This window comes from Benincasa hispida, chromosome 9 (assembly GCF_027475165.1).
Source record: "Benincasa hispida cultivar pf3 chromosome 9, pf3_genome.v1.1, whole genome shotgun sequence".
In the NCBI taxonomy this organism is placed as follows: domain Eukaryota; kingdom Viridiplantae; phylum Streptophyta; class Magnoliopsida; order Cucurbitales; family Cucurbitaceae; genus Benincasa; species Benincasa hispida.
Window position 1 is genome coordinate 2,445,421 of NC_143486.1, and position 72,089 is coordinate 2,517,509.

Genomic DNA, 72,089 nt, shown 5'->3' on the forward strand with positions numbered 1-72,089 from the left:
GTCTCAGTCCGAAAGGGTTCTTAACCCGAGGTCTATTAGGGTTGATGCCCTCGTATGGTCTTATAGTTTGTAAATGTATTAAACAAACTTATTGTTTATTTAATAAAATATTTGACATTTTATTCAAACTCATTGTCTATTTAATAAAATATATGACATTTTATTCATATTTTAGTTGCATTAACCACAAACCAATAAACTAACATCCAATGTTATCTTGTAACTTAAACATGTATGTAGAGACATACGGGTAGATCATGTTTAAGTGATAACCTAAATGGTCTATAGTAAATGGATAAGGTTGGGTACCTTATCCTAGTGACACTACAAGTATGGCCCGTTTTGTAGGTGTTACAATTTTTGTAAAGTACTACAAATGATCTGATCTTGATCGTTCATGTATAGACATGTGAACGAGAATATTCTACACAAAGGAGTTTGTATAAGATCGGACCACGAAATGTTTAGTCTCATTATATAACACCGTTCATAATAAAGACTTACATTTCACCAGGATGACCATAGGTAACATGACCTGAATCCTAAGTGAGTTGTGACTTTCTACCTATGAGGGCAATCCTTTGATTTGATGGATGAGAGTGACAAGATTGCCGACTCAACAAGCCTACCATTTTTGGGATTCGTCTGATTTAGGAGTTGGGAACACAACTACATAAGAAGGAATTCATTCCTTCCCTAAGGTCAAGGTAAGTAGATAAATTACTCCCTTAAGGGCTGATTCTGGGGCTTGAACAATGTGGCGTCACACCCTCTCCTGGCCCGAGAGGAGTTTAGTCATAGTTAGGCTATAATCTATTGTTCATTAGAGGGATCGGTGGTACTTAAGGAGTTAGATGTAACTACAAGGGCTAAATGGTAATTTTAGCCTAGTTGTACTTACGAGCAATTTGTGAAGGGTCATCGTACTATTGATTGGTTATATCCAATGGACATAGAAATATATCTGTAATGCGAAGAGTGCAGTTGTCGGTCTTTAATGATGAATAATTTAATTAAAGAGTTTGATTAATTATTCATGTACCGTTGGAGCTTCAAGCTACAGGTCCATGATGTCCCCTTGGAAGCTCGATAGGATTAAATGAAAATCAGTTTTTGGATTAATTTGAATTGTTCAAACTAATAGAGGAAATTAATTATATATGATATAATTAAGTTATTTTAATTATATGTGATATAATTATTATAATGTATTTGATACATTATAGTTTTAGTGAGAGGAAATAAATATTTGAATATGATTCAAATATTATTAATATGAATTAGATTCATAATTGTTAAATTTAATATAAATGTGATTTATATTAAATGTCATATAAGAGAGAAAAGAAACTATGGGGGTGTTTGGATCACCAACATGAGTTGAGTTGAGTTGGTATAATATACCAACTCATTGTTTGGCCCACCAACTTTAAATGTTGGTGGAGTTGAGTTAGTATATTTTACCAACTCGCCCCAACTCTTCCTTCTTCCCATGTTTCCAATGGCTCCACCCATCAGCCATTGCCACACTCCGAGAACTAACTTCGAACTCCGACAACCACCTCTGATGACAACTCCGGTGACCAATTCTTGACTCCGACAACCACCTCTGATGACAACTCCGACGACCAATTTCGAGCTTCGACAACCACCTCTAATGAAAATTCCGATGAAGAAATCTGGACTTCGACAACTACCTTCGATTACAGCTCTGGTGACCAACTCTGAGCTCCGACAACTTTCACACGACCAACTCTGACAACCAAATCTGGCCTTTGACAACCACCTCTAGTGACCCAACTTCGACGACCACCTTCGTGCTACTAACTCCGACGACCAATTGGCTTCGACAACAAACTCTAATGACCAACTCTGACAACCACCTTCGTAGGCTCCGAAAATCACTTCCGACTATAAACTTCAATGAAAATCACCTTCGATGATAACCTTTGAGCGAGCAACTCCGACGACCAAATTGAGGCTTCGAAAACCACCTTCGACGACAAAATTCAAAAACCAACTTTAATACCACCTTCATGCGACTAACTTCAGGCTTCAACAGTCACCTCCGACTATAATCTCTTGCAAAAATCATCTTCAATGATTAACTTCGATGACCACTTTCTCTCGACCAACTCTTGGATTCGAAAACCACCTCTAATGACAAACTTCGACAACTAACTCCAATACACCTTCATGTGACCAATTTTGGGCTCCGACAACCACTCTAACTACAAACTCCAACAAAAATTATCTTTGATAATCAACTTTGACAACCACTTCCGACTACTATAAGACTAGTGACTATTAATGTATGTTGTAGGGTTGTTAATTATATAAAAAATATTACTTTGTCTACATACATTAAGTGCAATATTTACACGTAATGAATTCACATATCAAATGAGTGTTAAGAATATCTAGACAAAAAGTTAAAAATGATTTTTTTTAATATTTTCCAGCAAGAATTAGTGAAAAATAGAGATTTTTTTCTCTGATGAACCTCTAAATTTAGAGGAAATGAAAGTGAAATTGTTGAAGAAATGTGGGACATTCCATTGGCTATTACGATGATGGGGGAAATTTAATTAAAAAAATTAATGACATAGTAAAAATATACAACAATAGGAAGAAGAAGAAAAAGAAGAAGATAATAATGAAATTCATAGAGAAAATTTAACTAGAATCAAAAGTTTTTTTCCCTTTAGTTTCTCATTTTATTTAACCATATTTCTACAAGAAATGTAATGAGTTAATTGTTGTTCATTGCTCAAAAAAGAAAGAAAGAAAGAAAAGTTTTAAAAATTAAAAGAAAAAAATTGCAATCCATATTTTATTCAAACAAAGATGGGTAAAATTATTGAATAAAAAGTTTCAAAACAAAAATAGCAATCATAAAAGCATATTATTTAGAGTTCAAAAAACTGCTTCAGATATCTGGACATATGAACTCAACTTTGCACCCCAAACACAGACATATGTACTCAGATAAATAACTCTGCACCCCAAATATAAACATATGAACTCTACGGATATATGAACTCCACAGATATGTAAACTCCAGACATCCTATCTCAACTCAGCACCCCAAACAACCCTATAAGTTATATTGTATATGATACAATATTAAAACTATAGATTATATATTATATTTGATATAACATATAATTTAATATATTTCATATGATAAGTTAGTTATCATATATATAACACTGTTCATAATAGAGACTTACATTTCTCTAGGATGACCATAGGTAACATGAAATGAATCCTGAGTGAGTTGCGAATTCCTGCCTATAAGAGCAGTCATTTGATTTGTATGGGTGAGAGTGGCCAGATCGCCAACTCAACAAGCCTACCATTTTGGGAATTCGTCTGATTGAGGAACTGAGAATACAGCTACACAAGATGGAATTCACTCCTTCCCCGAAGTAGGGGTAAGTAGATAAATTGCTCCCCTAAGGGCTGATTCGGGGTCTTGAACAATGTGACGCCACACCATCTCCTAGCCTGAGATGGGTTTAGTCATAGTAGGACTATGATCTATTGTTCATTAAAGGAATCAGTGGTACTTAAGAAGTTAGATGTAACTACAGGGGCAAAACAGTAATTTAGCCTAATTGTACTTACGAGCAATTTGTGAAGGGTCATCGTACTGTTGATTGGTTATATCCAATGGACACAGAAATATATTTGTAGTGCGAACAGTGCAACTGTCGGTCTTTAGTGGAGTGCCCGACAGTTACCAGATGATGAATAATGTAATTAAAGAGTTTAATTAATTATTAATGTATCGTTAAAGCTTCAAGCTACAGGTCTATAAGGTTCTCTTGATAGCTCAAAAGGATTTAGTTCACAATCATTTTTTGGGTTAATTTGAATTGCTCAAATTAATATGAGGGACTTAATTATATATGATATAATTAAATTGTTTCAATTATATATGATATAATTATCATAATAGATTTGATACATTATAGTTTAGTGAGAGGAAACATGTTTGAATGAGATTCAAATATATTTTTCTATGATGTGATTCATAGTTGTTAAATTTAATATAAATATGATTTATATTAAATTCCATAAAATAGAGAAAGGAAACTATAGTTTATATTGTATGTGATACGATATTAAAACTATAGGTTATATGTTATATTTGATATAACATATAATAAATAATTATTTGAATAATAACTTCCCCTTTTCTCTCCAACCACCTTAGTGGGTAGTTATCAATTTTATGGCAAGAGGAATAAAAGAAAAGTTATTTTTTTTCTTCCGCTATGGCTAATGTTGGAATTTGCTGAACAATTGAGTTGTAGAAAAGTTCTGTGAGTTCTTAAGAGAATCTTCAATCTTCATCCTCCTCCACCCAAACTATCCTCCTAACCAAAGTAGTTAGAGCCCACCATTCCTGGGTACTCGCCGCGAGAATACCAAGGACTCTTTGTGGTAGTGTTTGAGTTACTGTTCGAGAATATCTTGAAGAAGGTATTCAAAAGTTGTTGTTTCTGTTCGAGGCTCGTGACTTTCGAGGGAATTTCACGAAGAAGGGTTCTTCAAGGGTAATGATCTTGAACCCTTTTTTTCTGTAAAAAGCATGTTGTAGTTTAATGTAAATGCATATATAATTGTATGTTTATTGTAAATTATGTTTTCAATAATTAATGAAATTTGGACTGATGGAATTGGTGTCCTAATTCTCCCGAAGTCTCGTTGTTTTGTAAAGATACACATTTTTCAATGAATAAAGTAAGTGTTATTTAATTCTGGCATTTACTCATATCCAATAAACAAAGCTCCTTGGTTATCTTATGTGAACTTAAGCATGTATATGTGATATACAAGTGGATCATGCCTTAAGTGATAACCTAAATCGGTCTGTAGTATAAGGATTAAGGTGGGATACCTGATCCTTGTGACACTATGGATACGGTCCGCTTTGTAGAGGTTTGCAATTGTTGTAAACTACTACAGATGGTAGATCTTGACCATTCATGTAGAGACGTGGAGCGGGGGTGTCCTATACAAAGAGTTATAAGACCTGGACCACGAGATGACTAGACTCTGTATATAACGTCGTTGATACTAGAGACTTGCATCTCACCTAAACGACCATAGGTGACACGACCTCAATCCTGAGTGTTTTGTGAACTTCTGCCTTTGAGGGCGGTCCTTTGATTAGTATGGGTGAGAGTGGCCAGATTGCCAACTCAACATGCCTACCTTTTTGGGGACTTGTCTAATCTGGGAGTTGGGAACTCAATCCACAATATGGAATTCACTTCTTTCCCGAAGCAGGGATAAGTAGAGAGATTGCTTCTTTAAGGGCTGATTCTGGGGCTTGAACATAGTGGTCACAACTTCTCTTTGGAAGAGAAGACTCAATCATAGTAGGACTATGACTTATGTTCATTAGAGGGACCAATGGTACTTAAGAAGACAGATGTAACTATAGAGGCATAACGGTTATCGGCCCAGCTGTACTTACGAGCGATCTGTGAAGGGTTATCGTACTACTGATTGGTTAAGATGGACACATAATATATCTGTAGTGAGAAGAGTTTAGCTGTCAATCTTTAGTGGAGTGCCTGGCAGTTAACGAATGGTGGATCCCGTGACTAAAGAGTTTAGTTAGTTATTCACGTACCGTTGGAGCTTCGGATCTACAGGTCCATGACATCCCCTTGGTAACTTGGATTCTGTTGAGGATCAGTTCTTGGTATTGATTTGAAATGTTCAAATTGACAAGAGGTATTTTGATTATATATGATATAATCGGTATAATGTATAAGATACATCTAGTGGAGGATTGATGTAAATGAAATTTATATTAAGTACCATGGAATAGAAAAAGAACTATGGTTTTATGTTTCATGAGATGAAATATTAAAACTATAGATTATAAATATAGTATGATAAGTTGGTTATCATTTATGTTTATAATAATATTAATTATTAGATAATTAATACTTTTTCTTTTAAATAACCAAAGCAGTGGGTGGTTATTGGTCATGGTAACCGTGAGTTTAAAAGGAAAGTGGTTTCCTATTTTGAAAAAAAAGTTTTTTTAAAAATATTGAAAAGAATTTTTTAATTTTCTCTCCGCGAAAAGAAACTCACGTAAGTCATCAAGTAAATACGGATTTACTAAACGACGGCTGGACGAGCTAAACGATCATGCAGGTGCTAGCTAAACGATCGTACAGTGTACGATCGCATAGCTTTACTATTCAATCGCTGGTCCAAGGTAAACGATCATGTAGAGTCTGTAGGCGAAAGACCGAGCTAAACCATAGAGCTATACGATCGTCTAGCTTTTTGCTAGACGATCGTATAACTTTGTCTAAACGATAGGGCATCAACCTATACGATAGGTCTTAGCCTTCTCCCACTTGCCCAGTCGTGTACGCGATCGTTCTTTCCTCCGTTCGTCTGCCTTACACCAAGTCCGAACAGAGCCCACCCTCTGGATTCTCACACCGAAAATACCAAGGTCGCCTTGTTGGTGGTGTCAGACTCAACTCGACACCGTTGAGGTTTTCTGGAGGCCGTTCATGGTGCTATGGAGGCCATTCGTGTTGTGGAGAAGTTTGTGACCGAGGAGATCATTGAGGACGAGCACAAAGTGTTCGTGCGGTGTTGCGATCGTGTAGATCGAGTGTTCGTGGTTGCTGTTGTTCTATCAGAGTTGCGCATCAGAGTGTGGAGACGCTTCTGTCGATGTTCGTATAGAGTTTGATCTCTATTCTTCTGTATTGTTCATGTTGTAATTTCTCTGTATAATTGTATAACCGTTTGTTTTAAAGTCGACTATAAATGTATTGTTGATTCATGATTGTAATTTGGAATAGTCTTGCTTCCGCTGCTCATGGAAATTGTGATTGATTTCCTTCATGGACGATCCGCTTCCGCTCAAGGATTTCTTCAATACAAGTTCCTTCAGTAAGTGGATGTATGGATATTTTAATTATAGATAGGAGAAAGTCTCCTTCAACAACTTACTTGATCTTCATCGTTTTTTTTAGTGTGAAAAAGACAGAAAGAGTTCTGTAATTTTTGAGCTGTTGAAAAACGTTCTCAACTCTCCCTCCTCTCTACTCAAACCGAATTTTCCTCATTCCAAAATAGCTAGAACCCACCGCTCCTGAGTTATCTGTCTGAGAATATCGAGGAAACCTTTATGGTAATATTCACATTTTGTTCGAGGGATTATTGAAGATAGTCTTCAAAGATATGTATTTCTGAAACTTTAAAATTTTCTTTTGTTAAAGCATGCTATAATTTTGTAAATTGTTCTTGATTTACTGTAAAAAAAAATTACATTCGATGAAAAATGGGAATTGGGACGATCTTGCTTTCGCTCATGGTTCCCTTCGATTTGAGATCCTTCAAGATCAAGACCAAAAGGTTTGCAAGCTGAATCAATTCATTTATGGGTTGAATCAGACATCCAGATCTTGGAACATTAGATTTAATACAGCGATCAAATCTTTTGGTTTTGATCAAAACGATGATGAACTTTATATTTACAAGAAAATCATCAACGATGAAGTAGCTTTTCTAGTACTTTATGTGGAGATATCCTACTCATTGGGAATGATGTAGGGTACCTTACTGACATTAATAGTTAGCAGGTACCAGTCCAATCCAGAGTTAGACCAGTGGACTACGGTTAAGAACATTCTCAAGTATTTTAGGAGAATGCGGGATTATAATGTGGTGTATGGAGCAAAGCATTTGATCTTTACAGTATACACCAACTCTGATTTCCAAACTAACAAATATTCTAGGAAATCAACGTCAGGATCAGTGTTTACCTTGAATGGGAGAGCTGTAGTATGGCGTAGCATCAAGCAATGATGTATTGCAGATTCCACTATGGAAGCTGAGTATATAGTTGCTTGTGAAGCAGCAAAGTAAGTAGTTTGTTTCAGGAAGTTCCTAAGCGATTTGAAAGTGGTTCCAAATATGGACTTGCCCGTCACCTTATACTGTGACAACAATTGGACAATAGCCATTGCTGATCTATTTGCGAAGGCTTTCTCACAACTAAAGTGTTTGAGGGTCATCTAGAGAGTTTAGGTCTATGAGACATATACATTGTTTAATCTAGAGCATGTGAGAGATATGTAATAGGTATATAGATGTCCTAGTTTATTGTATTTACAATAATCCCACCTTTTGGATTCTAATATCATGTACAACCTATTGACTAGAGTTTTAGTTCAAGTGGGAGTTTGTTGGGTTTTATGCCCTAAAACTTGTAGATAGTAAATGTTATTAATTGGCCTTCATCAATAAAGAGTTATAGATGTTAATTCAATAAATGTTATTGTTTGTGTTGTTTGTCTATTTTGTCTTAATAACCCTAAATTCAATAAACTAACATCCAAGGTTTCCTTGTGAGTCTTGGATTGTATGTGGAGACATACAGGGATCGTTGTTCAAGATACAACCTAAAGGGGCTATAGTATAGGGATAAGGTTAGGTACCTTATCCTGGTAACACTATGGATACGACCCACTTTGTATTTGATACAAATGCAATGATCCAACGCGTTCGTGTAGTTCACATGCGAGTGAGGGTATCCTATACAATGAGTTTGCATAAGAATGGACCGCGAAATAATAACCACTAGATGTAACACCATTAACTAGTTAGGTTCCTATTTCAATAGGATGACCTAGGCATCTTAGTCTTAATCCTGAGTTAATTATGAACTCTGTTCACGAGGGATTGTCTTTTGATTTGTATAGGTGAGGGTGGCCAATTCACCACCCAATATGCCTACCATTTTGGGAACAAGATCGAGTGGGGAGCTAGAAACATAATACTACAATATGGAATTCACTTCTTCCCGTCTTAAGGGTAAGTAGATGATAGGGGTGTTCAAAAAATCCGATGACTCGAAAAAATCGATCAACCCAACCCAAACCATGCAGTTTGGGTTGGGTTATCAACTCATTTGGGTTGGTTTGGGTTCAAATAAATGAAAATTTTATGGGCTGGGTTGGTTCATGGGTTTACCTAATATAACTCAAACCAACCCGAATCAACCTGAATTTATTATTCACTTTAAAATGTATTTTTTTTTGTTACTTATAACACAATTAGTTATACATATATTGATTTTAATTTTATTTAATTCCAATATTTTTTTAATAATTTATTCTTCAACAACTCTTAAAAGTAGTTTCTTTGCATTTTAGAAAGAAAATTTTCATTATATAAATTGAAGTTGAGTTGTTAATCTTAACTCAATATATGAAAATAATTAAATTAGATTTTTACATATTTACATTTTGCTTCTTTTTAGAACAAAATTTTAAATAAATGACTCGATTAACCCGAACCAACCAACCAACCCAACCCAACCCAAATATTTCATGGTTGGGTTGGGTTGGGTTCATTTTTTAATAAGGGTTATTTGGGTTGAAGAAATTTACAAACCGAACAATTGGGTTGGGTCTAAAAAGTCTTTCAACCCAACCCAATCCAACCCATGAACACCCTTAGTAGATGAGTGTTCCGTTGAATGGTGTCTCTAGGACTTGAATAAAGGGCCCTATCATCTCATTAGCTTGAGAGAGGTTTCTGTTTATTGGTTGGATCATAAATAGGTTGTTCATTAGAGGAGCACTGGTATTTGAGGAGTCAAAGGTAACCTAAGGGTAAAACGGTGATTTGACTCAATTGGAGTTACGGACACTCGTAAAGGACTAACTTGTTATTATTAGTCTATATCCATGGACATAGAAATATATATGTAGTGACAATAGTGTAGCTGTGAGTTTTTAGTGGAGTGTACCCACAGTTAACGAATATTGATTAATTTGGTTAATGAGTTTAGTCAATTAATCTCACTAAAGAGGGATGATTTGAATTGTTCAAATTAATTTAAGAAAACTATATATTAATGTGATTAATATATAATTGATTATGAATATGATCTATAATTCAAATTAAATTGGAAAGTAATATTTGAATAAGATTCAATTAATTAATTCAAGTGAATTAGATTCACAAAAAATTAATTAATAGAGAGGTGTTGCACATAAACATATGATATATATATATATATATATATATATATATATATATTTAATTGAATTTAATGTATAACTAATTATTTAATTAATGTGCAAATTAAATTAAATAAGTGTTATTTAATTGTGTGAATTAATTAAATAAGTATTATATAATTAATTATGAAATTAATTAAATAAGTATTACATAATTGATTATGCAAATTAATTAAATAGGTGTTAATTAATTAATTAACTGTGCAAAAGGAAAATGGAAAAATGATTAGGAAAAGAGTTTGGCCCTTCTCTATATAAAGCCTCCCTTATGACCCTTTTGGGACATGAGTTTATTTGTGCAAATTTTTCCTAAGCCACAAAGAAAATCTTCTCTACTCTTCAAAAGCCTTTTATCCTCTCCTCCTCCTAATAGTTGGATACCATCTATCCCTCTATTGGAATCCTCGTGTGGAACAAAAGGGTAAAAGCTCGTTTGATTCTGATTTCCGGTACGAATACGAACCGTGAAAACGTGGCCTATCGATCCTTTAGACCTTCGGAATTTGAAGCTAGAGGTGTCAGAAAAGTTACCACAGGGATAACTGGCTTGTGGCAGCCAAGCGTTCATAGCGACGTTGCTTTTTTTATCCTTCGATGTCGGCTCTTCCTAGAATAACGAGGTTACTCCCACAGTAGTGTTTGAGATTATTCAAGAAATCATTCGTGATCAAGATCGTCGTAGGAGTCGTTCGTTGGAACTTCAAAAGGATTATTCGTGAAGTTTAGGAATCTATAAAGGTAAGAGTTGTTCTAATTTTTTTCTAAAGCATGTTAATTTACATGTTTATATTTTTCTTTAGTATAATGAATTTATTTATGTAAAAATCGAATCGCGGGATGCAAGGCATTCATAACGCTTCCGCTGCGAGATTTGATTCCTTCAATGATCTCGTAAGCTCATACTTACCATAATTCATAAACGATTATAAAACAAGAATAAATAATAAGTCATATTGTAATTAGAACAAGTAGATCTCTTATGGCCAATGAATGGATATTACCTGGAATGCATGAGGAAACCCTGGTAGGTTGTACTTGACAATGTAGTTCTTATTGTTCTTAGACCTTTTCTGTGGTTATCTGCCTTGCCACTCAATCCTCATTGTAGTCCAAGTAACGTCCTCTCCCATAGCACGTTTTCCCAGGAATTAAAGTAATCTAAATCCTCCACATCAATTAATAAGATCTTGTCGACATTGGCCCTCATCTTCTCCCTCCCTATCATACCCAATTCAGTGCAACAGATCAATGTCATCTTCACAACATCCATGTCTTTCTCAAACTCCATCTCCTTGTACATTGTCTCTAAGGCACCAATGATAATGTCCCCTGCAAAATCATTCTTGAAGTACCTACTACGTAATGATCAAAGTGCTTCACCTCTCCTTACAAATATTGGATCAGATGACCGCCACAATCCCGTCACCAACGGGAAGTCTTCTTTGAAGAATGTTACAACTGTGCCATTTAAATCGAAGGTCATTATATTTTTTCTATCATCTACAACCTCGGTTAATAGAATGTAGTGGACCAATGGACTGTTGAAGATTATGTCCATGTTCACGAATCGCCCAAATACCATCTTCTCAAAGAGGGCAAGTTGAGTGAGAGTAAGCTTCTCTTTCACAATCTTGTTAATCGTCTTCTTTTTCACAATCTTGTTAGTCGTTCCAATGTGAGAGGGTAGACTGATCGTTTGGCTTGGGAAACGATCCTGGGGAGAAATCTTGAATTGTCTAGCCATACTACACAAAATAACAACAAAAAAAAAAAAAAAAAAAAAAACAGAAAGTAACTAGTAAGCATTCTATCCAATACTCAATACTCAATGCACGATGCACGATATTTGATACACGATATACGATCACTCGATATCAGATACATAATACATGCTATATAGTGTCCCTTACTTGCTACATTACATGTGACTAGATGATCGATTATCGAACATTCGTTTTGATTTTCCACCTTCATGAATTATCCTACTCAAACCCTAAACTTTAGACGGTTCGAAATACCAGAAATATGAAAACGAAACGAAAACAATTCGAGCTCCAGCTAAACATGCAAGATATGAAAACCAAAATAAAAATTGTATTGGTCGAGTATCGAGGAACATGAAATGCATCTCAAGGAACATGATGCCAAAATATAACAAATAAAAAGATGAATGATGTCAAAATATAAACAAAGAGAATAATGTTACCTGATGCAGAGAGAATCATGAGAGTTTCGAATTAGAGGTGTAGTCGTCAAGGGATATAAAATCGGAAAACGAGAGAGAATAGTCTGAGAAATGAGTTGAAGTGGTAAAATAATGGACTTCAAACGAGTTAAGAATTCAAAATTTTCAAAATGATTGAGTAGACATTAATCAAGTATCGAGTATGACGTGTTTATGATCGAGTATACACGTGTCAATTGTAGTCGTATCGAGTGATTGTGCATCAAGGATCGTATGATGAGCAAACGAGGATCGAGTGACGAGTAATCGAGGATCGAGCTGGCAAGCACACGAGGTGCATCTTAGGGGCGAAGTGGTAAAATCACACATAGATGACGTCAACAGAAGGCCACTTTCCATTACTTTTTCTACAGGTGACCATTTTTTATTTGGACCTCTCAAATGAGGTCATCCGTACAAAAAAAACCCAAATTTATTTGATTATGGCTTTGGGTTTAATCACACTTTAGGTCCGTTTGGTAATCATTTTTTTAAATTAAGCCTATAGACACTACTTTTACCTCCAAATTTCTTCCTTTCTTATCTACTTTTCACCAATGGTTTAAAAAAACCAAATCAAATTTTGAGAACTAAAAAAAGTAACTTTCAAAAAGTTGTTTTTGTTGTTAGAATTTGGCTAAGAATTCAACAATTATACTTAAGAAAAATGCAAACTATTGTAAGAAATGTGGATGAAATAAACTTAATTTTAAAGAACAAAAGCAAAAAAAACCAAATACTTACCAAACGGGACCTTAATAATATGATTCTCGATTTTTCAATTTTAGTCTCTCAGTACATTTGTGTTATACCTAAGTTCGGATCAATGGCAAATTAGTATGATAGGAAAAATTGCACTAATACCCTACAAAAGAAAAGGAATTGGTGTCAAATTGCACACACTCTAACACTCGAGTGAGTATCAAATAGGTGATAGTTTAGATGGTAAGAAGTTTTTTTTTCTCGCGCCTTTAAAAATTGGTGAATAATTTAGATGGTAAAAAAGTTGTTATTTTTTCTCATGCCTTTAAATGTCAACTTCACATGTTATTTGTATTAAGGTTTAATGGTGTAAGAGAACGTGAAGCTCGATAGGAATCTCGTGAAGATTATTGGGATGCTTCAAGTAAGAGAGAAAGATTGTGTAATCCATATCTGGCTGACCCCACGGAGGTTGCCCATTCTTTCCCTTAGGAGTTAGCCTACTTGATTCATGGGCCTTCGCCTCTATAGCCTGGGGCTGATCTCCAAAGAGATCGCCCCATTCGAGCCAAGGGGCGACTCTCATCAAGTCAACCCTCTTAGATTTAGACTCGTTTTTTAATCAGATTGTAGCCTCTGAGCTTTGGGTAGCTCAATGGCCTCGAGGCACTTGCCTCTCTTTTGGGCTCCACGAGACATTTACTAGCAAGGTTCATTTAACCAAACCATTGAGACCAAAATAATATTTTGACCATTCTCTTAGGGGGTGTTCATGAATTGGATTGAAAGATTTTTAGACAAAACCCAATTGTTTGGATCGTAAATTTCTTCAACCCAAATAACCTTCATTAAAAAATGAATCCAACCCAACCATGAAATATTTGGATTGGATTGGTTCGGGTTAATCAGGTCATTTATTTAAAATTTTGTTCTAAAAAGAAGAAAAACATAAATATGTAAAAATCTAATTTAATTATTTTCATATATTAAATTAAGATTAACAACTCAATTTCAATTTATATAGTGAAAATTTTCTTTCTAAAGTGCAAAGAAGCTACTTTTAAGAGTTGTTGAAGAATAAATTATTCAAAAAATGTTGTAATTAAATAAAAATAAATCAATATATGTATAAATAATTGTGTTGGTTTAGGTTATATTAAGTGAACCCATGAAACAATCCAGTCCACAAAATTTGGTTAGGTTGGGTTGATCGATTTTTTTTGGATCATAAAATTTTTCGAACACCCCTAATTCTCTTTTATCATTACAATAAAGGTGCATTTTTTGTTAGGTACAAAAGTTTAATTCTTCATCAAATTAAAAAAAAAAAAAAAACAAATTTTTTAAAATTACTTTTTTTAATTTTCAAATTTTGGTTTAGCTTTCGAAAACATTGATAAAGTACAGATAACAAATTAAAAAAATTTAAAGATCGAAGAAATGTTCATAGACTAAATCTTCAAAAACTAAAAACAAATTAGTTACCAAACGAGACTTAAATTATGAATACCATGAGTCAAAATAAATAAATTAGACTTTCTATGAAAAAAAATCTTATAAAGAATAAAATACAACCTTCTACTGTCTGCATTCCTGTAAAGTCCAAATGTAAAATATGTTGGCATAAACAGATTATCCACTTGTCCTCCATCTACAACATATTAGGCTACATATGCTCTTTTTTAATTCATTATGTGTGGTAAAATAATCAATTTTTTTGGTTTTATACTTCCAATGTTTTTTTTAATTACAACGAAAATGGAGATCAAACATTTAACCTCAATCTCAATATCAATTACTATTGAGCCAAACCTCGTCATTAGATCACATAAAGTCACATGATTGCTCAATCTGGGAAATGAAAGAATAATGAGATTATGAGTTAGGTTTACTTAGCCATAGACACGAATCACATTATACCAATATTGTTATGTTATGGAAAAATTAAAGAAAATACAAGACTTTATTATTATTATTTATTATTATTATTATTATTATTAATTTCAAAGTTCAATGATATTGAGAGTCCACAAAACTGAAAGAATTGTCTAATTTCAAAGTTCAATTCAACTGAAAAAGGAAAAAAGAAATGGTGAAGTTTGTAAGTCTATAGGTAATTATTGAAATTTCACCAAAATGATTTCATTGTTGTTTTGTTTCTAATTCATTCTGATTTAGAAAGAAAACAAAAACCCTAAATCGAGAACTTCGAGAGAGACTCGATTTCGTAATGGTTCTAGTGGAAATCAAATCCCTAAATTCTGTTCTTCAACTTCAAGACTAACGATTAGTCTGTTCGTTAATGGATTCCCTAACAGATGATTGATTGAACAAAATCAAAACAAGAAAAAAAATGATGAATAAAGACATCGTTAACTTCATTGGAAATGGAAATCAAATTGAACATTACGAAGAATAAAGAGAAACTGAGGTTCCAGGAGCATCCGAACCGAAAGTGTAGACTGTAGTAGCTCCTTCATCCAAGAACAGATCATCCGTCTTCCTCATAGCGGCGTGGATCAGCACCAGCACAGCAGCGATCAGAAGCGACAACAGGATATTGAGCGTCGCTTTTGTCAGAAACAAGAACACAAGTGTGAACACCGAGAGCAGAGCCATCACCAATCGATCGTTGATCAAACGGCCGAAGAGGATCAAAGGCTCATCGCGAAGGAAATACAGGAACAGCCAAACGGCAAGCATGGCGGTGAAGACGATGAGGGAGATCGGATGCCAGAGGAGGCTCAAGAAGAGAATTGAGAGGACGATAATGACATAGTTCATACGGAAGTAAACGATGTTGGTTTTGATTCGAGAGAAAGTTTCGTGGAAGTTGAAAGGGAGAGTGAAGGAGTGGAAATCGAACATCAGCCGCCATGGAACGCGAGTGGCGAGGCCGGCTTTGAGACGCTGTTTGCCGCGGGAGACGAAGTCGAGGTCGGAGGAGGTTCCAGGAGCGGCGGAGGTGGGGATCGTGCCGTAGGTGGTCATCGGAGCGGGGGAGAATCCCGGCAATTTGGGAAAGCCGACGGAGAGAGAGGAGGAAGGTTGTGGAAGTTGGAACTTGTGAGTCTGACCGACGGATGAAAGGCTTCGTCGGTGAGTAGTTGAAACCTAAGAATTTGGTTCGTCTGACTTTATTGAGTAGAATTGTAATTACAATCAAATGTTTGGGTACCGACGGCAATAAGAAAAGGCCTTTCTACACATCAACATCAACCCTAACACCTATATTTTTCGTTATTTATAAGAATGTTTAACTTCCTTCCAAAATTACACTAAAATACCTGCAAATTTTCATATTTTTCAATTTCTCTCCAAACCTTCACACACACACACACATATATATATATAATATGTTGTGTGATATATGCTTTTTTTCTCTGTCTTTTATAATTTTTTTTTTAGGAAATTTGATATATATTCTTTATTTGAACTAGTTCCCATAATTTAATTCTCTCATACCCATTTATACTAAAAAAATACTATTTATGAAAAACTATAGAGAATAAATTATAAACTATAAAGAATGTATATATACAAAAATTTAGTTTCAATTTAAACCTTTTAGTGGATAGTATACATTTTATCTCAATTGAATTCAAGCTATATGCTGAGTTAATTTGGAAATAAAACAAAGATTATTTACACAAGTTGAGGCCGAAGAATATGGGCCATCATTTTGTTAGGCCCATACATTTTCCTATCTTCAAACCCATGCGGCCCAATAGTTTAAGCATACTAGTATATTAGGGTTTTAAGGCCCAATTAGGAAGCAACTTTTGAAATAAAAGAAAATAAATTAAATGGTTTTTTTAAATGCTTTTCCATTTAAAATACGGGAAATCTTTTAAGGTACACATAAAATCTCTACTTCATGAAAACAATTTCAAAATCACCTATTTCTTTAGAAAATGAAAATAAATTAATCATTAAAAGGACTAATCATCCTCTTGAATCTTGTTAAAAGTGTAAAATTGATACCATAGAATATCAATGGCTTTTTAAATGACAATAAATAAATAATATATATATATCCTTCCCAATTTCTCTTCCCCCCCCCCAAAAAAATAAAAAAAATAAAAAACGTTGTTAATATTGCCATTTTAGTATTAAATAAGGATTTCTAAAAAAAAAACTCCTGCTAACTAAAATGTGCCAAAAAAATTTTTAGAAAAAAACAATATAATTGATAACTATGTTACATTATGTCAAAATGAACATAGCTCAATTGGCATAGTACTTTACTATGACTTTCAAAGTTAGAGGTTCGAATTTCCCCTTCATATATCAAAAAAGAAAAAATATATACTATACATTACTTATTAAGATCCATTACTATTTGAATTAGATAGATAAACTAATACACCATACACATACATACACATATATCATTTACAATTACAATAAGTGACAAACACGCATACGAACTACGAAGTATGTTGAGTAGGATTTTTTTGGATTTTATCGGTCTCAATAAGCACATGAGAGGATAAAAGTGTCATAATTGAACCGTCCTCTTTTTAGCCCCATTCCCTTTGTTAAATGTGAGCCTTTTTTCCCCTACTTGTTGCAAAGGTAAGTAAGTTTGCTTGTTGTATAATTGGTGAAGTTAAATTTGAAGTTGTGCTTTTCCTTTTTGGCAAAAAGGAAGCTTCTCTTGCCATTGTCATGGGTCCCTTCTTCTCTTCACCCAAACTGGCATCCTCTTCTTCATCCTCACTGTGGGGAAGTTTATGATTCTATCTTCCTCAGCTATCCATCTGTATAATATACCATATGAAGTTAGTTTTGGGATCATTTGCTCCAAATCCAACCACAAATATCCAGTTCGTTTTTTTTTATATATTTATTTTAACTAATAATATTGGTTTTCTTATAATTTTAAACCAAACTGAGCCTTCATTAAAAACAGAATTTTCGGTTCGGATCAATTCTGTTTTGTCGGTTTAGTTGGTTTTAATAAACACTCCTAGAATTAACGTTATACTCTAATTAAGAAAAAAACATAGGATATCAAGTTAGACGAAACTTAAGGCTTATTTGAAATGTCTTTTCAAGTGATAAAAACTTTTCTGTTAGTTGAAAACATTTTTAAGTTTCCAAACATGGAACTTGATTGAAGGATGAAAAAAGGGTGAAAAGTTTGAGATGGAGAAAGTGATATTGGAAGTGAGGTACCTGAAGTGAGTGACAAAGTGGTGAAGGAAAATGGAAGCTTCAAGCCTAGCTAAGTCAAGTCCAGGGCATAGTCTTTGTCCACCTCCAAAAGGAGTGAAGTTACAACTACTCAAGTCTCTGTCCTGTTCAACCACAAGACTATTAAGGAGAGATAAACATAAAAAGCAAAAGATAGAAAAAGAGAGAGAGAGAGGCACAATTTTTTTTTTCTTCTTCTTCTTACTTGCCACCTCCATGGATTGAACTTGTAAGGGCAGTCATAGTGATTGTCATCAAGATGAACAGATCTAAAGTATGTAAGAACTGACCAACCCTTAGGTATTAGGTATCCTTTTATCTTCATGTCTTTCATTGCCTTACGCATCACCCCAATTATAATGTTTCCCATCCTTAGTGTCTCAGTGATCACCTATTCAAATCAAACCATAAAGTTCAATATAATCATTCATGCTACTAACAACCATTATTATTCTTACTCTTTCATTCTTCTTTATCAAAAGCTTAATCAATGTATTACACTCTGCGTAAATGGCATCGATAAGTAATCGCTCCAATGCAACGTCTCACCGAGCTGCTCTTTCAGTCCTTTCATCTTCAAGTTTTCCTCCTGATCATATCAGTCCAAAGAGCCATATGGTTTAACAACTATTCAAACAACCCAAGGAACAATAGCATTTTGCACAACACTAAAGTGTTACTCATAGATACACAACAATCTATGCATTTAACTTGGGCTAAATTTCAAGAAATACCCTTGGACTTTTATTATCTCAAAAGTTGGAGAGTTACCTTGATCTTTTATAAATGTTTCAAAACTACCCTTGAAGTAGAAGATGAAATTCGAGATCTGTAAGGGATGAGGCAGTCTTTGGATCCTAATTTTTATTTTGAGTCATCACCACACTGTTCTAAATCCCTATTTTCGTTCAACATTCTAAAAAGATTTATACTCCAAATGTAATTTGAAATGTTTATAAAAGATCAACGGTAATATTGCAACTTTTAAAAGAATAAGAATATTTTTTTACAAAGGCAAAGTTTAGGAGTATCTTTAATAGTTTAACGTTTAACTTATAAGGAACATGCCTGATAGGGACATTGTTAAAGTGGCAAGGAAAATAAGGATATTTCCTTCTCCAAGTGATAAAAATTACAACTAGCTAAAATCTATGAGTATATTTGTGTTTCATTAAAGCAAAATTCGCTACCATGCTTGTTGACGTCTTGATTAAAGAAGTTTGAATTTAGCATAACTCGTCTGTTTAAACTTTTGAGTTAAGTGGTTTGACAGGGTATCAGAGTAGATGAAACTGAAAAGATTGAGAATTGGTAAGAAAAACAACATACCGTTAACTGTTGAAGTGCAGCGGGGCAATCAGAAAGGTATTTTACTGCAAGAGTCATTAAGATTGGCACTGAATCTTCCCCAGGAATCATCATGTCAATCATGTTCTCTGCTATTAGATCATCTGTTAGTTCTTCATTTTCATCTTTGAGCAAAACTTCCATGACATCTTTTGGGACAGGTGAAATTCCACAGCTTTTTCTCTCTTGTATTATCTTCTTTACTAGTTTAACCATATTCCTTTTGGCCTGAAATTCAGGAACAAATAAAGCTCCATCATTTTTTAGAATGCAGTAAGAAAGTAAGAGTGAAGGAGGACATTAAACCTTTTACAGTCCAACTTGCCTGCAAGGATTGGTAAAGCCTGCTTCCAGGTATGTTCACTGGCAAAGCCATAAGCCCAGCAATGAAGTCTTGAAACTGTTTCTTGAGAAATTCCATCCTTTGACCAGGATTTAAACTAATCAATATCTTTACTAATATTTGAAAGGAAATCTGGAGACAAAAGGGGTTCACTTAGTAACTTTTTTAACAGGAAAATAGATAGCTAGAAAATGATTATAAAGGTCAAATTCTTGGACAATATGATTTGAAACAGAATGATAACAAAAATTGTGGGGTTCTCTTACTTTTGACTGAAATCATCTTTAAACCCAAGTAGGAGCTAGAGAAATGGGTTATTTGGACATCAATGATTCACTCAAATCAGGTAAAGGAAGTCACTGTTTTTGTCTAGTATCAACGCAGCAATGATGGAACATTTTTATCTATTGTCTTTTTGTTGAGGGGGAGAAAAAAGAAAGAATTCACAGGTAAATTTCAAGCTTCAAAAGGGAGAGAGAGAGAGAGAGAGAGAGAGAGAGAGAGAGCTGACATTTTTGGTTTCATCTTGAAGGTAAATAAGATTGTTCTCAGTCCAATTTGCCATTGATAATTGGACATAACACTCCATATCCTTGGTTATTTGAGCTTTGAGATGTGAAGACTTGAAGAAAGCTCCCACAAGACCATGAATTCTCTTCTGCAAGCTCCCATTTATCAGCAAAATAGAAGACTTCCCCATCAATTCTGTCAAAGATTTCGGATAAGACGGTACAAAAGCCTTGGCATCACTCTGCAGAATGAACTTGCTGACTTCTGAATCAGTAGAAACAATGGTAGGACTTCCAAAAATATGTGACTTGAACACCTTCCCATACCTACAGAAAATGAAGCTTTGGTTCATAATAAAAACTAAGCAACCCCATTAAGAAACATTCACAAGTCACATCAGATCAGCATTTGAAGGCATTTGGATGTGGTTTTTTGTGGATAACTTACAGGCGACGACGTTTGTTCATGAAGGTTTCGGGACGGTCCGAATAAGCGCAGGAGATGAACTCAATAGTCTCACCAATGAAAGGCCAGCCAAGAGAGCCCAAAGGGAGTTGGTTGCAGAATTTTGATCTGAGAAGTCTAAAGCAGTTCCTATAGAGAATAATGGTGGTAAAAAAAATGGCTGTCACTACCAAAACATCCCATAAACTATCCATTTTGGACAAAGATTTCCTCTGCCTCCCTGTCTTTCTCTCTCTTTCTCTCTGTGCTTCTCTTAAATATGCTTAATCATCATCACCACAGCTCTGACCACAGCTCTGACTGCATCTTTTCCCATTTGAATGATTGAAGAATGAGTTTCCATGTGTATGTGCACGCGTGCAGCAGAGAAAGACAGAGAAAGATCATAATGTGAAAGAGAGCTAAAAATGAGTTTTTATATGAAAGAAAGAGAGAAAGAGAGCTTATACTTGATTGTGTGGGAGCTGGTCAGCTGATGTGAGTTTTCATATACACGAGAAATTGTTTGAATGATAAAGTAAAGAAATAACAAACAAATCAAAAGCCATGACATTCAATTCATCAGTCTAAATACAATGGCATTCTTTAATAAACATACCATGATTGTATTCTAAAGCAATCAATGACTATGACTACCATGATTCATAAAGAAATAAAAACTTCATTCATGTAGATTGAGATCAATGATTAAGAGTTTAAAGATGGGAAATAAATATGGTTGTGAAAAAGAGTCCCCACAGCTATATGATCACTCTTATGGCTTTGAAGCCTCCCCCACCAAATGAAAGATGTTAGCTGGGCAGCCCCATGCATTCATGTGAGAATCAATTAACTACAACCACACCACATTCTCTCATCATCATCTCCTACTCTCAACTTTTGTCCTCCTACACCTAAAAATCCTTTCTCCTTTTTAGTTTTCTGTCCCATTCCACAGTTCATTCTCATTTTACAAATGCAAAGTATTTTGATACCCTTTCCTTCCACTTGAAAACATTTTTTTTTTTTTTTTTTAATATATCTGTGAGTGTCTGGGTCAACTCTTGCATGCATCTCAACTAATCTCACAGGACAATCTGTCTGACTCTACAACAGTTGGGTATCGAGAAAAACAAATAGCTACAAAGATTGCCTTTCAAGTAAGCTCATGGTTGATTTTCAAATGGTTAGATACCGACAAAAATTTTAATACCCTTTTTCATTCACTTGAAAACCCATTTCTTTTTATGTTATTACCATTGTTGGGTGATGGGAAATGGTTGTTTCTTTCACAAAAGATTAGAAAAGGAGGGAAAAATATATTTTAAGCCCATCTCTTTTTGTTGCACACTTGCAATTCCAAGAATCTCTCGTTGGACCCTTTGTACAATTTCTAAGGGAGGACTCATTTTTTGATTGCGATTTTGCTTTAAATTGGTGACTTCTTATTTATTTAACAGCATCATTTCATCAATCCTATATGATTCTTTTTGAAGCATGGAGCCTACAGCAGGCACATTGGAAGGAGCTTATGACAGATTATCTAGAAAGACCAAAATATTCCAAAAAGAGCAGCAAAAACTTGACCCATTGGAAGTTGCATTTAGTTTGGTTTTTTTGGAGGTTTATGCATGCAGATTGAGAAATCTCACCATACGCATTGGATATGTCCACATCCATTTGGGAAATGGTGCATTATTTCATTCTGCCCACGTGAAACTCTTCAAGTTGCAGAAGTTGTTCCTTTGGATTTTCTCTCAAGTTGAGTTCTAATAAAATGGATGTTTCTCCTCAAACAAACCAGATAACCTAAAGATAAACAAACACCAAAAAAGGCTAGATATTCCTTTCCTCAACAGTGAAAGGTATGTTCTGTAGGCCTAACAAATTTCATCGCTGGTTTTCTGGACAAAATCATGTTCATCCCGTCGACTAGCATGTTGGGTGGGGGTGGGAGGATTTGAAATATACAAAACCGTTTTAGGACCATAGAAACCATCAACATTCAGATTCCATCAGCAATGTTAAAATAGTCAATATGTTTTTGCTTGCTACATTTGGAAAGTTTTAAATGTTAGGAATGGATTTTGCTCGGATGAACTGTTTGAGAATTGCCTTCTCCTCATCGATGCGTTTCTTCTCTTCACGATCCTTTGGCTTTATCTTGCGCTTCTCTTCCAAAATCCACTTGAAAAGTTCACGCTGCTGGTCTACCGGAATTGGTTCTCTTACCTTCACAGGCTCCACAATGGCTGGTCCGGTAAAAGATTCCTCGACAACAGGAGGAGCAATCTTGGTAGCTGAATCCGGGGCAGCATCTTCGTCTGCTACATGTTCATCTTGCTTCTTTGTCCTCATAAATAGATAAGCTACACAGTTAACAGACTCGTCTTAGTTTGTGCAAAAGCAAGTAAATATTCCTAAAAACAATGACAACTACTGAATCCAAACAATTGCAAGATGATAAATTTCCGTGACCTAACGCCCCAAACCACAAATAAGGTGAATCAAACCTATTAGAATGTTCCTGCTGTTCTATATTTCCTTGAAAAGGGCACTCAACCTACAGCTGGTGCCTAGTGGAGGAGAAAATGGTGGAGCTGGGCTCCTTTAGGTTAGGGCTTTCGTATTAACAAGTGTTTGTCATCCTCAAAGGGAAATGAGAAGAAAAACATCACTACCAAGAACTAATACGTGGATATCATAATCTCTAACTTAAGACACTAGATTATGTCCAAGGAGGACCATTAATCAATTCTCATGTTGTCTAATACCGTAATTGTATCAGCAAGAATAGAAACTATATGTAGTTCAAATACCCCAAACTTTTCAATATATGTGCACGTATGCATGTAAGGACAGGACAGTCTTCAAAGACAAGAAACTTAAGACAATAAAAGATATAATTATACAAAAATATAAGTCAGATCAGTTTTGGCACAAGGTCTTTTGCAGTATGTATATGGAAGAGTGAGGAACATTGGTTCACTTTTCATAGAAGTAGGGGAGATGGAGAAGTCAATGGAGGAATATTTTAGAAATGAAAAATATTTTCTTTTTTCCTTATATTTTTTTAATAGTAAACTGATTATTGTATAAGATCAAAAGGGCATATCAAAAGATGGCAGATGAGATATCTCCAAAAAAGCCAGGGGGTTACAAAAAAGGCTTCCCAATAGGCAATAAATTGCAAAAGATCATGGTTACAATAAAATTTGTAATGGATCCATCAAAAGGAAGAATAAAACTTAATGTCATCCCATAGGTTGTCCATGCTCAACTCCATCCCTTGGAAAGTCCTTTGGTTTCTTCAAGCCACAACCTCCAAAGGATTGCGTGCACTACACCGTTCCACAAAATAATTGTAACCTCTTACGCTAGGATAATAGTTGAATTACCATCTCCTCATGACAAAGAGGATAACGCCAACTAATGTCAAAGTCAAACAAATATACTGCTATGCCCAACATTCTCTTGCCATATTGCAAAAAAATGAAGAAGGCTGTATAAAGTAATTCAAAGATTGAAGTGGGTAATGGTAGATTGATTCAAATTGTTGGGAGGATGTTTGGGCAAGGTATGAACTTCCTGTCTGAGATGTACCAAAGTTTGTAAAAGATGGTGGTGTATAACTGAATTGCAAATACAATATTGGCTTCTTTTCGTAGGAGTTGGCATATCACAACAAGAAGTTTAAAGGATGAAGAAGGGAGCCTATTGTGCTATTAGATTTGTTGATGAAAGAGCTGGAGGAGGGAACATAAAAAACTTCGGGTACTAGAGCCTTTTAGGCAGTTTACTGTCAGACCTTTGGTAAGAAAAACATCTAATTATGAAGAGGTTGGAGGAAACTTTTTGTTATACTGTTTGAAAGGGTCCCATCTATGCCTTCTATTTTGGCTCCACTTGGTTTGGATTGTTTTTCTTGTATTGCCCTGGAGTCTATCCTTCCATTTTCTTAATAAAGATCTGGTTTTTGTTTTTGTTTTTGTTTTTGTTTTTTTTTTTAGAAGAATGTGGTTTTCATTATTCATCAATAATTTAAGGTTAAATTACAAGTTTTTATCCTTAAGTTTCATAATTTGCATCTATTAGCTCCCTGAATTTTAAAAACGTCTTAATAGGCCTTTAAAGCTTCAATTTCGAGTCAAACGAATTCCTGAATTTAAAACAGAGTCTAATAGATCTCTAAACTTCCATTTTTAGTCTAATACCGGGTTATAAATTGAGTGGAGAGGGATGAAAACAAGTCATAGTTGCCCACCAGAGGTGTTTGCTATAAAGATGATTAACACCAAGGATGGAGCTGTTGTCTCTTAGAATCTTTAGGCAAAATGCTAGATTGAAAACTATAAGGATTGTTCTACAAGGGTTTTCAAAAGGTCAAAGGAGGCGACTTCCCTTCCTGGTCAAAGAAAAGATAGCGTCATTGACAACATAAGTCAATGAGATCAAATCATCCCTCCCCATCAATTTTTTATTTTATTTTATTTTATTTTTAAATAAAAACAACACTTTTCATTGATGAAATGAAAAGAGACTAATGCTTGAATTACAAAGAAACAATCAAACTAACAAGAACTAGAACTAAGGATCAGCAAGTACACCCGGCTATCTCAATTAGGTTGATTACACACCTATAGCACCCTCATCACATCCCAAAACAAAATATGACAATACCAATAGAAAACTAAATGTCATAAAGACATGATTACATAGATTGAATGAAAGCATTCCAATTAAAACAAATATCTTGAACAATAATCAGAGAATTTCCTGGAAGGGGAGCACCAAGAAGAAGCTTTGACTCAAGCAATCTCAAAACGATCAAACCTAGATAAAAACCCTACATTTGGTCATCGTTTTCCCTTCTGTCCAAAAGCTAGATAAAGACATTGACAATGAATGTAAAGATAAAAGGGCAAAAGTCTCCCAGTCTTATCATAGTGTAGGTTTAATTTAGCCAAACGCTTTGCCCTACTGGAAGATGTAAAGATTGCTGGATTGAAGACAACTCCGGTACCACCAACATCTCTACCACTCACCAATATATGTCAGGTTCGACCAAAAAACCAACTCTAATTAACTCACTTGTGGTTCCATGACACGTTTTAGATTAACTAATACACCTGAAAAGTACTATTGTGCTAGTTTGTCATAGCAGACCATCCTCGATCGAAGAGAGTATTCAACAAAATCATCAGAAAATTTATTGCACACAACTGGTTTTAGTTTCTGATCGATCTCAAATTTCAGTTATTTCATGCTTATATATACACTTGAATCACACAGGAAACTGATCATTCCCAACTCTATGCCAACGTTAGTGGCAAAACAACGAAGCATACAGAATTCCTCCGAGCAAAGATATCTGCATAGCTAGGGTGAAAGACCCAAATGTCCGAGTACCAGAAAGAAGAGAACGGGATTTGAGAATCTAAAGAAACTGGTCCGCTCCACCATAAATTTCAGTAGAGAGTACCAATCCCAAATACAAAGATTCCATGAACAACCGAGTAAACAAAATAAAATTTAAAAAACCCGATTGCCCGTTGTGGCATTTAACGCTCTGGATCAAACACATTAACACAACAACCAGAAACTAAACACACATCATGGGAGAGGGAAAATTTACCTCCAACAGCAAGGTTGACAGTCAAAAGCATGGGCCATAAGAACTTATATCGCCTTGCAAATGATTCCTTCGGAGGCTGCGGCGGTGAAGGATAAGAAGACGCGGATGCGGATGCGGATGCGGATGCCATATTCGACGATGCTGGTGGCGCCGGTGAAGAAGAAGCGTCTCTGACTTTATGCTGTTCTTGAAATTGTTTGACCTGGGCTGTTTGCAGACGGAAAAAAGGCAAAAAGCCGATTGATCATCCATTATATAAAAGAACCCCAATAATTGAAATGAATTATTGAATCGGATCGCTTCTTGGAGCAACCATTTTGGGCCTAAACTTGGAAGACATGAAGAATTGGGGAAATGGGTTATGAGTTTTGGAATGATACCTTTCTTGGGTTTGTTGGCGTAGAGCTTGGGAGGTTCTTCTTCGCTCATTTCCGACGAGTCTGAGATTCCTTTTTTCTTAGTAGTTTGTATTTGGTGGCTGACTTTCGTTGTTCGTTAGTTGGCAAGCAGTCGCCCTCCGGCAGGTCCTACCGTCCATCTTAGGCTGTGATTTGTGATGTTTTTTTTTCTTTTTTCCCTTCTTTCTTTCTTTCTTTTTTTTTTTATGGAACTTTTTTTGTGCGGATAGCCCTTCTAACAAGGCCCAATTAAGTTGAAGGGCATTAACGAAATTTTCTATAATTTAGGGACATTCTTGAAACAAATTACTAATAATTTAAAGACTAAATTATAAAAAATATCATTTAACTTTGTATTTTATGTAAAAAATGAAAAAATCCCTAAATTTTAAAAAGTCTAAAAAATACACTTAAATTTTCAAATGGAAATCCTTACCATTAGTTCTAAATGAAAACATTAGTGGTAAGATTATTTTTTAATTCTTTTTTTAAGTCTAAGGGTATTTTTGATACAAATCTGGTAACTTACTCTAACAGTCACCATTTTTTGGTCCAGAACTGTTAACCTTTAACAATTTCGCGTAAGTGTAACCTTCATTTTAGGCCCTAGAGTCCAGCCCTAATGCGCCCATCTTAGGGAAAAAGTAGATTAGGACAAGAGACTAAAGCGACCTTATCCTATACAGGAGATCAGATAAAGAGTCGTGCAAATTATCATCCTTTAGGGGGACACTCCATGGGTGCCTCGAGGCGATGCACAAAACATTATCCAACCTAATGAGAGAGACTGTGGGATATGTTGTCACATGTCCCACTCCCACTTACTATGAACATTCTCTCCATTCACCTTGGTATTAACCTACCCAAACACCATCCTTTAGGGAGACACTCCCAGAGTACCTCGAGACCGAGGATAGATCTCACGGTGTGAACATTAAGGACAAACGTGAAGAGGTTTAAGTGAAGTATCATATACTCCAAATACCTCCCAATGTATGTTCTACCTAAGGGTTCATTAACTTAGACAATCTGGCTATTGATTTTATCTAAGTGTGAGTTTAATTTTCTAAAAAAAAAAAAACTCTTGTCTTTGATAATTAAACAAGTTTGAATCAAGTCCCATTAAACTCTTTAACGGACTATCATCAAATTTGCATGCATGCATCAAATCTATCTAATTCACTTTTCTAGGTAGGTTCCCAAGTAGGGATGTTCTGTTTCCGTCATCTTAAGTACCCCAGCCTAGACAGAACTCGCCTTAAGGTCCTTATATATAGATTTGGTACATATTTAATCTTTTATTAGTCAATTTAATCCTATTAAACTGATTAAAAGATTAAATCTTAGGTTTCTAATCTCATTAGAACCGTGATCTTAGGTCTATCTCCATCAAATTTTAAAACTCTTTTAAAACATGATTCAAGCCTAAGTTTGCATGCATGTCTTTCTTATTGATTTTAGTTCTAATTTCCAATATAACTATTATAAAAGGAAACAACCAAAACCATTCACATTATTAAGCTAGACTAGGTATTTACAACTCTTATAAATTTAACCTATGTATCATGCTTCATGCAATGTTCATTCATTACTATATATAACTCATATATATTTGGTAATGAACTAAGCATACATGCTTTCATACACTCTTATACTATAACACTTATAATATAAAGATGGTGCATGAATATGCTTAATGCAGGCATAAATATAACTCTTATATTTATGATGCATGAGCATGCTCTTGAAGTAATTTAATCATGCAAACTACTATATCATAACTCTTACAATATAGAGATGATGCATGACCAATGCATAACCTATGGTGGGATTTCAACTATATGGCATACTATATGACATATAATAAAACATACGTCTTATGTACATTCACAAAATTAATGGACTTGATGACGAGCAGAAATACACGTCATCTTAGGCCTTTTATTTAGAATTATGAGGATTGTTAAGTGAAATATGCGGCAAATATGTTAGGAATTCATGAAAAAATGAGTTTACGTCGTTCGACATTAAGAATCTTGGCTAACCCACTATTATGTGTTAGTATGCGTTCAATAGTCTATCTTTGTAGCTAACGCAGGAAGAGAACGCATACGCAGAAGCCGGGCTATCGCAAAGACGACCGCATGCGGAGAATTTCTCCATCGCAAAGGCGAACGTATACGTTCGACACATGGATGTTGCGGCCATCAACCGCATTCGTCCATTGCATAGAAGTTGCGGTCGTCAAACAAATGCGGTCATCGCTGAGAAGTTGCAGCCATCGAGTGAATGCGGTCATCACAAGGAGATTGTGGCTACATGATGATAACCATAATAGAGGAATGAACGCAAGGTTGGTGGAATGCAACATGAACGCATTCCTCAGGAGAATCAAAAGATGATGTTGACATTTCACCTACCACGCCGTTAGCAGCAGAGATTCAGAAAAGGACCATCGCGCCACCAATGTCAGAATCAAAGTAGGTCCATTAATGTTGTCGGCGATCAAGCTCTATAAATAGAAGTTGCTGAGCAAAATTTCAATCCATCCAAGGTTTATCGCCTGAGGCTCACCTTAGGGCGGATCCTTGTGATCCAGATGAAAGCGTGAGAGGAAAGCTTGATAGTTTTTCATCTCCTTCATCCATTCCGAGTGACGATCGAAGCCTTCGCTAGAGTTAGATATCGAGAGAGTCTGCTCTACCGCTCATCCATGGCACCACCGGCAGCCTTGACACATATCTACTGGAAGCAAGACATTGCTTCCAGCTAGCCTTTTCATTTCTCTTCTTTCCTTATATTGTATTGTATTGCATTTTGGCTTAAGGAATTAATACATTTTGTGATCAATGCATTTCTATATTTCCTTCGATTCCATCTTCATCTTCCTTTTTTTAGCATCCTTAACTTTCATCTCATCATTGAGTAAGATTGTTAGAGTATCACATACTTAATCATGCGGCATAGGAATATGAAGCATGTAGCAAACCACTGGGAGGTGTGCGTTGCGTGAGTGTTGTGAGAAAACCTTATTTGCTTAGTGTGAAGCTGTAGCAACACCTGTCTATAGGCGGACGCAATGCTTGTCTATGAGTAAAATTAGCAACAACCAACTACCTAGGAGGGTAAGTGGTTGGTCGCATTAAGCAATGTAAGCAAGTGTTCACTAGAGATAGGAATAATCTTACGTCAACTAGGCTTTTGTGGTTACCTTGTCTTATGTATGCGCCCATCACACCTTTAGAGCTACTCGAGAGAGAGTCTAAAGAAAGAACATAAGACTTGAGAGAGCTAGGTTAGAATCGAGGCTCGAGAGAGCTAGATTAAGATCGCATAAGCAAGAATGGAGACTTAGGAATAAGTCTTGTTTGCTATTACAAATCACGTGCATTTACGGCAGGCGTGTATGGCATGATCGCATTAGTTTGCGTTGGCTGGGGTTGCCCTTGTGGTCAAGCTTAGGGTTGCGATGAAGACATCCTCACATTTTACCTATTTTTCCATGCATTTACTACGCGTCAATAGTTGTCGTATTTCTACCTCTCAATCATATTTTCACCGCTTAATCTGTTAGTTAGGAGTAGAAGTAGTTTATTAGCTTATTCCCCCTATCATTCTTTTATTCATCTGCCGCAAACATATCACCGCATAGCATTTAGCTACAAGTCCCTAAGTTTGGCCTCGAATCACCCGAGAAACTTGCGTTTGCGTTATATTTGGCACGAGAGCAAGAAAACTTGTGACAGGAACACATAGTCATCGCATGTAAGAGTAATGCATATTTTCATTTCAACGCATGACTACTGACGCATGAGAACCAACACATAATCTAAGACATGCATCGCAATATTGCGTCCCACATAATTTTAGTCATCAAGTTTTTGGCAGCTAATTTTCGTCATCATGGACCGGGATGATCAGCCTAAAACATCGAAAATTAAATTTATCTATTACATAAAACCATCGAGCAAATCGGTTCAATAAGCGAACCGAGTCTTGAACCACCCAAGCGAAGCCTTCTTCCTGATTGTTTAGTAAAAGTGGTCAAGTAACCACGATCGTAGCAACGATTGAGTACCTTTGACTATGCGATGAAGCATGAAGGCCACTCGATCATGCAGCACACCAAGTTTAAATGCAAGTCTAAACAATCGTGTAGACAACTACTATGCTATGAAACATGATCGTCTAGACGATCGAAAAAGAAGTGCTAAGTAACATTTATTGAGCAATCGTGTAGTTAGTGACTATGCGATGAAGCATGCTGACCTACACGATCGTTTAGTGCACGCGCGTCTGAAGGAAATCGAACATGAGGATTTTCATAAGCAGCAGAATGATCGTTCCAAATTTCAATCGTATTTGAATAACAACAATTACAATTAAGAAACGAAAACTATATGCTATGCAAAAACGAAATTATAACATGCTTTACTATACGATCAAAGGATAGAATTAACATACCTTTGAAGACTCATCTTCAACACCCTTGATTATGAATGCTCGTTCACAGCAAGACGATAATCACGAATGCTCGAACACTACAACCGCTACACTGCACAATCATAGCGACCACAAACACAACAAACACCAAGATCACGAACACAACGAACTCAGCGGACGGCCTCCAAAAACCTCGATGATGTGAAGTTGAGTACGACACCACCACAATGGCTACCTTGGTATTCTCGGTGTGAGAATCCAGAAGTGCGGGCTCTGTGTGGACTTGGTTAGAGGACGAGACCAGAGGAACAATCGTGTAAACGATTGAACAAGTGGGAGATGACAAGTCTATCGTATAAACGATGCCCAATCATTTAACAAATGCTATGCGATCGTTTAGCAAAAGCTACATGATTGTTTAGCTAATCGGCCAGTTGAATGCCTATCGTATAGAAACACTCCACGATCGTCTAGTCTCTCTTCAGCTGTCATTTAATAAATCTCATTTATTTGACAGACACCGTGAGAAATTTTCGAGAATAGAAACTCTCAATTCAATAACTACTAAATTTAGGAAAACATTTTTCCTTTTATCTCGCGGTTACCATGAAAACTACCAATAACCTCCCACTCAATTGGTTGTTAGAGAAAAAAAAGATAATTATCCAATAATGAATATTATTATAAATATATATGATAACCAACTTACCATACTATATTTATAACCTATAGTTTTAATATTTCATCTTATGAAACATATAAACCATAGCTTTTTTTCTATTTCATGGTCCTTAATGTAAATCTCATTTACATTAATCCTCCACTAGATGTATCTCATACATCACATCGATCATATCATATATAATCGGATTACCTCTTGTCAATTTGAACATTTCAAATCAACACCAAGAACTGATTCTCAACTTGAATCCATTGAGCTACCAAGGGGACCTTATAGACCTATAGCTCAAAACTTCAACGGTACGTGAATAACTGACTAAACTCTTTAGTCATGGGATCCACCATTCGTTAACTGCCAGACACTCCATTAAAGACCGACAGTTGAACTCTCCTTACTACAAAAATATTATGTGTTCATATCAACCAATCAACAGTGCGATAACCCTTCACAGATCGCTCGTAAGTACAGCTAGGCTAATAACCATTATGTCCCTGTAGTTACATCTAACTCCTTATGTACCATTGATCCCTCTAATGAACATAAGTCATAGTCCTACTATGACTGAGTCCTTTTGTCCAAAGAGAAGTTGTGGCCACTATGTTCAAGCCCTGGAATCAGCCCTTAAGAGAGAAATCTATCTACTTACCTCTGCTTCGGGGAAGGAGTGAATTCCATCTTGTGTAACTGAGTTCCCAGCTCCCAAAAAAGTTAGGCATGTTGAGTTGGCAATCTGGCCATTCTCACCCATACTAATAAAAAGACCGCCCTCAAAGGCAGGAGTTTTCAAAACACTCAGGATTGAGGTCATGTCATCTATGGTCGTTTAGGCGAGATGTAAGTCTCCAGTATCAACGGCGTTATATACAGAGACGAATCATCTCGTGATCCGGTCATATACAAACTCTTTGTATAGGACACCTTACTCGCATGTCTCCACATGAATGGTCAGGATCTACCATCTGTAGTAGTTCACAACACTTGCAAACTTCTACAAAGCGGGCCATATCCTTAGTGTCACCAGGATCAGGTATCCCTCCTTAATCCTTATACTATAGATCTATTTAGGTTATCACTTAAGGCATGATCCACTTCTATATCTCATATACATGCTTAAGTTTACATACAATAACCATGGAGCTTTGTTTATTGGATATGAGTAAATGCCAGAACGAAATAACTCTTATTTTATTCATAACAATGTGTATAATTACAAATAATAAGACTCTGGGAGAATTAGGACACCAATCCTAACAGCGTCTACCTTGCAATGAGTATCTCATACTCAACGATCGTTTACTCCATCGTTTACACGATCTGACCAACTCTCGGTCTTCTTCTTCCTTGAAGTAATGCGCATCTTCATGCCTTGAAGCTTCATCACGAGCGACTCCCACTGACTCAAACACTTTGAATTACAGACTCGATAGCAAGTTAAAATGCCCAAAAACACAGGGGCCCTTACAATTAACTTTGAAAATGTAAAAGAAATTCACAACCAAAGGCAATCATCCAAGAAACTCCATTAATCCACTTCCACAAACACATTTAACACTTAAACAAAATGTAGACATGCTTAACACCCACCATGAAAGTAAATGCAATTTTATACAACAATGGATTTGGAATATTAGAACCTGGCTCTGATACTAATTAAAGAAACTCTTATTCAAGAGAATAGTGAGTGGAAGCAAGATCCATTCAAATCCATTATGAAAGAATTAAAGGCATTCACACGCAAACAGAACAGTTATGCATCTTAGAATAAATTACAACATGCTTTAGTAATAAAAAACAAAAGGAACGAGAGACATACCTTTGAAGAACTCTTCTTTTGTGAATCTCTCGCTCCCATCAACAAGTGGACAACAACCTCTCGCTTTCGTTCAAATCGCCTACCCAATCGTCTAGTTATCACGAACAGTCTTCTCTACGAACAAACACCCTTCGACACCACCGCTCGACAACCTTGGTATTCTCGGAGTGAGAATACAGAAGGTGTGAGTTTTTTTGGATTTGGTAGAGGTATAGAGGAAGGAAACGATCGAGCTACACGATCAAGCAAGTGGGAGAAGGTTCTGTCTATCACATAGACTGGGATGCTTGATCGTTTAGTAAATCTCATTGGTACACTATTGTTTAGTATCACGCTTGATCGTTTATACGATCGTTGAGTAAATCTCGCTTAGCATGCGATCATTTAGTACATCGCTTTACACGATCATTTATGCTCTCGCTTAAAGGCTATTGTGTAGTCTTTCCTGAGCTAAAATATTAGTACTGCACACAATGAAGCGATATCTTTAAAAAATCAAAATATTTTTCATTTTATCCTTCAATTATTCAAAACTGAAAACAACCACCCACTTTTACGGTTAATGGAGAAAATAACCAACCACAATTATCATATAATTGTTTAATTATAAATAAATATAATAACTAACTTATCATATTATATTTATAACCTATAGTTTTAATATCACATCACATGTGATATTTAAACCATAGTTCATTTCTCTTTTATTTAATATAAATCAGATTTATATCAAAATCCTCTAATTAATGTATCTCATACATCATATCAATTATATCACATACAATTGAACCAATTTAATCATATCATATATATTCAAATTCCCTCTTGTTAATTTGAACACTTCAAACTGACCCAAAAACTGATTATCAACTTGAATCCATTGAGCTACCAAGGGGACCTTATGGACTTGTAGCTTGAAGATCCAACGATACGTGAATAGCTGATTAAACTCTTTAATCACGAAATCCACCATCCGTTAACTGTCGGGCACTCCACTAAAGACTGACAGTTGCACTCTTCTCACTACATATATATTTCTGTGTCTATTGGATATAACCAATCAACAGTACGATGACCCTTCACAAATCGCGCATAAGTACAGTTGGGCTAATTTACTTTTTTCCCCTTGTAGTTACATCTAACTTCTTAAGTACCACTGATTCTTCTAATGAATAATACATCATAGTTCTACTATAAGTGAACACCTCTCGGGCTATGAGAAAGTGTGTGGCGCCACATCGTTCAAGCCCCAGAATCAGCCCTTAAAGGAGCAATCTATCTACTTACCCCTGCTCGGGGAAGAAGTGAATTCCATCTTGTGTAGCTGAGTTCCCAGCTCCCCAATCAGACGAATCCCCAAAGTGGTAGGTTTGAGTCGACAATCTCGCCACTCGCACCCATGCAAATCAAATGACCACTTTCATAGGCAAGAGTTCCCAACTCACTTAGGATTAAGGTCATGTTACCTATGGTCATCCTAGTGAAATGAAAGTCTTTGTCATGAAGGACGTTATATAACGAGACTAAACATTTTGTGGTCTGGTCTTATACAACCTCCTTTGTATAAGACACCCCCGTTCGAATGTCTCCACATGAATGATCAGGATTAGACCATCTGTAGCACTTTACAACACTTGTAACATCTACAAAGCGGGTCGTATCCGTAGTGCCACTAGGATAAGGTTTCCCTCCTATATCCATATACTACAAACCATTTAGGTTATCACTTAAGGCATGATTCGCTTAAGGCATGATTCGCTTGTATGTTTCCACATACATGTTTAAGTTACAACGATAACCAGGGATCTTAGTTTATTAGTTTGTGGTAAATGCAAATAAAATATCTCATATTTTATAGACAACAGTGAAGAAAATATCTCATATTATTACATCACAAGCGTTTGTTCATATAGGTGTTTACAAACTACGTGACCCTACGAGATTTAGGGCATCAACCCTAACACCCTCAACTCTTGAGGTGAATTTGACCTACTAGATGAACTCTCATCAACAACTTTTGTTAATGTAGTAGGTGTAACGCAGGTTTTGATAGATATGATTGATGATGTTCTATGCTCGAAATGATGCGATACTACCGCTAGATATGCATTAATGATGGGTGTTCACGTAGTATGCCATGCGTTGCACAAGTTTCCTTACAATAAAACCAAGTGTAATTCCATCACAAGTTTCTTGGTGTGACCCGAGGTCGAACACAGGGACTGATTTAGGTTATTGTGGTATGTTTGTGATATATGCGACCAGGTTTTCAATCTTTTTAAAAATGTGTTTGTACAGGTATATAAATTGCGATAAAATAAAGTAAAGCAGTAAAGATGCGATAATAAAATAAAATACAATAAACCTAAGCTAGATGATACAAGATATAGGCTTCATGTTACACAATTCTAGGGTCAAGGCTGGCTGTGAAAGTTGTGCAAAGAGGTGGAATGCGGCGGCAAGTCTTATGAACATAATAGAAAGAGAAAGACAAATAATATAAACAACGCAAGTTCTCAATTGTGTTGAAGCTACAAATGTTGTTCCGCTCTTCTCTTGGCGTACACCTTTCAGTGATCGGCCGCGCTCCCACATGTCTGTGGTGAAACAGAGACTAACGTAATGAACACAAGGTTACTTCCATGTCTGGAAGTACTACTCGCTTTAGTTAACGTATTCTTCTGACCTTCTCTCGATAGATCAGAATGGCATCTTCACTTCTGCTCTCACAGGTAAAATGCTGTCTAGCATGCCTTAGCTAAACGCATTTTATATCTTTAACACAGATTAAGTACTTGGTTAATACATATTGCTTATCAGGGAATTAAGAAGACATCATGAAGAAAGTGATTGACGAGTAAACAGAAATAGACAGAAAAAGATAAATGAAAGCTATCGAAACATTTAATATCTCTATTAAGTGTTTGATACATGGTGTGTGAATGAATAGATAAAGGAAACATGAAATACAACGATGAAAGAGATAGAACAGATACAAACAAGTGACAATGTCTTGGCACTGATTCGATGAAGATCTGCTTGCCAGATAGGATGGATTTTATGGTAGGAAGAGCTTCCCTCTCAGGCTTGCTCTACCGGTAGCAGGGATCTTTGCACAGAGCTTTCAGTCGAGTGTTTCGCAAATTAGATATGAGATTCACCTCTTGGCCTTATCTCGTCTTCTTTCCGGATTTCTTCACTTAAGCACTCAGCTCAACCTTTTCTCTCAACAGTTTTGCAGCATTTACCCCGTATCCCATAGCATTCCTTTTTCTCTAAAATCTATGGGGTATTTATAGGTGCAGGTCTTTGACTCCGACCTTGTGGTCCCCACTGATGGTTATGGTAATTTCGAAGATTGAGGGATATTATTCCTTCTGTTATGCAATCAGACCGTCAATTTTGCACAACCGTTAGTTGTACACGTGTCTCAATCCTCCACTTTTGCGTTGCTCAGCTGCATCTTTCGATCATGGATTCGCATGCGGTGTTGTTTTTATTACCACATGCGGTTGAAACACAGCTCTGGATCGACTATCGCATTGCGCCGTCATTGCGGTAATTATCTCTTCATTGTTGACTAACAGGCGCAATGTGACAGAAATGCGTTGATCAGTTTCTCGTGAACCTTGAGCGCAAGCGGTGACTTGGTCTCCTGCAAAATAGAGTAAAATTCGGCTTGTCTTCCATCTTTATGGTGTTAGTGGGTGTAATTGCAAACATTTATAATTATTGTAATACTAGGCTAATTTTCATAAAATCGGCGCATATTTACTAACTTTTGGCCGCAATATCTAGATAAGGTGGCATAAATAACTTGTATTTCTACAATTTATCACACCCCCAAATTTAGATATATGCTTATCCTCAAGCATATTTTCTACTAAGGAAATCATGCTCAATTCCTATCCTCTATTTTTGCGACGATTGGTTGCTTCGAATGTTACACTTAGGCACATTACTTGACATCGCAATTTCCTTCTATCCTTGCTAATTCTTAGCAAGCCCTACTTTATTCTTCTATATGACAAAATTCTACTCAAAGATGCTTTTCTAGTTTTCAAAATAGAATGTTTATCTCTTCTTTTTCAAAACAACTTGATGTGTCTATATGCGGTAAGCAAAACTTTGCGTCATTTCTTTATTTAGAGACTGTTGGTCATGGTTACACTCTTCGTTTTGGCTTATCCCCACGGGTGTCATGCGGACATCCATGACTATTGTGTGCCAGTTTAAACTTCAACTCATGATAATCAGAGAAGTTGTCTCTTACATTCTTTTGTTTTTGTTTTTGTTTTTTTTCCATACTACGTTGTTCTTGGAAACCCACCTTCGTTTTGGCTTGCTCCTACGGGTGTCATACGAACATCCAACTACAAGCAGGCTCCTTTCACAACTAAACTCTTATCAGGTTGGGACAGTTTTGAGGTTTTCCCTTGCATTGACATTGGAGTTGTGCATAAAAATATATATATTTTTTCATTTTTAATTAAAAATGGACACATTTTCTTAGATACAGCATAATCTTGATCTCATTTGCTTAGACCTTCCCCACCCCTAAATTTAAAGATGAGCAAGGTCCTTATTGTGTTATTTGGAGAGACTAGACAAACACTTAGAAGAAATTTTCAAAAAGAAGGTTTGAGCAAAACTTTGAAAGATAAAAGGTAAAGTACTGCTAAACTAAGAATTAACTAAGAGTTAGTCAGAATTTACTAAGTATGGGAAATGTTTCTAAGTATAAACATGTAATACATCATAGCAATGCAATGAAGATCGTAAAAATAAGAGATTTAGAATGTCACAAAAATTAACAAAGGAAGATAAAGACAGAGGCACAGGTAAAAAGTGGGGTAAATATATACTCTGATTGTATTGACTATTAACAAGTTATACAAATAAATTACAAATGAACGCATTACAAAATTTTCTATTGCCTATGCAAGAGTCAAAGAATTTGATTACGTTACAAATTTGATTCAGAAGGGTGCATGATTCAAAATTCACACCATACTTCCAATAAACGCAGATACTTTTTTCCGAGGACAGGCAACACGCATACATCCCCGCAACACACCCCTTAACCAACACATTTCTGGAGGATACCTCAACATAGTGCATTTGGCTAAGGACGGGCAAAGGACATATGCGAGCGCAACACACCCCTCATAGCAATGCATTTAGGTGTACTGGATGCACAGTGTCGCTTACTTATTACACCCACCCTCTCATAGTTTACTTTTCTGTCCTCTTAATTCATCAAAAACGCCAGTCGAAAAGACCTTGCGGTGATTTATCCAATCATTCACAACAATTATATGACCGGTGCTACTAAATTTAAGATATGGAGGTACATGCGAAATTAAATTGGAAGGAAATACAAAAATATTAAAGACTGATTCTACTGAACAGTAATTGACGGAATTTAGAAAACGGTAAAAGAAAGCTGTAAAGAAAGCGAGTAAACATAGATAGGAAGGTCGATTGAAATAAGTTCTTAGAGTTACCGCAATCGCTTTCCCTGCAAGCGGTTTAATCCTGCTTGCCCAAGTCAATGGTGTCCATGCGTCGATCGAAGTCGCCTCCATAGTAGGGTTTAATCCGTTGACCATTGACTTTGAATGCGTTGTTCCCATCTAAAGTTGTTAATTCCATTGCGCCATGAGGAAATATTGTCTTGATTCGGAATGGCCCAGACTAGCGAGACTTCAACTTTCCTAGAAACAATCGCAAATGTGCGTTGAAGAATAATACCTACTGACCTTCGGTGAATGTCTGGTCGTGTATGTGGTCATCATGCCATTTCTTTGTCTTCTCCTTGTATATCTTAGCATTTTCATAGGCAACCCTTCGTCATTCGACCAACTGATTCAATTGCAGCTTCCGGACTTTCCCCACACTGGCTAAATCAAACTTCAGCTTCTTGCATGCCCACATCGCCTTATGTTCCAACTCAAGCGACAGATGACAAGCTTTTTCGAAGACCAGGGCGTACGGAGACATGCCAATTGGTGTTTTATAGGCGGTCCTGTAAGCCTATAGTGCTTCATCAAGCTTGGGTGACCAATCCCTCCTGGCAGTATTAACTACCTTTTCCAAGATAGTTTTGATTTCTCTATTATAAATCTCTACCTGCCCATTAGTCTGCAGGTGATAAGCAGTTACAACTCGATGGCTGACGTTGAATTTAGTCAACAGGTTGGCAATTATGCGATTAATAAAGTGAGAGCCCTCGCCGATGATTAAGGCCCAAGCATCCCATATCGAGCAAAAATGTTCTTCTTTAGAAACTTTGCCATAGTGGCTGCGTCATTCTTGGTACATGCGATGGCCTCAACCCATTTTGATACATAATCTACCGCAACAAGAATATATTGATGACCTTCTTATGGTGGAAATAGGCCCATGAAGTTAATTCCCCAAACATCAAATAATTCAACTTCTAAGATTGATGTCAATGGCATTTCGTTTCTTTTAGACATATTCCCTATCCTTTGATATCTGTCGCATTGCACAACATCAGCATGGCATCCTTAAATAGTGTTGGCCAAAAGTAGCCGCACTGTAAGACTTTTGTTGCGGTCCTTTGCCCCCCAAAATGTCCTCCATATGGGGACTCATGACAGAGCTCTAAAATGTGCTTGGCTTCATGCTCAGGAACACATCGACGTATTATATGATCAGGTCCTTGTCGATATAAGAAGGGATCATCCCAAAAGTAAAATTTGGCATCATGTCTTAGCTTCTTTTTATGCTGGTATGTACAATCATCCGGTAGTTGACCACAAACTATGAAGTTTACTATGTCCACATACCAGGGAACATCAATGTCTACTGCCATCAGTAGCTCATCGGGGAATCTTTCCTCAATATCTTTTTCTGTCCCTTGAACCTCGCAGTTTTCCAATCTTGACAAATGATCTGGGACTTGGTTCTCGGTGCCCTTCCGGTCTTTGATTTCTAGGTCGAACTCTTGCAGGAGCAACACCCACCGTATCAGCCTCGATTTTGCATCCTTCTTCGTCATTAAATACTTAATCGCAGAATGATTCGTATACACCACCATGTTCGTTCCGATTAGGTACTATCGGAACTTCTCCAGTGCAAACACCACTGCGAGCATTTCCTTTTTAGTGGTCGTATAGGTCTCCTGCGTTTCGTTCAGTGTTTTGCTCGCATAATAAATAGGATGCAACACCTTATCCTTGCGCTGACTCAAAACTGCGCCTACAGCATATCCCCTGGCATCGCACATCAGGGCGAATGGTTGCGTCCAATCGGGCGCAATCAAAATGGGTGCGGAAATGAGTACATCTTTCAATGTGTTAAATGCTTTGATACAGGCTCATCAAAATTATACTCGCGGTCAGCTTCAAGAAGTGCACTTAAGGATCTTGCGATCAAGAAGAAGTTGCGAATAAATCTTCTATAAAACCCCGCGTGTCCCAGAAAGCTCCTAAGTGTTTTTACGTTCACAGGTGGGGGTAATTTGGAAATTGTGTCAATTTTTACCTGGTCAACTTCTAATCCTGCCTTGGAGATTTTGTGACCCATAACTATTCCTTCTTCCACCATAAAGTGGCATTTTTCCCAGTTCAAAACAAGATTTGTTGCCACGCATCTCTTCAAAACTTTTTCAAGGTTAGACAAACAGGAGTCATAATTACTACCGAAGACTGAGAAATCATCCATGAATACCTCGACTGACTCCTCCAAGTAATCTGAGAATATTTCCATCATGCATCGTAAATGCCTGGTGCATTATAGAGTCCAAATGGTATGCGTCGAAATGCAAACGTACCAAATGGGCACGTGAAGGTTGTCTTGTCTTGATCCTTCGACGCAATTGCTATTTGGTTATACCCTAAATAGTCATCAAGAAAGCAGAAAAATTCATTCCCTGCAAGTTTGTCTGACATCTGATCAATGAACGGGAGTGGAAAGTGGTCCTTTTTAGTGGCCAAATTTAGCTTGCAATAATCCATGCAGATTCTCCACCTCGTAATTGTCCTTGTGGGAACCAATTCATTCTTGTCATTAGTGATGATTGTCATCCCCCCTTTCTTCGCAACACGCTCACCCAAATGCTATCAGATATTAGGTAGATGACACCTACGTCCAGCCACTTTACTATTTCCTTCTTTACAACCTCCTTCATGGTAGAGTTCAGGCGGCGTTGCCTTTCTACTGATCCATTCTTTCCTTTTTCCAGGCGGATCTTGTGCATACAATACGAGGGACTGATTCCTCGAATGTCTGCCAAGGTTCATCCTAATGCTTTTGCGTTATCTCTTAGGATCCGTATAAGAGAATCTTCTTTCTCTTTACTCAGTGATGCAAAAATGATAACCGGTAACGATTTGTTACTTCCTAAGTAAGCATACTTTAGGTGTACTGGCCACGACTTTAACTCTAACACAGGTGGCTCTTCTAAAGATGGCTTAATGCGCTGTGATGTCCGTTCAGATAACTTGAGCGGGTCAAAATTAGATTCAGTATGAATTGCGGTGCAGTCCTCCTTCAACATTGCGCCGACTTCAAAATCCTCCTCCTTCATGTCCTTCAAGGGTTTGTGCCACTGTTCGCCCTGCAGCTCTTCGATATATTGGCAGTTCTCTATATTTCCTAAGTACTTCAACGCATTGAGTACGTTGAATTTTACTTCTTGATCATCGACCCGGATGGTCAACTCTCCTTTCTGCACATCGATTAATGCTCGCCCTATGGCGAGAAATGGGCATCCCAGGATGATAGGAATTTCTCTATCGGCCTCATAATCCAATATAACAAAGTTTTTTGGGAAGATAAACTTGTCTACTTACACGAGAACATCTTCTATCTTGCCCTCCGGAAGCTTTATTGATCTATCGGCTAGCTGTAATGTGATCGTGGTTGGCCTTGCTTCGCCGATGTCCAGCTTCTTAAAAATTAACAAGGGCATCAAATTTATGCTTGCCCCTAAATCACACAACGCGTTCCCGATCATCTTCCCTTTTATGGTGCAGGGCAACGTAAAAGTCCTAGGGTCCTTCATTTTTGTAGGGAGATTGTTTTGAAATAGAGCGCTACACTCATATGTTAGTGCAATTGTTTCATTTTGCCCAATCTTTCTCTTGTTGGCGAGAATATCCTTGAGAAATTTCACATAACTCAGCATCTGCTTTAATGCTTCTATTAGGAGAATATTAATGTGTAGCTGTCGGAGAACGTCCAGAAACCTCTAAAATTGCTTGTTGTCGTCTTTCTTTTTCAGCCTGGACGGGAAAGGTGGAGGATCCCACCATGTTTCTTGTTCACTTTGCTGCTTGGTGAGGTCCTGTGCTTGTTGTATGTCATTGGTTGAAGGTTGCGTTGATTGAGAATTCAAGTCTTGAAAGCTTTATCTTTTGTAGATGATCTTACTTCCGAACTGGGGCTGCTTCCGTTATTCAGTAACTGGTCATCATCAACAGTTAAATCTGCTAGTGTTGTTACCGCATTTGGTACCTTTGGTATAATGGGGGTTGTCGTTCTGCCACTCCGCAATGTCACTGCATGAAATTGTTCTTTACCTTTTGGCCTCGACACTACTGAGCTTCCGTGCTGCGTACCAAGCATTTTCTTCTTTAATTCCCTCATAAGCTGATCTATTTGATCTTCTAATTCTTTGAAAGAGTCAGCTTGCAATTGTCTCATTACCTCGCTCTTTTCAATATAATGTTTTAATGATGTCTCCAGAGACGAGGTACTGAAAGAGGTATTATATGCGAACAATTGGTCATAGGGTGGTGTACCTTGAGAATTACTTGGGCTGCAGTCCGAATTAGTGAAGACCGGAGGGTTTCCTCGATCCTCTTGATAACTAAATTGATAGAAACTATGGCCCTCCTGATTGAGATTCTCATCCAAACCAAAAATTGGGTGACCCCCCCAACCAGGGTTGCGGTTGATGCCCCATGATTTGTCATACATAGCATATACGGGTTGTTGATTCCCTGGGTAGACGTCTATCGGATGTACCTCTCTCCATTAAGTGCAATCCATGGCGGACTCATGAGTCACCGCCTTAACCTGCGTTGTTCCTTGAGAGAGACTTCTCTACTGATTAGCCACCGTCTGGAGGAGGGAGGTCATTGTGGTCATTTGTTCGATCAATGTGCTCATTGTGTCCGTTGGCACATCGACCCTTTCTACTCTTTCTTGTTCCTCCTCTTATCTCAAGCCCGGTATCAATTCATTCGTCAGAATGTCGCGAGATGCGATCCAATATATTTTTCACTTCCGTATATGACATTCACTAATCCTTCTTCTGCGGAGGCATCAACAACTGCTTGCATTGATTGGTCGAGGCCATTGTAAAAGGTTTCCATCAAAATACTGTCAGGAATCCCGATATGCGGACAGTTCTTCACTAACTGTCGGAATCGCACCCAGGCGGTGCTCAAGGTTTCATAACCCTTTTGTTCGAAATTCAAACCTCCCTTCACCTCCTTGCATTGACAGACAGAGGGAAGAATTTGTTAATGAACCTATCAACCAACTGCTCCCATCCATTAATTTCGTTTGGCTCTAATGCTTGGGCCCACCTCTTTGCTTCATCCCGCAATGTGTACGGGAATAGGTATAGTTTAAAACTTTCTTGAGTTACACCAGGCACGGAGAATGCACTACATATATCTACAAAATTTGTCAAATGAGCATGTGGGTCTTCTCCCTATAATCCTCCAAATTGCCCCACATTCTGAATCATTTGTAGCAAAATAGGTTTTATTTCAAAACTTGTGTTCCCCTCAACTACTGGTCTTGATATTCTTTGTGAAAAATTATAGAAATCTGGCACCGCATATTCCCTTATAGGGATGTTTTGGTCAGCAGCAAGAAAATTAGGATCTTGCACTAGCAAATTTCCCCTCTAATTTCCAGCAGGTGCCACATTCTCATCAGCCATACTTCTTCACTAATTAATTTAGCCCTAATGAACTATGCGCGAAGAATACACTTGATCTCTGGGTCTGCTTAGAATTACCAGATCACTCTAGCACTCATAAGCCGTTAGACTGCTCTCCGCGTTGAATAGTCAGTACAAAGAGATCTATCCTACACAGAACATAAATTATTCAAACAATAAACCGTTAACCAAGTCCCCGACAACGGTGCCATAAACTTGTAATGCAGGTTTTGATAGATATGATTGAAGATGTTCTATGCTCGAAATGATACGATACTACCGCTAAATATGCATTAATGATGGGTGTTCACGTAGTATGCCATGTGTTGTCACCAATTTCCTGACGATAGAACCAAGTGTAATTCCATTGCAAGTTTCTCAGTGTGATCCGAGGTCGAACACGGGGACTAATTTAGGTTATTGTGGTATGTTCATGATATATGCGATCAGGTTTTCAATCTTTTAAAAATATGTTTGTACAGGTATATAAATTGCGATAAAATAAAGTAAAGCAATAAAGATGCGATAATAAAATGAAATACAATAAACCTAAGCTAGATGATACAAGATACAGGCTTCATGTTACACAATGCTGGGGTCAAGGCTGGCTGTGAAAGTTGTGCAAAGATGTAGAATGCGGCGACAAGTCTTATGAGCAGAATAGAAAGAGAAAGACAAATAATATAAACAACGCAAGTTCTCAATTGCTTTGAAGCTATAAATGTTGTTTCGCTCTTCTCTTGGCATACACCTTTCAGTGATCGGCCGCGCTCCCACATATCTGTGGTGAAACAAAGACTAACGTAATGAACGCAAGGTTACTTCCATGTCTGGAAGTACTACTCGCTTTAGTTAACGCATTCCTCTGACCTTCTCTCGATAGATCAGAATGGCATCTTCACTCCTGCTCTCATATGTGAAGATGTCGTCTAGCATGCCTTAGCTAAACACATTTTATATCTTTAACACAAATTAAGTAATTGGGTAATTCATATTGCTTATCAGGGAATTAAGAAGACATCATGAAGAAAGTGATTGATGAGTGAACGAAAATAGACAGAAAATGATAAATGAAAGCTATCGAAACATTTAATATGTCTATTAAGCATTTGATACATGGTGTGTGAATGAAGAGATAAAGGAAATATGAAATACAACGATGAACATTGGCACTGATTCGATGGAGATCTGCTTGCCCGATAGGATGGATTTGATAGTAGGAAGAGCTTTCCTCTCAGGCTTGCTCCACCGGTAGCAGGGATCTTTGCACAAAGCTTTCAATCTAGTTTTTGGCAGATTAGATCTGAGATTTACCTCTCCGCCTTATCTCGTCTTCTTTCCGGATTTCTTCACTTAAGCACTCAGCTCAGCCTTTTCTCTCAACAGTTTTGCAGCATTTACCCCGTATCCCGTAGCATTCCTTTTTCTCTAAAATCTTTGGGGTATTTATAGGTGTAGGTCTTTGACTCCGGTCTTGTGGTCCCCACTGATGGTTATAGTAATTCCGAAGATGGAGGGATATTATTCCTTCTGTTATGCAATCAGACCGTCAATTCTGCACAACTGTTAGTTGTACACGTGTCTCAATCCTCCGCTTTTGCATTGCTCAGCTGCATCTTTCGATCATGGATTCGCATGCGGTGTTGTTTTTATTACCGCATGCGATTGAAACAGAGCTATGGATCGACTATCGCATTGCGCCGTCATTACGGTAATCGTCTCTTCATTATTGACTGATGGGCGCAATGTGACAGAGATATGTTGATCAGTTTCTCGTGAGCCTTGAGCGCAAGTGGTGACTTGGTCTCCTGCAAAATAGAGTAAAATTCGGCTTGTCTTCCATCTTTATGGTGTTAGTGGGTGTAATTGCAAACATTTATAATTATTGTAATACTAGGCTAATTTTCATACAATCGGTGCATATTTACTAACTTTTGGCCGCAATATCTAGATAAAGTGGCATAAATAACTTGTATTTCTAAAGTTATCAGTAGGCTCTTTAACAACTCTTGTTGAAGTTTCAGTAGTTTCTTTGGAAAGCTCACTTAACACGATTTTACTTATTGGACTGTGCTCCCTCATATGATCCTCCTCCAGAAAAGTAGCGTTTTTCGACATAAACACCTTGTTTTCCTTAAGATCATAAAAGTAACCCCCTCGTGTCCCTTTGGGGTAGCCTACACATAGGCACAACCTCGAACGTGGTTCCAGTTTCTTAGGATTAGCCTCAAGAACATGTGTTGGGCAACCTCAGATGTGGAAGTGACGTAAACTAGCTTTACGCCCGTTCCACAACTCCAAAGGTATTCTAGCAACACTCTTGGAGGGAACATAGTTGAGGATGTAAGCTGTAGTCTACTGCAAAACCCTAAAACGAGTCCGGTAAGGAAGTATAACTCATCATCGACCGAACCATGTCCAACAAGGTTCTGTTTCTCCTCTTCGATACACCATTCTACTGAGGTGTACCAGGTGCTAAGAGTTGAAAAACGATTCCATATTCTATCATATAGTTCTGGAACTCATAATCTAAAAGCCCTCCACCCTGATCAGATTGAAGTGTTTTAATCCGTTTACTTAATGCGTTTTCAACTTCAGCCTTGAACTCTTTGAGCTTTTCAAAGGATTCTGACTTATGTTAAAAAAAACATACTCATACCTCGAATAATCATCAGTAAAAGTGATAAAGTACTCGTAGCCTCCCCTGGCTCGTACATTCATCGGACCACAAAGGTCTGAATACACTAACTCTAAAGGCTCTTTGGCCCTATAACCTTTTCCAGGAAAAGGTCTTTTAGTCATCTTGCCTTCAAGGCATGACTCACACACAGGTAAAGAATTTTCTTCTAACTTGTTTAGAAGCCCATTCTTCACCAACCTCTCAATTTTATTGAGATTAATATGCCCTAAAGAAAAGTGCCAAAGTTGAGCATTTTCCGTATGAGAAACTTTAAGTCGTTTGTTTTGAGTTACGACAGTTTTAAACATCTCTATGTTATAGAGGGAATTTTTGGCTAACGGTCTTCGCACATACAAATTGTTTTCCAGTTTAACTGAACATATTTCAACACCATCTTTAAGAATAAACACTTTATTAACCTAAAAGTTCATGGTGTATTTACATTCTAGCAACGACTTTATAGAAATTAAGTTCCTCTTTAACTCGGGAACTGAATACACATCATTCAAAATGATAAATCTATTATGTAAAGTCAATCGGAGGCCTCCCACTGCCACAACTGAGATGACGTGTCCAATGCTAACTCGCATCGTCATCTCACTAGCCTCAAGCTACCGCTAGGATCTAATCCCCTGTAATGAAGAGCAAACATGGTTAGTGGCTCTAAAGTCTATACTTCAGGTAGAATCATCATTCTCCATTAAAGAAGTCTCCAAAATCAATCAATCACATTTACCTTGTTTGGCTTTCTTCTTCTCCTTCAAATAACGTGGGAAGTTCCGCTTCTAGTGCCCATCCTGGTTGAAGTGGAGACACTTTCCTTTGTCAACCGGCACTAGTCGCCTACCCCGTGGAGCGACAGGTTGTGGGTTAGCAGGTGTCTTCCCTTTCCCCTTACTACCTTTCTTCTTTTTCCACTTGCTGGTGCCGGAAGAATAAGGTGTAGACTTAGTTCCTGAGGTCGAACCTCGATGGAACTTCTTAGATGATGAAGCAACATTTGTCTCATCAACCTTCTTCTCCTTGCTTATCGGCAAGGATTGAAATGTCTACAACTCGTTGAGGAGAGTTGTAAGTGTGTAGTCAACCCTGTTCAGAACAGCGTTGCTAACAAAATATAGGAAGCTTTCTGGCAACGTCTCCAGAATTATGCTAACCTGGTTGGCCTCATTGTTGCGAGATCTGTTCATCTCCACCACATTAAAGAGGACCATCATGTTTAAAACATGTTCACAAACAGATGTACTTTCCTTCATCTTGGAGTTGAAGATGAACTTAAAAGCGTCACATCTAATGTTAATCTCGACCAACTAAAACAATACCATTCCCTGAAGTAAATGTTGTGAATGTTAATACTCGTGGTCAATGTCGTGGTCATGGTCGAGTCGTGACCGTGACAAAGGAAGAAATAATCATTATTTTTGTGGTGGTTGTTTTAATCATTAAATTTCAAAAGAACCACACAAAATGATGATCACGGATGAAAAGATCCACAAGATAAGAGTTCAAAGAGTATTGAAAATAAATTCTCACAATGCGGAATGACTGGGCATGGGTCACGTACTTCTTGTACGTCAGAAAACATAGTTGATCTCTATCAAGCCTCCCTGAAGAAAAAGAGAAAAATGTGGAAGCAAATTTTACATACCAGGATAATGACATATTTGACCCATCCCATATGACAAATTTGGATGCGGTGGACTTCTTTGAATCTCCTAAAAAGAATATTGGCATAGTTGATAGAACTTTAAGTGTTTCTTTTGACTTTGAGAATATCTAGACTTAATGTTGTCTTTTTTTTTTTTTTTTTTTTTTTATCTATCTTCATTTTTTAGTCACTTTTGTATATTTTAAGTATTGTTTTTCTTATTGTATTATTTTATTTTAACAGAGAAACATGGATCATTTTCATATGTTGAATGATTAAAAAATGAGCAAAGAAAATCTATATCTAACAGACAATACAACTACACGCACAATACTTACAAATAAAAAATACTTTTCCAAATTGACAATACTGAAAGCAAAAGTAAATATAATATCATGTTCTGCAAACTTGTCGAAGGTTTTGGAAAAGCAAATAATATTTTACTTAGAGGAACAAAATTTACAATTGACAATGCATCGTTCTCTAGTCAATCAAAGATAAATCTTCTAAGTTTTAAAGACATCGTTGCAATGGTTATTACACTGGGACTGATAGTAAAAATAATGTGAAATATCTATATCTTATCTTTACTGTCTCAAATGAAAAACATATATTGAAAAGGTTTCCTGTTTTATCTTTTGGATTGTATTATACTCATATACGAGTAATTGAAACATATGCAACAATGAACCTGAAGTTCATGAATCCAGATATATTTGTTATTTGGCATGATAGATTGGGTTATCCAGGGTCTATAATGATGAGAAGAATGATTAAGGATTCAAGTGGACACCCATTGAAGAGCTAGAAAATTCCTTAATCTAATGAATTATCATGTGATGCTTGCTCTCAAGGTAAATTAATAATTAGACCATCACCAGCTAGAGTGGGAATTGAATCACCTGCATTTTTAGAATGAATTCATGGTGATATATGTGGACCTATTAATTCACCAAGTGGATCATTTAGATATTTTATGGTATTAATAGATGCATCCAATAGATGGTCACATATGTGCTTATTTTCAAGTTGAAATCTTGCATTTTCAAGATCACTCGCTTAAACAACTAAGTTAAGAGCACAATTTCCTGATTATACAATTAAGACCATTCGTCTTGATAATGCTGGTGAATTTACAATCCAAGCTTTTGATAATTATTGTATGTCAATTGGGATAAATGTTGAACATCTTGTAGCTCATGTTCATACACAAAATGGTTTAACAGATGTTGGGGTTGATGCCTTAAATCTCGTAGGGTCCTGTAGTTTGTAAATATCTGTATGAACAAATAGTTTTGTGATATATAATATGAGATATTTTATTCACTTCAGTCTATGAAATATAAGAGATTTTAGTTGAATTAACCACAAACCAACAAACTAAGATCCCTGGTTATCGTTGTAACTTAAGCATGTATGTGGAGACATACAAGTGGATCGTGCTTTAAGTGATAACCTAAATGGTATGTAGTATATGGATAAAATAGGGAAATCTTATCCTGGTAACACTACGAGTGTGGCCCGCTTTGTAGGTGTTAAAAATGTAGTAAAGTGCTACAAATGGTATGATCTTGATCATTCGTGCATTAGACATGCGAGCAGGGATGCTCTATACAAAGAAGTTTGTATAAGACCGGACCACGAAATGTTTAGTCTCGTTATATAACATCATTCATGACAGAGATTTTCATTTCACTAGGATGACCATAGGTAACATGATCTTAATCCTAAGTGAGTTATGAACTCCTGCCTATGAGGGCGATCATTTGATTTGCATGGGTGCGAGTGGCCAGATCGCCGACTCAAACCTACCACTTTGGGGATTCATCTGATTGAGGAGCTGGGAACTTAGCTACACAAGACGGAATTCACTCCTTCCCTGAAGCAGGGGTAAGTAGATAAATTGCTCCCTTAAGGGTTGATTCTAGGGCTTGAACAATAGCGTCACATCTTCTCTTGGTCCGAGAAGGGTTTAGTCATAGTGGGACTATGATATATTGTTCATTAGGTGAATCAGTGGTACTTAATGAGTTAGATGTAACTACAAGGGAAAAGCGACAAATTGGCCCAGCTGTACTTACGAGCGATTTGTGAAGGGTCATCATACTGTTGATTGGTTATATCTGATGGACACAAAAATATATCTGTAGTACGAAGAGTGCAGCTATCGGTCTTTAGTAGAGTGCCCGATAGTTAATAGATGGTGAATATCATGATTAAAGAGTTTAATCAGTTATTCACATACCGTTGGAGCTTAAAGCTATAGGTCCATAAGGTCCCCTTGGTAGCTCAATGGATTCATGTTGAGAATCAATTTTTGGGTTAGTTTGAAGTGTTCAAATTAACAAGAAGGAATTTGATTATATATGATATAATTAAATTGATTCAATTATATGTGATATAATTGTTTTGATGTATTTGATACATTATTTGATTGGAGGAATTAATATAAATATGATTTATATTAAATGCCATAAAGGAGAAAAAGAACTATGATTTATATGTTGCATATGATGTAATATTAAAACTATAGGTTATAAATATAATATGGTAAATTAGTTATTATATTTATTTATAATAAATTAATTATGAGATAATTGTTTTTCGATTTTCTCCAAATAACCACCTTAGTGGGAGGTTTTAATCGGTTTATGGAAACTGTTGGATAAATATGAAAACTGTTTTCATTTTTCATTAAACGCTCAAAGAGATCAAGTTATCAGATAACTTGTTGAGAGAGCAAACGATCGATCGAGTTTTTCTATACGATAGTTACTCGCTACTAAACGATTAAGTACTCAAGTCTATACGATAGACTTCTTCCTTCTACCGCCTACTCGATCGTCTAGTTCCTCCTTCTCTTTTCTCAAATCCATACAGAGCCACAACTCTTGAATTCTCACACCAAGAATACCAAGGTAACCGAGTGGTGGTGTCGAGTTTCCGTTCGAGGGTCGAGGATCGAGTTTTACTCGATTATGATAGAGTATTTGCCAGTCGTGCTATTTCCTGGGTTTGATCATTGTGTTCGTGTTGTTGGACACATTCAAGTTTGATGAGGAAATGCTAGAATAAAAGGTTCTTCAAAGGTATGTTTACTCAATCTTTTTGTTTTTAACTTGGAAGCATGTTATAATTTACCTTTGATGCATAACTGTTTTGTTTGATTGTAAATGTTCTTGTTCTTTCCCAATGAAGTTTGGAACGATCTGCTTACGCTCACTGGTTCTCTACATTTAGAGATCCTTCAAGAATCATTCATAAAAAGTTTGTTATTAACTGCTAGACCATTGCTTATGAGAGCTAAGCTTCTTACATTTGTATGGGGACATGTTATTTTGCATGCAACGTCACTTGTACGTATTAGGCCAGTATCTTATCATAAGTACTCACCATTATAATTATCTTATCTACATGAGCCAAATATTTCCAATCTGAGAATTTTTAGATGTGCAATATATGTTCCAATTGCTCCATCACAATGCACTAAAATGAGTCTGAAAGAAATCGAATATGAGGATTTCCATGAGCAGCGGAAGGATCATTCTAAATTACAATCGTATATAAACTTTACAATTACAATCACAAACGGTAACATACAGTTATGCTAAAATACAGAAATTACAGCATGCTATACAAAAGATCAAGGATGAGAATCAACACACTTTTGTAGACTCATCTTCTAGTTCCTTGATCACGAACACTCATCCAACTCGACCACTACACTATACAAACACCACGCACTCGAACTAAGCGATCGTCAAGGTCATGAACACCCTGAACACTGCGAACAGCCTCCGCAAAACCTCAACAGTGTCGAGTTGAGTAAGACACCACCAAGAAGGTTACCTTGGTATTCTCGGTGTGAGAATCCAGAGGGTGGGCTCTTTGTGGACTTGGTTTTAGGCAAAAATAGGGAGGAACCACAATCGTGTAAATGATTGAGTAAGTGGGAGATGGAACAACCTATCGTATAGGTTGATGCCCAATCGTTTAGAAAAAGCTAAGTGATCGTCTAGCAAAAGCTATGCAATCGTTTAGCTCATCGCTTAGCTAAGTGTCTATCGCTTAAGAACACTCCACGATCATTTAGCTAACTTCAAGTTGTCACTTAGTAAATCTCATTTACTTGACAACTATCCGTGAGTATTTTTCGAGATTGAAAATCTAAAAAAAAAAAAAAAAAAAAAAAAAAAAAAAAAAAAAAAAAAAAACAATTTTCTTACTTACCAAAATTAGGAAAACATTTTTCCTTGTTATCCCACGGTTACCATGAAACCACCAATAACCTACCACTCAATTGGTTATTAGAGAAAAAGAGATAATTATCCAATAATTAATATTATTATAAATATAAATGATAACTAACTTACCATAACATATTTATAACCTATAGTTTTAATATTTCATCTCATGAAACATATAAACCATAGCTCTTTTTCTATTCCATAGCACTTAATGTAAAACTCATTTATATTAATTCTCCACTAGATGTATCTCGTACATCATACCGATCATATCATATATAATCGAATTACCTCTTATCAATTTGAACATTTCAAATCAACACTAAGAACTAATTCTCAACTTGAACCCATTGAGCTACCATAGAGACCTTATGGACCTATAGCTCGAAGCTCCAACGATACGTGAATAACTGACTAAACTCTTTAGTCACGGGATTCATCATCCATTAACTGCCAGGTACTCCATTAAAGACCGACAGCTGAACTCTCTTTACCACATATATATTATGTGTCCATCTTAACCAATCAGCAGTGCGATAACCCTTCACAAATCGCTCATAAGTACAGATCGGCCAATAATGTTATGCCCCTGTAGTTACATCTAACTCCTTAAGTACCATTGAATCCTCTAATGAACATAAGTCATAGTTCTACTATGAATAAGTCCTCTCTTCCAAAGAGAAGTTGTGGCCACTATGTTCAAGCCCCGAAATCAGCCCTTAAGGGAGCAATCTCTCTACTTACCCCTGCTTCGGGGAAGGAGTGAATTACATCTTGTGTATTGAGTTCCCAGTTCCTAAATCAGATAAGTCCCCAAAAAGGTAGGCATGTTGAGTTGGCAATCTAGCCACTCTCACCCATACTAATCAAAGAACCGCCCTCAAAGATAGGAGTTCCTAAAACTCTCAGGATTGAGGTCGTGTCACCTATAGTCGTTTAGGTGAGATATAAGTCTCCAGTATCAACGTTGTTATATATAGAGTCTAGTCATCTAGTGGTCCAGTCTTACACAAACTCTTTGTATAGGACACCCCCGCTCGCATATCTCCACATAAGTGGTCAGGATCTACCATCTGTAATAGTTTACAATACTTGCAAACCTCTACAAAGTGGGCCGTATCCGTAGTGTCACTAGGATCAGGTATCCCACCTTAATCCTTATACTACAGACTTATTTAGGTTATCACTTAAGGCATGATCCACTTGTATATCACATATACATTCTTAAGTTCACATAAGATAACCATGGAGCTTTGTTTATTGGATATGAGTAAATGCCAAAATGAAATTATAGTTATTTTATTCATAAAACAATGTGTATAATTACAAACAAGGAGACTCTCGGAGAATTAGGACACCAATCCCAACAGGGTCCTCAAAGGAGGTTAGGAATATATATTGGATATGATTCCCCATCAATTATCAAATATCTTTAGCCCCTGATAGGTGATGTATTTACTGCACGATTTACTGATTGCCATTTTAATGAGACAATTTTTCCAACATTAGGAGGATGAATTAAGAAATTGGAAAAAGAAATTACATAGAATGCATCGTTATTGTCTCATTTAGATCTCCATACAGATCAATGTGAACTTGAAGTTAAAAAGATAATTCATTTGCAAAATATAGCAAATCAGTTACCAGATGCATCTATAGATGCAAATAGAGTAACTAAGTCACATATACCAACTGCAAATGTTCAATAAAAAATTAATATCCCAACACAACAAGTTGTCACTAATTAGTCGGAAACACGCCAGAAGCGTGGTAAACCAGTAGGTTCCAAAGATAAAAATCCTCGAAAATGAAAAACAATTAATAGTAAAAAAGACTTAGTTGATAATGTAAATACCCATGAAGAAATCCTCAAGATAACTAGTGAGGAAGGTGAAATACTTAAAGATAATAATGAGATTTCAATAAACTATGTCATGATAGGAAAAAGATGGAATCGAACTAATATAGTTATTAACAAAAGTTTTCCGTATAATATTGCTCTTGATATTATATCTGAAAATGAGGATCCTGAACCAAAATTTATTGAAGAATGTCGACATAGAAAAGATTTGCCTCAGTGGAAAGAAGAAATCGAGGCTGAATTAAACTCACTTTCAAAATAGTAGGTTTTCGAACCAGTAGTCCGAACACTAGAAGGGGTTAAACCTGTGGGATACAAATGAGTATTTGTGAGAAAAAATAAATGAAAATAATGAGGTCACAAGATATAAAGCAAGACTAGTTGCACAAGGTTTTTCACAAATACCTTGTATTGATTATAAGGAGACATATTCTCCGGTGATGGATGCAATTGCACTAAGATATTTAATTGGTCTGACTGTGTATGAAAGTCTGGATATGCATCTTATGGCTGTAGTCATAGCATGTTTAATGGATCTCTTGATAATGATATTTATATGAAAATCCCAGAATGATTAAATATACCTGAAATATAAACATCAAATTCCCATAAATTCTATTAAATAAAGTTACAGAGATCACTATATGAATTGAAACAATTAGGAAGGATATGATACAATCGCCTGAGTGGATATTTATTGAAAGAATGATATCAAAATAATATAATATGTCAGTGTGTTTTCATAAAGAAATCACAATCAAGATTTGTTATTATAACTATATATGTTGATGACTTGAATATAATTGGAACTCCTAAAAAACTTTCAAAGGAAATAGAATATCTTAAGAAAGAATTTGAGATGAAAAATCTCGAAAAAAGAAAATTTTGCCTTGATTTGCAAATTGAGCATTTAACAGATGAAATATTTCTTCATCGGTCAACTTGTACAAGAAAATTTTTGAAAAGATTTTATATGGACAAAGCACATCCATTAAATATTCCAATGGAAGTCCGTTCATTAGATATAAAGAAAAATATATTTTGATATTGAGACAATAATGAAGAACTTCTTGGTCCTAAAGTATCACATCTTAGTGTAGTTGGTGCAATTATGTATCTTGCTAATAATACAAGATCAGATATTGCATTTTCAGTAAATTTATTAGTTAGATATAGTTCTTCTCCTACAAAAAGACATTGGAACGAAATTAAGCATATACTCCGTTATCTCCGAGGAACAACCAATATGAATTTGTTTTATTCAAATAAATCAAATTTTGACCTAATTGACTATGGAAATTCTAGATATTTATCTGATCCACACAAAGCTAGATCTCAAATAGGTTATCTGTTCATATATGGAGGAATTGCTATATCATAGCGATCGGTGAAATAGACCATAACAGGCACTTCCTCAAATCATGTTGAAATTATTGCAATTCACGAGGCTAGCCGAGAATGTGTATGGCTAAGATCAATGACTTAGCACATTCATGAAACATGTGACTTGTCTTCTAATAAAAATCTTCCAACGATATTATACGAAGACAACACAACTAACATAACCCAAATCAAATGAGGATATATTAAAGAAGATAGAACAAAGCATATTTCACTGAAACTTTTCTACACTCATGATCTTGAAAAAAATGACATCACCATACAAAAAATTTGTTTGAAGGATAACCTGACGGGCTTATTTGCAATGGCATTACCAACCGCAACTTTTGAAAAATTGGTGCACAACATTGGAATGTGATGACTCAGAGATCTTAAGTGATGTTTTCACAAGGGAAGTATATATATTGTATTCTTTTGGGAGTATATATTATATGAAATATGTATTTTGTTTCCTTTAGTTTTTTTTTTTCATTAGATTTTTCCTAGTAAGATTTTAACAAGACATATTTCATATATATATATATATATATAACCATATAAGAAGAGTATTATAAATATTATAAAAAATAGATCTCAATGCTTAGTGTCCTAAAACCACATCCTACTTGTCAATTTGCTTATAAAGAGTGACATTGGTGAATCTTAAAATCATATACAATGGTAAAAAATCAACCTCAAATTTCTACTAAATTTTAGTATTATTAATTTTTCATAAGTTTAGTTACTTTATTTTATTATTATATTATGTTTATTTATTATTATATTATGTTTTCTCTATCTATTTCGTGCCCTTGATTTCACAACAAAAGGGAGATTTTTATTTTGTTTCAAAGATTCTTCTTCACACCCATTTCACTGAAGAAGCAACTGAATTTATCCTCTTTCAGCTTCAAATCCGAACTCCACCCCGATTCAATCGTCTCTTTTCCATTCTCTCTCTGTTGGGTTTTCCTTTTTTTTTGCTCTTTTTCTTTTTCTTCAATTTTTTTCTCTGTTGATGCCCTCCAATGGCGGCTTTACACTCATATTTGTCCCGTTTCTTCCCCAATTTCCCATTTCGAATTACTAACTTCTCTGAAGGAGACATACCCATGTTGTTATTATGCTTTTTCGTCTTCTTCACCTTCTCCGTCCTTGTTTTATCATTTTCTATTTACAAAAGGGTGAAGAAAATCGAGTTTGAACAGCAACAGCAACTAATCAGTGAGCCGATTGAGCCTGAGAGAATTGATATTGGGAATTCTGTGGCGGATTGTGGCAATGGAACTGACCGGACTTGTTTGACTCATTCGCTTCTCTTTGAGATCTTACCGCCGGATTCTCCAAAATGGGCAAGTTTCTTTGTTGAAGAGGGCCGTGGTGACCTAGATTTGAAGAGTGTTGGATTGAACAAGGAATTTGGGGATTCTGGTCAGGAGCAAGGGGGAAAGAGGAAGAAGAAGAGGGCAAAGAAGAAGAGGGCGAATTCGCAAGCTGGAGATGAGAGTGAAAATTGGGGAACGGATGTTGGAACTGGTTCTGAGCAGGAATTGACTTTGTTGTATCCATTTACATCGTCTACTAGTGTGATTCAAAGGAAGATTAAACGGCAGTATGATGAACTAATGAAGTGTCAGGAATCAAAGGAATTGACATTGGCTCAGGTTCTGTATTCTTTCTTATTTCTTATGAATCGTATTTTCTTCTTTTAGTTGTAATCTTCGTTCAGTGTTTGTTGAATGTCCTGCAACCTCCATTTCTGTTACTGTCTGTGTTTCAATTAGAGTTTCTGCGGCAGTTCTTCTACTACGGCTTGACTCTGCCATTAGCATCTCATTGCCCTATTATACAAATGACCCAATTCCAGCCATGTTAATGTGGAATGATGCACTCCTAAAACACTAACGATGTCATAGCACACTTAACGGTGTGACGCAAAATGGTCCTAGTCCTAACCTAATGTTCATGTCAGCCGAAATTTTCATTTTTAGTCGCCGGTTAGCCAATCGCAGCCCATTTTAAAAAATATTTGAATCTTTAGTTTTCATTGGTTTGTTTGGACTTGGTCATTAATCTCCTTTATCTTCTGGTGCAATCCTGCCTATATATGTGTGTGTATGTGTAATACAACCCGCTTAATTTATCTTCCTTGACATAATTTTAGCTTGAAGCTCCTTTGAAATGTCAGTTCTCATATGTTTGAGAAAGATCGTGAGGGTAAGTAATGTATTGCAAGATTGCCTAATAGCAGACATACAGTAACATTGCTAATAATTCCTGGACTTCATTGAATAACAACTCTATCTAGAACGATTGTAGTTGATCGAGTTTCCATTAGAGATCAGCTTACTCTATACCATATGATTTAGATGGTTAGACTTTGGTCTGTGAGAATTCTTGCTTTTAGCTGATGAGTATGGAGTTTTTAGCAGCTCAAGCCCAAAAATTGGACCCAACCCTGTATCCATAACTTTTCCGATATCGATGGCTTTGTGTCGCTAGTTTGTTAGAATTGAGACTGATAGGGGGTTGAATTCTAAGCACTGAAGCACTGCAATGTATTTCTGTTTTCCTTTCAAATGCAGGTTCGACAATTCGCCAACTGCTTAATTAATGCTAGAAGCAAGCTGCAGCACAAGTATGCTTCATATCTTTGCTTCAACCATAATAGTGTCTCTCTTGACTCTTACTGTGTCAAATTTGTATAGACTTTTTCCTTTTGGAGTTAATATATATGTAATATCTTCAACTTCTTGTTAAGTATGATTAACGTATGTTAGGTTATCTCTAAGATTTTTTGCCCTTCTTAAGTTATTCCACTCCCAACTATATACACTTTTTCTACTGACAGAGCTGATGTTATCCACCGAAAGTTCACCATAACGAAAGCTCTGCTTTACAAGGCAGATAGATCCTCATTCGATCGCCTTCAACAGCAGGTTTGTGACATGATATATCTTGATATTTGTTGCCAAAAGTTTCATCTACTCAAATTTGTTGATCTGTTGTTGCCTTAGATATACAAGTTAGAATTGGAACAGAAGAGACTAGAGGAGGACACCTTTGTGTATAACTGGCTTCAACAACAGCTTAAACTGTCTCCAGCATACAAAAAGGTATTACTTTTACCTTTAGGTTCTTGCTTCGTTTACTCCTTTTTTCGCTACCGATGCTTCCTAGAAATTGGGAAGTACACTTGCTGGTCTGTTGTAGCCTCTGAATCCCATCCCCCATTTATAGTTAATGCCCTTTGTAAGTTCACTTTATCAAATTCACTACTTCGTCTCCCTTTTCCCATAATAGTTGAAAATGTCCAATGAAGTTATCAGATGGATATCTTCTTCCCTTCTTTTTGCTCTCTCTCTCTCTCTCTCTCTCTTTCTATTACATACACACTTGAAATTGTTATTGAAAATAATGCAACAGCCAGACTTGATGTTTCTCTGTACCTTATGATCTTCCAGATGCTAGAAATCGGTACCTGCATGGAGTTGATACAAAAATCTGAGAAGCCAACGGAAAAGATCGATTCTGAGTTTACCGACATATCGTTTGAAGAACTATTAGCACAAGAAAAAAAGGATTCGTTTTGGTAAGACATCATCATCTCTCTAGTAGTTCATTGTTTGTAATAGACGAGGCCTTAGTAACAGTGGTACCCTTCCAAATATTCATGCAGGCAAAAGAATGGGAAACTGAGATCATGCTCAAGCTGATACAAGTGATGAGTTTCCTCTTGGTTTTCTTGTAACAAAAGATCAGATTTGCAGCATGTAAATCCAAAAATAGAACACTTTGTACCTAGCAGGAATTTTGTTAACTGCCTGCTGCTTCTTGATTTTGCTCAAGTAAATATACCTTCTTTTCTCTCTACTAGTTAGGATTTTAGGGAAGTTGGTCAATCACATTAGGGATTTTTTTTTAAAGTACCATCAGATGCCTGTAGTTGTAATGAATCACTGACTATTGATTTTGTCAATGATAAAGTTTCAATACGTTTCTATAGAAATCCTGATGCTGCATTTCCTTTTGGTTGCACTGTAAATTTCGGTCTATATAATTTGGAGAGAGTTGTAAGTTAGTCTCTACAGTTTGATGAAAACTCTCATAAATAATTCTTACGATATCAAAGCATAAGGACTAAATTTGCATCTTAACATATTTTCGTGAATTACGTATTTGACTTTCTTTTCTTTTCTTTTACTCATGTGAGGAAGAGTTTGAATCAATTTTTAGAGGAAGTAGTTGTCGTAATCATCCGGTTGTGCTCAAGTTGATAATTGTGCATTGAGTGTGATAATAGAATAAATTAATGAATCAGTTGTAGAAATATTACTCTTTTTAATGCAAACAATGAATTACATTTTCTTTTTCTCAATATGATTTCTGTTTTGAGAAAATAAGACATTTACAGTTTGGACTCATTTCATGCTTTCATATATATATATATATTTATTTGTTAGTAGATTCAGAAATCAAATTTAAATAATTGTTCAAAATGGGCCAAATCATAGAATTAATTATAGTTACTAAATATGATTAATTAATTTAATAACTTGGTTTATTTTCAAAAAAAAATTGTATGATTACTATTTTGTAATATATATAATTTAGAATATATTATATAATATATTTTAATTTTTAAAAAGAATTGAATTTATAACTTAACATATTATATTTTTATAAGTTCTTTTAATATTATTTGTATTTTAAAATTTAAATTCAAAATCGGAATACACTAATAGAATTAAAAATGTTTTTAAGTTTAAGTTGTATACCAAAGTGCATATTCACTAACCTCTAAAAACATAAAATAGAATTGGCCTGAAAGCAGCCCTGAAAAATTCACTATTCAAAATTCAGAATTTTTTTAAAAAATAATATTTTTAAATAAATAATAACAAAAATAGGGTTGGGGGAAGTAATTTCAAAAATATGTGTTTTGGGAAAGTATAGACAGATTTAGGTAGTGAAATCGTGTACCCGGTACACGATTTCCATGTGGCATACTCGTATACTGGGTACACGAATACCATTTATTTCAGTCAGCTGACGTGGTCAGTTGACTAGTTGACCGGTCAAGCGAACTCGTGTACCTGGTACACGAGTTCGCTTATAATTTTTTTTTTTAAAGTTAATTGTTAAAACTTAATTCCTTCATTGTTGCTTATAAATTTTTTTTAATGGTTAAACTTAATTCTTTCATTATTAAACTTGATTATATATTTAATCTACAATGAAAATATCTTACACTCATATTAAAAAAAAAATCATGATATTAAATAATATTTACAATTAGTTCTTTTGAGATTTGCAATTTGAAAATGATATAATATGAGATTTAAAAACGACCCCCCTGGCCCTTACTCCTCATGGGGTTGTTTTCGTGTCCCTCTAAATTAGGTTCACCCCGTTGTCGTTGTCGTTGTCGTTGTCCTCTATGACGAATACGTCTTCGATCGGTGTCAACAACATTGAGTCGTCTTGTTTGTTGAATAATACTTTCTACGTTCATCAATGTTTGCTGACACATTGAACCCAATTCTGGAAGGTTGTTCTGCACTGAATATTGTTGAATATCGTCGATAAAATTATTCGGTAGAATAAAAAAAAATATTAAACAATATTCATATTATATATATGGAAAATGTCTGATTTGAAATATCTTACCATGCAATAATAGTAAGCGCCGTCTGGTGAGATAAATCGCCTCGTGATCGAATTGTACCGAGGAAAGTAGTCGTCTGATACAACTGGCCCATCTGTTAATTCTCCTTGTGCACAACGATCACGCCGTCCATGCTAGTAGGATAAATACTCCGCATGGATTTGACGCCAGTCTTGGTCGTGCTTACCTCTTAAATCGATCTGGTGTAGTTCTGGAAGTGTATAGAACAACGAAGGTATCGTTTGTCGCATCCCGAAATGTCTACCATCACAACAATAATCAGGTAAGGATGACCAAATCTGTGAGTATGGCGTTCAAATAACTTGACAAAAAAAAATAATAAGTATAATATAAAAAATTTTAAATATTCATTTATATATATATTTACTACCTGATTGGGCGTCAGCATGTCGAATGTTTTCCTGTACACGAGTAACATATTTGCTGACTGTTCAGAGTCAGCTAATACACCAGTCCATCTAAAATTATAAAAAATATAATTAATTTATATTCTTATATAAAACGGTAACAAAATAAATATATAAATAAAATAATACCTGGCACTAAGTGGCCGATGATCTGGGGCCTGTAGTTGGACTTGTGGTGCTACGATTGGAAATCGATTATAAGTCTACACTTGTAATAGTATCAGTGGCCCCGCTATTTCCAATGCTTGTGCATTGGAAACCCGACAAAATTTACAACCATGCAAGACATGCACCACCCCACGAGTACGTACCAGCGTGCTCGAAATCAGACAATATGGGAGGAACATGAGATGCACCAGAGTATTTGACTTGTCGGCAAATAAAAATCCTCCAATAAGCTGCATGATGTATGCTCATGCGTACCTACGTACGCTGATGTCGTCGGCATCGGGAGATAATTCAGGAAACTGGGACGCCAACCAAGGGATACTCAATCTTAATCCCTTCAGATCCTCTGGTAGAACGCCTAAGAGCTCTTCACAGACGTTCTTCCAATCATACTGTAGTGAGTTTGTCAGTGGTTGCCCGTCCATTCTTAACTCAAATTGTACGGCGGCATCCTGTAGCGTAATTGTGCATTCCCCACAGGGTAGGTGAAATGTGTGGGTCTCTGGTCTCCAGAGCAGTAATCAGGTGCCAATCAAGCTGGATGAAACCAATCTTGCAACCCCAAGAAAACCCGCCTTCTGAACGTATGGAATGATGCGATGATCAAATGGAATAGTACTCTGTGCAGTCGCCTCCCTCCTCCAACAACTCAAACACTATAGTGGATGAACTATCCTATACCGCCTGTGAACGATGCGTGTTTTGTTGGTACAATTGGACAGGATTAGAAGGATCAGGCTCCATTACCTAAAAAGTTCAAATTATATTACATAATAAAATCGATAACATAAAAGATACATAAAAAGTACATAAGAAAATACAATTACATGAAATAAGTTTATTAAATAAATTCATTACATAAATTCATTATAAATACATAAAGAATACAAATACATGAAAATTTATTATTTACACAAAGAATACAAATTCATGAAATATACAATTACATGAAAATTATAAATACATAAAGAATACAAGTAAAAAAAATAAAAATAAAAATCCTAATGACCCGAAGACGACGAAGCACCCAGTGTACGGTGTGGACAAGTGCGTCTGTTATGTCCTTCTCTTTTACAAATTGTACATCGCACTTTTTGGCTTGCTTCTCTCTAGTCCATTTCATTATGAATTCGTGTACTTTTTGGCCGACCTTGTTCTCTGAGTAAGTCCATATTTGGACGAACTTCTTAATTCTGGCCAATAATCTAGGTGTTGAATTGGATGGAAGCGGCCTTCGTAACAACGCTTGAAATTGGACAATTTGTAGCATTCATCAATAAGTGGTAGGTATGTCATACGCATGTAATTACAAACTGCAATTACATAAGAGCATGGAATCTTGAATGATTGCCACTTATTGCAAGAACATGTCCCTTCTTTCAAGCTTAAAACTTGGGTGTGTTGTCCTTTGTAGGGAGAAATCATATTTATGCCAGTTTGTACTTCGAAAGTTTGACTTTCCCTATCAATGGATGTTACCGTATGTGTCGATGCTCGTTTTTCCCACCTCTTCAGTTTCTTTAGGGCATATTCTGTATATATATCCTAACGATCGAGTGCTTCACTGATTTCTTGTCTCCGGCGTTCAAAATACAATATTGTGCGATAGAATGTTAGCCTAACCAAAGATAGAATGTTAGCCTAACCAAAGAAGTAATGGGTAACATTCTAGCACCTTTAAAAACGTCGTTCATGCATTCAGCTGCATTGTTGGTCATCCACCCATAGCAGTACCCACCGTCATGTGACTGTGTCCATTTTTCTAAGTCAATGTCTGAAAAAAATTCAAGACATTCAGGGTGCAATTGTTTCAATTCTTTCATGCATCGAATGAACTTACGCCTTTGGTGTTGATTTTCGGCCTTAAATACCAAATTTTTTAATTGCTTCGATTTGTATTTTGTATTGAAATTACTGGCAACATGGCGAAGACAATATCGGTGGTACGCTCTGGGTTCTTCATTATTAATTGCAACAAGAATGCCCTTATGTCTGTCAGAAATCAAGCAAATACCCTCTCTTTGGGTAACATATTCACGCAATGCCCACAAAAACCATGACCAACTGGACGAATTCTCACCTTCTACGATAGCAAAAGCAAGGGGAAATATATGTCCGTTTGCATCAACAGATAAGGCTGACAATAATTTCCCCTTATACTTTCCGTATAGATGAGTTCCATCAATCTGTATTAATGGCCTACAATGGTTAAACCATTCTCTGGACCAAAAGACCAAAAAACTCGTCCAAAAGGGAAGGAAAAACCTGCTCGTGTTCCTGGGTTGTAATGAACAACAACACTCAGCCAATACGGAAGCTCCAAATATGATTTCTCCCAGTTGCCAAACACAGCAATTAACGCTTTTCTCTTGGCTTACCACACCCGTCTATAATTGACATTATAACCATATTGTCTTTTAATGACTTCTTGAAGTATGGCCACAGGTACTCCAGGATCAGCTCTAACCAAATTCTGAATTTCGATACTCATGAAATTTGAATCCTTTGAATGATCCTATATCAACTCTGAAAACAAACATGAGTGTTCTCCTTGAAGTTTTGTGATTTCGAACATCCCATGACTTTTGTGCCGACATGCTCGTAGCCTCCAAGCACACCCGTCACTCCAAGATTTACATTTAACATACCAAAGGTCCTGATTTGATTCCATTACGACAATTTCGTAGTGTTCGTCACACAATATTTTTTTTATAGCAAGCTATAAATCTTCTTTGGTATTAAATAATATTCCCTTCTGTATTAAACTACAGTTATCTATTCCTACATTCCTTTTTTCCAAAGTAGACCCTAGTTCAAACGTTGAATTTGTCATTTCTCAATCTATTTGGTTGAACATTTCTGACAGTACCAACTCAAGATCTTGTTCACCACTACCGTCGTTTCCAAACAATTCATCCACTTCAACGTTGATGTCACTATCTCCATCATTTCCAGGTTCAAGAATTACTAAATCTTCATGACGCATCAACATATTTATTATGTTTTTTTCAACTGTTATAGTTGACAAAAAAATATGTTAAATCAATCACATATAAACTAAATCATAAATAAGCTATACATATAAGATTTCTATATAATACACTATACAACATAAACTATAGAATACACTATACATAAACTATAACTATTTATACATACATAAACTATAACTATACATGAGCTATAACTATTTATACATACATAAACTATACATACATAAACTATAACTATTTATACATACATAAACTATACATACATAAACTATACAAAAATGTAGGAATATACCAAGCAAAATTCAACCCAAAAACATACAAAAACATACATATAAATACAGATCAGCCCAACTAGAGAAAGAAATATACCAAGCAAAATTCGACAGCAAAAAATGTAGGAAAATCGAGCAACACGACCGCTAGATTCAGTAAAGATCAAATGGAGGACTGAAAGTCGAGCAAAATCGTGGAAGATTTCAGTGAAATAGAGGCTTCGGTGAGGAAAATCAACGATGGTTTCAATGAGGGATCGATGGTTTCGGTGAGGGAAAACGGCGGTAGGGAATAAGAACAGGCGTTTCAGTGAGGAAGAAGAAGGGTCAGGCGAAGCTTTTAAAGGGTTCACGACTTAGGGTAATCATGTATCCGATACACGATTCCCTCAGTCAAACCTGAATGACTGCCACGCCAGACTGGGCGTGTCAGGTGGCTAGGGAATCGTGTAGCTGGTACACGATTTAGGTCTTATCGTGTACCCGATACACGATTTAAACACCAATTTTTTGGAATACTTTCCCCCAACCCTATTTTTGTCATTATTTATTTTAAAACATTATTTTTTAAAAAAAAATCCAAAATTCAAGATCGATAATTTTATAAAGTCAAAATAATAGTAACAATAATATCAATTAAGCAATAACTTAGAAAACCCACTTTTAGAAAATCAAAATACATGATAACGTATTGCTACGAATAGGTTTCATAATGTTTCTAGTTTATGCTTTGCTACAGATAATAATAATAATAATAATAATAAAAGCTTAATAAATAATTTAAACCATTTAATAGATAATCTAAAAATAGAAATTTAAAAGCAATGGATTTAACGAAAACATAGATGTATTTCATATTTTCATATATGCATTTATTAGCAAATTCATAACTAAAATCATAAAAACTAATTGTAGTTGCACACTAAATAAAAATTGACAATAAACCATTATAATTATGTTTTATGTTAACAAATTTTATACTTTATAATACATTACATAATATATGTTTCAATTTTTAAAAAAAATGAATTGAGTTAATACATCACAATATTACTATTAAATATTTTTATTTTTATTTAATATAATTCTACCTTCTAAATTTTAAAATTCAAAATCTAGAAACAAAGAAAACATAAAAATATTTTTTCAAAATTTTCACTATTTGGATCAGAAACAAAAGATACTGTTTGGATCAAAAACAAAATTTAGATTGTCAACTAAACACATATTGATTGAAAACATAAAACAAAATCCAAATTGGATAGACCTCTATGATATTTTGGTTTTCTTTTTCTAACTTCGTCCATACATTTTTTTCAACCAAGTCCTTGTATGAAATGTTAACCAACAAAATAATAGTGCAATTTTAACTACACTATGAAAAGTCTCAATATATATAACTGCCATCATAGTCTCAATATATATGAAAAGTCTCATTTTAAATAGACATGATAGCTAGCAATCGCTACACAGCATTCATAAATACAACCAACAATAAGAAGGATAAAAAGATGCACTCACATAAAAAGATGAAAATTTGGTATCAGTAAAATTATTCATATTATGACCACAAAAAGCTCCAAAATCACCATCCCTGTTTCTTGTACACCATAGAACAGATTCATAACTCTTAACAATAGTGTAAGGGAAGGAGGGAGGAGAAAAAGACATAAGAGAGTACCTACACTCCTACCATAAAAAGGGAATTGACTGAGAGACGAGTAAATAATCCCCACTGAATATCCAAATAAAAGGCCAATCGAATTCGAATTCGAACTTTTCTCATCTTTCCGGTTCTTCCCGTTTAATTCGTTGATTCATATGGTCTGAACTGAACAACTTCTGAGTCAAAAGCAGCAAATCAGTCGATCTTCACGGAAGAGTAAATCTTTCTAACAAACCAGAAGCAAGCATAAAAGCCAATGGTTCCTGTCAAGACAAAGAATGCATATGAAACGATAACCATGTAACCGAAGTAGAGAATCCCCGAAACGAACTTGGTGATTTCCAACTTGGAGAAGAAGTAGAATACTGAGTAGAGGAAAAGATATAGCGCGGAGGAGCCAGCAGTCAAGTACGATCTCCACCACCAGTGGTAATCTTCACTGCACAACTGGAAGTAGCACAGCACAATTGTTATCTCCGCACAAGTAATCAGAAGGATGATAAATACAATGAAGAGGAAGCCAAATATGTAATAGAATTGGTTGAGCCATATCGATGTCAAGATGAAGAAGAGCTCGATAAAGACGGCCCCAAATGGAAGAATACCCCCAATGAGTATGGAGAAGACTGGCTTCATGTACCATGCTTGATCGGGTATCTGCCTAGGAATCTTGTTTGTCTTCACAGGATCTTCAATTGCTGGCTTTTTGAAGCCCAAGTAACTGCCAACGAACACCAGTGGTACTGATATACCAAACCACAAGCAGAAAAGAGCAAACATTGTTCCAAATGGCACTGCCCCAGATGACTGCTCCCCCCAGATCAGGGCATTGAGGACAAAGAAGATCGAAAAAAGAATACCAGGAAACATAAAGGCCGTTTTCAACGTAATCTTCTTCCATTCAGTTCCCCTGAACATTTTGTACAAACGAGCTGATGAATAGCCAGCAAATAAACCCATGAAAACCCACAGAAGGACCATGGCAGTCATTAGCCCTCCTCTGTTGGAAGGAGATAAGAAACCCAGCAGAGCAAATATCATAGTTACAAGTGTCATTCCGAAGATCTGAACACCCGTGCCAATATAAACACACAATAGACCAGAATTGATGGGCGGTCTAAACACATCTCCGTGCACAAGCTTCCATCCTGTTTCCTCTTGAGCCTCATCTTGGGCATCCAACTGATTGTAGTTGGCAATATCTCTATACAGAGTTCTCATCATGATCATGGCCACCATGCCAGAGAGGAAGAGAACAATCATCAGAGAGTTTATAATGGAGAACCAGTGAATTTGATCGTCATTCATGAGAAGGTAAGTGTCCCACCGAGAAGCCCATTTAATATCACTTTCCTGGGGAAAGATCAGGACCCAGTTTATAACTGCAATATCAGAGGAACAGTTAAGGTACATCAAGGATTTGTGAAAACCGTACCTTGAATGAAACATCATATGTAAACACAATCTCCTTGTTAGTGTCAACTTCTTGGGGAACAGTGCTGCCTTGAATTAAATTTTTTGTGTCCTTATTACACGTAAGTAGCTGTGGGTTCTTGTCGTTCCACTCCTTATATTCATGATTAATACTGTTCAAAACAATGAGGAAGAGAAATTACGCTACTGTACTGATTTTATATATATATATGCATGACCTTGATACATAGAAAAAGTAAAAATTGACATGCAAGAGCAAACAAAAAGAAAAACCTGTTAGGAGTAACCTCAAAACCCACAATTCGAGCCAGATCGGTGTCAGGGTCCTTGTGATACATGACTCTAAAGCTCAAGTGATTGTTAATAAAATATTTTTCCTCTTTGCTCTGTGAAGGGAAAAGGAAGAAGTATATTAATGAAAATATAAAGGCTAAAGAAAAATACAAACTGAAAACTTCATTTTTTAACTGCCATCATAGTCATACCCCAGCATAATTCCCTTTAAATCCAACAAGGAAACCATGTTCGTAAGTTGTTGATGGATTTCCATCCATCCTTTGACGAAGAACGGCAACAGGAAGGTTATCCAAGATCCTACATATCCATGGGAGGGCATCTCATTGTAAGAACAATGAAAAAGTACAAAGTCTAACTTTAAATTTCACAGTAAAAACTCAAAACTCATAACAAAAAACCATTAAACACATAGACATAGAGGTTTACATTTGAAACTTACATGTTTGCTCGATACTTGTCATCAATTTTCTCCTTGAAATTCTTTGCAGAGTCAGCATCAAGAGTAACTCTGCAGACAACAGTACAAGACTGTTCCTCCCTCATTTTGAACTGGGGAAATATTAAGAACATTAAAGACGGGTAAACAAATAAAGTACAGTTACTTCATTTTAGATGGAGAATCTGTACAATATTTGGATTGCTTCTAAAAATAGGCAAGATACTCACAGTATAGACAGAATTCTCAATGCGGTCACCTCGGAGAACTTCTCCCAAGTTTTCTGCATTATTAGTGATTTCTTTGGGCTTGCAATAATTTAAATAGTAGTAATCATATGGGAGCTGTGTTTTTGTGGATGATAATTTGTTCACTTTGACAGGAAGACTATCACCCTGTTGAAAGACCAAAAAAATTGCCATTCCCATCAATTCATATGAATTGAACACATGATAACAGATGCAAGGTAGAAAAAAAGGTCAGACGTGAGAATTAGTAAGATATATACAGTTCTAGAACTCAAGTAGATAAAAACTTAAGTAACATTAGATCGTTAACAGCAGTGGGCACATCAATCAGAAGTCGGTTATAAAACAGACAATATAATGGTGCCTGTATATTTGAACGCCGACATGAACTCTCTTTTAACTACTTAAGCAACCTGAACATACTACGATAAGAAACTTTACAGTGTTGGAAAACTGAACACATAGCGTGCACAACGCTTATAGCAGTATTTGACCATTTTACTCGACCGATATGGTTTGGAATTGAGTAGTAAAACACGGTAGCGAGTATAATTTGAAGCGATTCAAATGTCAGGCACGAATACCACAATACGTTTACACATAATGCGGCATCACTCCTACGTTTCATTGCAGTGGAGTGAACAGATATGATACGTTTTCCCTTCAATTAACACATAATTGAACACTGTAAACAGAACACAGCATCCAATGATGTATAGAAATCTCTCGATACAGCATTATGAAGAGTACATGGGCTATTCAAGAACAGATCAAGCACCAGAAACCTAGATCCGACTGACCCGCAGTACGAACTACCAAGAATTGCAACAACTCCCCGGAGCACAGATCGTAAAAACATTTCAATAGGAAAAGCAACAGAAAGTTGAAGAAACACAAGAAAGAAAACAAACATTAAGATGAAGTGATCGAATTCATAACGTACAGTCTGGAAATCCCGAGGAGCGACGCCGGGGAGGTAGAAGGAGTGGACGGAGGATATAAGAAGCAGGACGAGGAAAACGGTGGTGAGATTTGGTGAAGGTAACGGAACCTTGCCGGCCTTCTTCATTTTCCGATGACGGAGTACGGAGGAGGTCTCGACGGCGACGACCAGGACGACGGAGGCTCTGGGTTTGGAGGCCTGAGGGTTGAGCGATGCTATTTTTCCACTCGAGAATTGGGAGGATGTTGTGAAGGGGGGTGTTAGAAAAAGAGAGATGTTTATTAAATAAATAAAGGTTGTAATTATAGATGATTAAGGATAAGGTTTAAAACTAATTTTGCTTCTTGGGGGAAAAAATAAAATAAAGAGGTAATTTTGTTCGTTTTCTTCATTTTAAATCTTTGCAACTCATTTAATAATAATAAAAAAAAAAAATGCAACTCATTTTGGGGGCTTTTTTTTCTCATTTTCAAAATATAAATTTTAACTTTTTTCCATTTGGAATGCTTTTGAGTGGAAGAAAAACAAATAATTTTTTTTTATTTAAAAATCAATCCACACTTCTCTGATTTAACATTTATTTTTTTACTCCATAAAATGTGAATTATGGGTCATGTTTACCTTTGGAGAAAAGTAATAAATGAATAGTAACCTGAAAAGTAGATTAGATGAATTATGCATGTGATTATTTGTCTTGTTTTCTGTACTCGTATGGATACGTGGAGCCCACCACCTAATATGTAATAAAAAAACGCAAAATGATTGATGAGATGATCAATTAGTTTCATTTCAAAATTATGTTATTGTTATAGTTAAAGTTAATGTATTATTATAATATGAAAAGTATGAATTTACGACATTTATTGTTATTGTTATCGTTACCGTTTAAGGTCAAACGATAACCGTAAATGTGGCAGATTCAATGAAATTTCATTATGTGGTAAATGTAGTATTTGACTGGGTGGATA

The 72,089-nt window shown here is 36.1% G+C and overlaps 6 protein-coding genes and 1 long non-coding RNA gene across 8 annotated transcripts; 1 reads left to right on the plus strand and 6 right to left on the minus strand.

Annotated features, from left to right (window-relative positions):
* Positions 1 to 11,184: 11,184 nt before the first annotated feature.
* Positions 11,185 to 11,829, minus strand: LOC120084503 (uncharacterized). The gene is made up of 2 exons (XM_039040299.1): positions 11,466 to 11,829; positions 11,185 to 11,414 (listed from the first exon to the last, which is right to left on the minus strand). Exons 1-2 carry the CDS (start codon positions 11,827 to 11,829, stop codon positions 11,185 to 11,187), a joined length of 594 nt encoding a protein of 197 aa, XP_038896227.1.
* Positions 11,830 to 15,365: 3,536 nt separating this feature from the next.
* PRA8 (PRA1 (Prenylated rab acceptor) family protein) lies at positions 15,366 to 16,321 on the minus strand. The gene has a single exon (XM_090317743.1). The coding sequence runs from the start codon at positions 16,000 to 16,002 to the stop codon at positions 15,418 to 15,420; it is 585 nt and encodes a 194-aa protein (XP_090173869.1). The 5' UTR covers positions 16,003 to 16,321; the 3' UTR covers positions 15,366 to 15,417.
* Positions 16,322 to 17,273: 952 nt separating this feature from the next.
* On the minus strand, positions 17,274 to 21,728 carry CYP90D1 (cytochrome P450, family 90, subfamily D, polypeptide 1). Of its 2 annotated transcripts, XM_090317742.1 has the most exons (9): positions 21,325 to 21,728; positions 20,858 to 21,181; positions 20,412 to 20,736; positions 19,883 to 20,032; positions 19,540 to 19,785; positions 18,710 to 18,799; positions 18,416 to 18,601; positions 18,193 to 18,314; positions 17,274 to 17,774 (listed from the first exon to the last, which is right to left on the minus strand). In XM_090317742.1, exons 2-9 carry the CDS (start codon positions 21,067 to 21,069, stop codon positions 17,681 to 17,683), a joined length of 1,425 nt encoding a protein of 474 aa, XP_090173868.1. In that variant the 5' UTR covers positions 21,070 to 21,181; positions 21,325 to 21,728; the 3' UTR covers positions 17,274 to 17,680. The 2 variants fall into 2 exon arrangements, with proteins under 2 accessions (XP_090173868.1, XP_090173867.1); XM_090317741.1 differs by having other exon boundaries at positions 20,858 to 21,728.
* A 1,104-nt stretch (positions 21,729 to 22,832) lies between these two features.
* On the minus strand, positions 22,833 to 27,070 carry LOC120086050 (uncharacterized). Its single transcript, XM_039042471.2, has 3 exons — positions 26,870 to 27,070; positions 26,490 to 26,696; positions 22,833 to 23,223 (listed from the first exon to the last, which is right to left on the minus strand). Exons 1-3 carry the CDS (start codon positions 26,916 to 26,918, stop codon positions 22,922 to 22,924), a joined length of 558 nt encoding a protein of 185 aa, XP_038898399.1. The 5' UTR covers positions 26,919 to 27,070; the 3' UTR covers positions 22,833 to 22,921.
* Positions 27,071 to 57,369: 30,299 nt separating this feature from the next.
* LOC120084452 (CA-responsive protein) lies at positions 57,370 to 60,577 on the plus strand. The gene is made up of 6 exons (XM_039040234.2): positions 57,370 to 58,232; positions 59,154 to 59,206; positions 59,420 to 59,507; positions 59,586 to 59,684; positions 60,033 to 60,160; positions 60,248 to 60,577. Exons 1-6 carry the CDS (start codon positions 57,597 to 57,599, stop codon positions 60,282 to 60,284), a joined length of 1,041 nt encoding a protein of 346 aa, XP_038896162.1. The 5' UTR covers positions 57,370 to 57,596; the 3' UTR covers positions 60,285 to 60,577.
* A 1,277-nt stretch (positions 60,578 to 61,854) lies between these two features.
* On the minus strand, positions 61,855 to 63,702 carry LOC120086906 (uncharacterized). The gene is made up of 4 exons (XR_005484376.2): positions 62,794 to 63,702; positions 62,628 to 62,715; positions 62,239 to 62,497; positions 61,855 to 62,130 (listed from the first exon to the last, which is right to left on the minus strand). It is a non-coding gene; the product is annotated as an uncharacterized LOC120086906 (long non-coding RNA).
* Positions 63,703 to 67,633: 3,931 nt separating this feature from the next.
* Positions 67,634 to 71,414, minus strand: TMN7 (transmembrane nine 7). Its single transcript, XM_039043041.2, has 7 exons — positions 71,122 to 71,414; positions 70,161 to 70,325; positions 69,934 to 70,043; positions 69,683 to 69,791; positions 69,471 to 69,583; positions 69,199 to 69,349; positions 67,634 to 69,116 (listed from the first exon to the last, which is right to left on the minus strand). Exons 1-7 carry the CDS (start codon positions 71,245 to 71,247, stop codon positions 67,959 to 67,961), a joined length of 1,932 nt encoding a protein of 643 aa, XP_038898969.1. The 5' UTR covers positions 71,248 to 71,414; the 3' UTR covers positions 67,634 to 67,958.
* Positions 71,415 to 72,089: the final 675 nt, after the last annotated feature.

Bases quoted from the DNA above. Each gene is read 5' to 3' on its own strand.
- LOC120084452 (XM_039040234.2), top strand. From the start codon at position 57,597: ATGGCGGCTTTACACTCATATTTGTCCCGTTTCTTCCCCAATTTCCCA. The intron at 59,207-59,419 runs GTATGCTTCATA...TTCTACTGACAG, and splicing joins AGAAGCAAGCTGCAGCACAA to AGCTGATGTTATCCACCGAA. The intron at 59,508-59,585 runs GTTTGTGACATG...TTGTTGCCTTAG, and splicing joins TCGATCGCCTTCAACAGCAG to ATATACAAGTTAGAATTGGA.
- TMN7 (XM_039043041.2), bottom strand. From the start codon at position 71,247: ATGAAGAAGGCCGGCAAGGTTCCGTTACCTTCACCAAATCTCACCACC. The intron at 69,584-69,682 runs GTATGACTATGA...TTCCCTTCACAG, and splicing joins TTAAAGGGAATTATGCTGGG to AGCAAAGAGGAAAAATATTT. The intron at 69,350-69,470 runs GTTTTTCTTTTT...TGTTTTGAACAG, and splicing joins TTTGAGGTTACTCCTAACAG to TATTAATCATGAATATAAGG.
- LOC120086050 (XM_039042471.2), bottom strand. From the start codon at position 26,918: ATGAGCGAAGAAGAACCTCCCAAGCTCTACGCCAACAAACCCAAGAAA. The intron at 26,697-26,869 runs GTATCATTCCAA...GTCTGCAAACAG, and splicing joins CGCCAACAAACCCAAGAAAG to CCCAGGTCAAACAATTTCAA. The intron at 23,224-26,489 runs GTAAATTTTCCC...TTAACTGTGTAG, and splicing joins TGTCAACCTTGCTGTTGGAG to CTTATCTATTTATGAGGACA.
- LOC120084503 (XM_039040299.1), bottom strand. From the start codon at position 11,829: ATGGCTAGACAATTCAAGATTTCTCCCCAGGATCGTTTCCCAAGCCAA. The intron at 11,415-11,465 runs GTGAAGCACTTT...ATGATTTTGCAG, and splicing joins TCCAATATTTGTAAGGAGAG to GGGACATTATCATTGGTGCC.
- PRA8 (XM_090317743.1), bottom strand. From the start codon at position 16,002: ATGACCACCTACGGCACGATCCCCACCTCCGCCGCTCCTGGAACCTCC.
- CYP90D1 (XM_090317742.1), bottom strand. From the start codon at position 21,069: ATGGATAGTTTATGGGATGTTTTGGTAGTGACAGCCATTTTTTTTACC. The intron at 20,033-20,411 runs GTCAGCTCTCTC...TTTTGTCTCCAG, and splicing joins TTCAAGATGAAACCAAAAAT to ATTTCCTTTCAAATATTAGT. The intron at 18,800-19,539 runs GTATGTTGTTTT...TGATATGATCAG, and splicing joins CTGCACTTCAACAGTTAACG to GAGGAAAACTTGAAGATGAA.